A 50655-nucleotide genomic window follows, 5' to 3' on the forward strand; every position below is an offset into this window, starting at 1 on the left:
GATCCAGAACACTTATCTTATTTGTTGTCTTGGTGCACACTTTGCATGTGTGCGGAACCTCCACATACTGGTAGGCCAAACGAACTTCTGTTTTTACATGATAAACATTTTTCATTTCGTCATTCATTTTATCACTGTTACTTTAAAGAGAAAGCAATATCATTAAGTATATAGACATTTTCATTGATCCGCTTTTTCCTGTGTCTGGCCATCAATTGGAATGGTTCCTATCACAATCCCCCAATGTTGAAATGGCGTCTCCCAAACTGCAGAAAGCATTTAGAAGCGTTGAAAAATTAACGTTTCACAACGGAACTATTTCTTTTACAGAAATTGGTCGGATACATTACCTTCCAAAGAAAAGTTCATGGTAAATTTTCCATTCTGTTTTGTATCGGTGAAAGGTCATTCTTTAACGAATATTTCGTTTGATAATTGAATGGTCTTGCAGTATTATGATGGCCAGTCGTGCTGTAAACAGCATAACTATGGAACTTAAGATGGAGGATTTGGGAAAATTGAACTATTACAAACTATTTATTTTCAAATTGTCTCGAGTTCGGAATTTTTTACTGTTAGTTTTGCAAAATTCTCAAACCAAAAACAATCTGTCTTCAATTTATTTCCTCCAATGGCATGTCATGCATTTAGGATAAATGTGGACATCCAAAAGGAAAGCGTGGAATATCTTAATCGATCCAACCAAAGGATTTGTCCGTATAGTCTTAAGGATGTCTGGAGCGTGATAATTTGTCCGTATATTCGTAAGGATGAATGGAGCGTGAGAATTTGTCCGTATAATCTTCGGGATGACTGGAGCGTGATCTTTAACAATTTTTAAGATCCTATTTTACAAAACATTTCTATAAGAAGCTTGGATTTTTTTCCACTCTGTGCGAAACCATACCGCATTCTAAAATGAAAGGACGCTTTTGGTCTCTTGTTATGAGAGCTCTCTTTTCCAAGGAAGGTGAACGGCAGAACGAAAACATCAATGAAATACCAACATTGCAACATAATCATAATCCAAACTCAAATATCATAAAACTTAGGCAAATTATGAGAAAATGTTTTTACAGAGAATCTCATGAAAAAAGAACAAGGAGAACAAGACTAAGTATATAAATGTCAAAGAACAAATATACGGATGAAGAAATCCTATAATTGTTTCTGTCTGACAACACTTTCGTCGACTTTCTTGGTAAGATCTTTCAATACACTTTTGGGATACCTTTTGGAACTATCTCTGTCTCCCTGTTGACTGACCAGAATTTTTGTTTTCATACGAAACTGAATTTATCGAATAGCTTATCAAAAAGGTCACAAAAACTTTTGCAATGTCGTTTGATGACGTCTGGTCTTTAAATAAGACGAAACGTATTGACCACGCCCATCGTATATATCTACCAGGTGTAGAGATCAAGGACAGGACAGACTCATCTACCGCCTTTTTATCTCGATCTTTCCCGACAACGAAACCAACATAGACAGCTTTCCACTAAGCTGTATGATAAGCATGATGATTTCAATTTCTCGATTGTGAATTTTCCATTTCTGCATAGCAACATAACTGCATCCCCGATATATGGCGTTTTACATGTTGCAGCTGATTCCATATTCAAGGGCATGTTCCCATTATTACGGACAAACTAGGATCATATGGTTACAAATGATGAAAATTATGCGGAAGTTTATAATGATCTCATTGAGAAATATTATATTCCTTTGTGTGACCTAATGCTGGACATGTTTGTACTTTTTCATGAATCTCCGTGTAAATCTTTCGGTTGTTAATATTTTGCCTTTGTTTTATTGAATTTAAGTTTGAATCATGATTACAATGACATGCTGGTATATATGGATGAATATTGTTATAACATTTCAGCTTGAGTTCAGGTTAGTTCAAGTCTCCATATCAAATGTATTTTTAAAGAAAGTTGATCACCAATCTTAATGACACTTTAACTGGCAATATCACACCGAGGCGAATGGTGATAACATGATTCACGAATTTTGAAGGGAAGAAATTATTGATAAAATACCTAAACCATGAAATCTAAAAATTGGCTCCAATATTCAATTACATTCATCAGACCTAATTGTATAGTGAATTCAAGTGTGTCTATCGCATCAGCTCGATACGTTACAGTTTAAAACAGATTAAATAAAATTGAGATCTAATCACAGCCACAAGTTAACGGTGGATCTTTAACGTTATAATGACAGTTGGATGATTGGTTCAGGATCTTGTATCTTCATGTCCTGCAGAGGGGCCATTCGAGGGCAAACACATCACCTGCCTAATCGGTTATACATCGACAAGGACTTGTTTGAGCTAATTTGTATGGACGATAGTATGAATGAAGATGGCAACCTGGAAGTTACTCAGTATGTACCTACCAGTACACAATGGAATGGTAGTGACACTTTGTCCAATTGACCAAAAGTAGTAATATATTTTCTTGTCTTGAATATCATCGATAATATTGTTTAAAAGTATGACTGCAGTCTAGAATCGCTATGTTTGAAAGCTTTCTCGGTAACCACGTTGTGTTATAATTCTCGAACATAACTGCATAATACAATGTTTGAAGACTTTGTCTGCTCATAAGTTATTATCGCATATACACGACATTCCAGTAGCAAATTTACGATCCACCACATTAAATTTCCAATAATTTGTGGGTATCAATGTGCCATTCTTATGTTTAAGTGTTTTCTTCACTTCATAGTATTCCGACAGCTGTCACTATGTTTCGACATGTTTCTGTCCAGTCTGCGTTTAATGCAATTGACAAAAAAAATATCCTCAACGTATAGTTTGAATGGACCTACATTAAACGTGAATGAATCTTGAATGAGTTGTCCGCTTTACATGAATTGACCCATTTTTAATTCAAATTCTGTTATTAAATATCTATACGTACTATGTGAGACTCGATTGGATCAATCCTGACGAGACAAGTAAAGTTAAATGTAAAAATGTCACGTGCCCTTAACAGCCCCAACAAAGAAGTCCGGCGAAGTTTGAATATTGTTGTGATGATAACGATCCAGCGATTGTCTGCACTCAACATGTGTCACGACTTGTGTGAAGTAAACCCTGACTGAGAGCTCCCTTGTCGTCTATATAACCATGAGCTCAGAACATCTTCGTATATTTATGTAAGACAACAACCTCTCTCAGTCACTATAGTAAAATACACATGTTTGTCAATTTGACGATGAAGCGTGCAGTGTGTGGTGTATTGCTTCCAGGATGTCAGTTGACATGGGTAGCCCTATTAATCAGCTGTATGTAGGTCAAGCAACAGCAACTATCAACAAGGCACAGCTAAATTAGATAGATCAGCAAGGTGTCCAATGTTATACGACTAGAGGTGACCGCGTACAGTCCTTGTATACAAAGACAAGCAGACGACAAACAAGAGAGCGGGAAAGAGCAGACGACATGATCGGCCACATGTCACATGGGCTGCAGCTGGCGGTCGAAACCCCATCAAAATCACCCCAGTGACAGATGGAAATTGAAGGGGGTAAATAGCGGAATGACATTTCATTTTACACATATTGAAAACGATTATCTTTCTTCCACATTGAGTAGTTCAAACAAATATTGATCTATTTCACTCAACCCAACTAACATAGCGTTAGTGATGCCCGCGAAATGAGGCTAACGGTGCACATATAAGCTCGAAATATCACACTGAAATAGTAGACAATTTATCAGCACTTGTGTACGGATGTGCTGGGTAAGGGTCAGTGATGGTAATGCTTATCAAGATGTCACATGACTCAGGGATATATTGTCAAATGAAACAAAAAAGTCGGGGGAGTTGTTTACTGTCCGTTTCAGATCTGGCCAAAACGAGATCACATCGATAGCATTGCAACGGCCCATGACGGAAGACAAATCAATATAACAAAGCACACAGCCAATGTGAACTTACATCCGTAGTATAGGGTTTGCATTCAACAGTTACACAGTTATGGCGTCCACTGTAGTCCAAAATGTTCAAATACCGACAACTCCTGATACGCACAATGTGCCGAGGGAAAGAGAATTCACCTTGCTACATCATCCACACAAACATTAATGGTTTCACTGCTTATCTAAAGTTGCACAAGCTTATATGTATTTGGTATAATCTACTGGAGTGGTGATACGAGTTTGGACAAATATAAAATATATTTAATGGTTTCTTAATAGCATTTTTTCGACAAATCGTCTTGGATTATTTCCTCCCTGAAAGCCTACTACTCAAACAAACGAAAACAACTCACAAAAGCAATTAAAAAGATACCTCAAAGCCGGAACGAAAATAATATACAATATTGTACAAAAGACACAAGTAGATAACACCTTTTAATACACTATATAGTTACATACTGGAGAGGCGAAAGCTCCGTCCTTCCAGGACTTGTAAATGATGCTAAGACCATAAATTATGAAGCCTAGGAGACGACTTGGGAAAATCCGAAGTGATCAAAAGCAAAATTAAAATCTATATTGGAAAGAAGACGAACCCCGTAATCCGTGTAAAGTCATAATATACAAATATCGGATAATTTAAGAACAATGTCAAGTATATGTGTATATTTTGAACGTGTCACCAATCGAATGAATTAAAATGTGACATGCAGGTTCCGGCAAACCTCGTAGACTAAAAGTCCACCAGCAGTGTCTACCACTTGCAATCTCGAAGATTGTACAGAAAGGGATACAATGGAATAGCACCTTTTAATAGAATTACAACATTTCTTCAATCTTGATTTGGTAGCAAAATTATTGCATCGATGCATTGAAGACTATATTACAATATGTCTTTTTTTCTCGAGATAGACGTTTTGGTCTGTGATAGAAACTTTCGGCCTCTGCAATATCCCTTATGACGACTTCGAACAAGGTCTTCGAAATCAATACTAAGGATGAGATATTTTATTCTATCTTCCGCTTGACTGATTGAAGTAAATCCTACAAATTATGTCTTCATTTGGGTTGTTGTTCCGAATTTCTTTTTAAAATGATCACCACGTCTTCTAGCATCCAAAATATGTTAGTTCTCGTACCATGAATCCAAAGTGTTGTGGAATATTGGATCAATGTTTGGCAACTGGTTTATGTTATCAAACGAAAGTGAAATCCTTGAAAGAATGAGCGAGTTTATAACAAGACACCTTTAGTTCCCCGCACCCAGCGTGAACACTACAGCTTTCTATTCCAGTGCTATCATTTGATACTGAATCCTCCAGAAAGAGGGCTGGAATAAATGTGGATTTCAGGGAATAATCCTTCGACCAATTGTCAACATCCGCTCCTGAAAAAAATTCTTATCAGCCTATTTGATGTTTTCAGGATGTCCATTTTCGTGCTAAATTATAGGAATGTTTGCATGACCTCCTAATATATGTTTGTGAGGTTGTTTTTGTTTTTCAAACAAAAGTGAACTTTGGTACACGTGTATCATTGTGAATTCTACTGTGAGAGAGTTTATGGTATCGGAGATTGCGCCCTAAATGGAATAGCTGGATTTCGGGCTGACATCGCCCAACAGACCATAGGTATTAGACTTGAAATTAATCTCATTCCTCTCTTGGCTCACTTGGTTTTATTTATTTGTTTATAATCCGAGAAAACAAAGAAAAGATGCCGACAAGTTAACAAAATCTTCATTCAAACACTAAGTTGACGAAACTGTGACAAGATAAAAACGAAAGAAAGATTTTCACACACACTCAAGCACACGCATGGGGTTATGTTTTTGCAATACCCCTGAACACAGGTTTAGTATGTTGTCGCTTGTTGGCGTTATGATATGTCTTGTGACCGTGGTTATGAAGGTTTGATCTTCGAACTCATGACAAAAGTTCTCATCAGCTGGTATTAAGCAGTCATAGTCATGCTGAAGTTACCATTAGTACACCTTATGGTCTTCAAAACCTCATACCCCTAGCATCGCTAACGAAGAACAAAATACTTACATGATGCAGTTTATTTTCATTATTTTTGGCGATGATCTATCAAACACTAATTTTGTAAGATGCTATTCGTATAAATCATTTGTTGGTTTTGCACAATCGTTTGGTCTTGTGTTAGAAGAGTACAATAAAAAGATAATGGTTTTTGTGTTTCCTCTTCTTAACATTGGAAACATGCATGTACTCCGACTGCAGTACAGTTCACAGAATCCTGAAATCCATTGATGGTGAATTTAATCTAAAGATAAAATTTTAGTTTGCTGTGTGAATGACAGTAAGTCATTCACGAGTTACCTCCCCTCTTTGAATACTAATTTTACTAAACCAGTGTAGGAGTTATTTCCCTTGGCACGCACCTGCCAACACTGTCTTCACTCTGATGTTCTGTTTGTGGTTTTTTGAAAATAATTCTGGTCAATTGAAGGGCTTATAACCAAACAACAACAACAGCAACAACAACAACAATGTTATAACGTCCTGCCTGGAGGACAAGATTGTACAACAGACACTAGTAAAGCGAACCATTTGATAAAATTTGCATGAGATATAACAAAGCCAAACAATGTTTTAAACTTACAGCTGTTTCGTTCTTCTGGGGCTCGTCAATGATACTAAAAGCTGAAATGCTAAACCTAGGTGGCGTTTGAGAAAAATTCAAAGTGATAGGGAAAAAAATGTCAAAATCTAGATTGGGAGGTGCACTATCCCCAAAATTTAGTAAATTATGCAAATTAAATATATTTGGTAGTTTTAGAACGTCACTTAGCACACGTGTTGCTGTAATTAACTATTTTGTAGCGACTAGGACAGGTTTAATTTATATTTCTCGTCAGCTTTTATTCAACAGTAAGACTCGGTCAATAGTCGCCTTTAGTATAATTTCCCATCTATATTCTGACACTAATTATGACCTATATCCGTTTTACTCATTCACCATCTAGGCTTCAACATTTCAGACCCCTAGCATCACTGACCAGGCCTAGAACTCAAAAGACGAAACAGCTGTATGAAGCACATTTTATTTATTACTTGGCCCTACTGATGGATATCTGTACTGAATGGCATTATTCACTTGGGAGTCTTTTGAACAATCTTCATCAATCTACCAGTTACTTATCAACAGATTGATTCTCCTGTAATATATAATTATGGTTTTACTTGTGATGAACTCCATTTCCTCTTTCCAGATGTTCACACTTTCGGCTTTAAGCAACACAGATAAGTTCTGGAAGGTTTAAACAGCTTTATGACGCAGTTAAACTCATTGTATGGCTCCACAGTATCTAACACCAAATAAACATTGAAAGGCGCTATTCATTTTTGTACATTTCATTTGATTATTGCCAAGATTGCCAGAAAATATCGTCGAAAAGATGAATGTATGTTTTGTACCCTCCGTCACCAGCAGCTTTCTGTATAGTACATAACTAAAGGGACGTGGAAAAGAATTCCAACTCCATGCTAGTTGATTTGCTGCTCCCACTGGGATTTTGATATTTTTCTTTCTTCCTTTCTGTACTTTATTTTCAACTCTAAGTGTTCTTTCTGATATCCATCCTTATATTACTCTGGCTGTTGCGAGGACGTTTAACATAGTAAAAATGCAACATATCATTTGACACATGCAAGGTGCTTATGGTTTCTATTATGTTACAGTGGTAAACATATCATTTAACCGATATTTGTGGGGTTTTTTTTTTCATATTTCTTAGTCAGAGGAAATCACACCAGTTGGTATTTCATTGTGCTCTATTCGTTCAAGAGTTACGTCCCTTCTTTACATACTGAAAACTACTTTCCAGTAGGAGTTATTTCCCTTTTTACACAACTATTAAAAAAAACAATAAAAATCTAAAACTGTATTGGACATATCTACTTTTTTATATCTCATGTCTGATCTTGTTTGTTGTGAACGAAATACTCATTATCAGGGGAAGCGTTCTGTAGAACAAGAACAAAGTCATCTATGTTTAGATATTGAAGTGTACCGATCAGGGGTTAGCAGGAAAGCACGGATGTTTGCCCCGCAGGAACATCAAAGAAGCACGACTTCTGATTCCAACAACTTTTTTTAATGTGTAACAAAAACGAGTGACGTAACACACAGAAATATTAGAGAAGGATCCGGGTTGCGGACCGGATTATTATTATTGATCCAATACATTACAGACAGAGACGTATATAAACCATCATCTGAATTCAAAATGTTAGTCGATGAAACTAGAGCAAAATATCAACAAAAAACAAAATTACACAGTCTACAACAAAAGTAGGTGTACAAGACCAGGTGTTCCAGGAGAGCAAGCGTCTTCTACTTCATCGTCATCTTCGTCAAAGTAGGTTATGTCACGTTCCAAAATCAGAACACTGTAAACAAACATGGAACAAATAGGTACACTAACAAGAACCAAACACGATTTCATATCGCAAAAGGAAATAAGCATATTACCTAACGAGGTTGTTATGACAACAGTTTTGACAAGGTCTTCTGCACAAGTCAACCAAGAAAGGGGTACAGTTTGTTTCTAAAGGTATGCAAATAGTCTGTTTAACATCTTTCCCTTAACTCCATTAATTCATCGTCAACTAGAAATTCGATCAATATATCATATATTCCTTCTTTGGTTTGAATGTATTTATCATGAAACATCCTTCAGTGTATTCACAGCCATATATTTGTACTGCAGTTGACCTTTCATGAAACAGAAAGCTTTCAAGCCGCCGACAAGAAAATGAAGATGTTCCTTCGGTTAAGAGCAATATCAAATGTGCTTGTGCTTGCTTGTGAATATCAAATCATTTTCAAAAATTGTTTCAATGCTTTCAGTGTTTTTGTTTCTCACCACGACCGTTGTATCATATGTCACTGGACCCTTTGGCCAATATTTGGATATGTTCAGAAAAAAATCATTTCTAAGACACAAATGCATTTTAAAAACTCTAATATTTAAATACTTTCTAACGGTTAGCTTGTAATAAACATAACAACACTACAATTCAAATTTTGACTTCGATTTATTATTTTCTCACCTGACATACACATTTAAAAACATATTTGACGTCCATACAATTTTCTATCTCTCTAACAACCAGAAAAGGAAGACGACGCAATTATCTAATCCAAAAGCAAAATAGAAATATTTTCAATCAATGCATTAAAACACCAGGAAAGGTTCTCCATCTGATACAGCTGTATAAATTTCAGTATCAGATTTCATTAGGCCTGGTGATTTAAGTAATTTCTAGAAAACATCTCTTTTGATGGATTATTTTTTTTTCAAATTAAAAAAAAAAAAATAACATGATAAGGACTTGTTTTGATAATTTTTACTAACATGAGGGACTCCAAACAATCAGGAACTGCGGACATCAAACAGGACATCTACAACTTTATCATCATTTTGTGACTTGCCATATACAAACTCAAATGACTAGCCTGAAATCTGGTCTGTGTATCAGCGCAATTGTTGTATTCAAAATTCTATTTTTTTTTTCGTATCCTCCTTATCACACCTTCTACATTGTGACTAAAATGTTGAAACACATCCCACAAATGATTTTTGATTGTATTAAACATCAATCTCTACCAGTACTGTTGTACAGTCACAACAATCTCCATGACAAATTGTCACTTTTATTAAACATTTCGATCTTGTATTTTTTGGTCACATTAGACGTTTCCACACCCGCAATTACATTCGAAACAAGGTAGAAATGAAATAAAAATAACGCAAATATTACGCAGTTTGCATAACAATTGCTCATAATAGAAAAATCTATAATATCAACTGATATCCTTATTGTTTGATCAAAATAATGTCTTTAAGGAATATGATAGGTCAACAAAGTTATAAATGATAGCTTTCAAACAAGGGTATCAAAAACATGAGAAGCTAGCTTGAAATGATTGAAGGAATCCTGCTGGCAATTGTACCTATATCGTGATTATACTCATCAGCTATGATTCCAATGGGAAAAATGAATCCTCAACTTTTCCAACAGGGGAGACATAAATCCTCAGTTTTTCCAACAAGGGAGATAAATTCTCAATTTTCACAACACTACCAGATGATCATGATATCAGATATAGAAAATAAATTATACCAAAATTTTATCAAAATGATGAAGTGTTACAAATAAAATACAAAGTGTTATTAAACAAGTTAAAGTTGAAGTTTATCCATTAAAAAAACACTGAATAAAATCAGCAGATCATAAAATACCTGCTGTATGACGATCAGATATTCTTAATTAAAAGGAAGCATTGAAACTGTTAAAACCAGGTACATGTAGTCTGCAGGATAGACACAGGACATGTAACAAGTAACAGATTTGGACTATATTTTCAAATATAGAAAAACTAAAAAAAAAAAAAAAAAACTAAATATAAATTGAATCAAGAATATTTTAATTAGGGACTATGTTTAATATTTGTTCACGAAATTTTTAGCAATTCTGAAGTGACTTATAGATTGGAGGGAGGTGTTTTGATATTTTTGACTGCCTTCAGCACCTCTTCCAGTTCAGCATGATCTCCAAACTCTCTCTCCTGGTGCTGGTAAAGGATACCCTGGTTACCTGGTCCAATCACAAACACACCTGTAACAGATAATAATCAATTCTTACATTCTTACAGAAATATTTATGTCAGAATATCCTTGAGATGATTGGAGTGTTGAAATCTTGCAACATGAAAAATGTCAAATTTAATTGTTACATGTCAAAAAAGAGACCCAATGGAATTGAATCACTCATCTTTTCAGTAGCTTATAAAAAAAACACTTTGTAGGAGTATTACATGCGAAATAACTTTCAAAGAGGATTTTGTTTAATGATGTAGTTTACAATGTCAAACCCCTTCCTATATGGTATGATACACATCAAATATAATTCCCTGGGTCTTGTGGTAATTGAGAAGGCATTGTTAAAAATATTTCAACACATTTTATCCTAGTAATCTTGAAAGTAAGTCAAGGTTATTTATTTGAACAAGATGGTAGTCTTTATCCTATCATGCTACTAGCCTTGCATTATGACCCTGGACCTCTTGGTTTTAGAGGAGAAGTTGTTAAATGGAAAAGTCTATATGCAGGTGAGCTAAAAACTAGGAGCATTATATTACATGTATGAAGATTTTCTTTTAAATGAGAGGAGGTTCTGAGAACAGGACCATGAAAACATACTGAGAAAGGAAGACATACACACGAGGCATAAATAAAATCTATATTATGTAATCAGTAGATTAAAAAATATTTTAAATGATCCAAATTTCTAAATTGATAAAGGATTTTTTCCCCTAATGTCACAACAAAATAATTACAAGCGAAGATATTTTAAGATTTCACCTTGACCTTATACTCAGTGACCTTGACCTGCGATGACTTACAACCAAAATACAGAAAAAGATGGAAAAGGACAAGAAGTAGAAGAAGAATAAGAAACAGAACTTGCACTTATCATCATATTCCATCACCTCCCATTCAAAAGTGAGACATATCTCAAATATTTACCATTAAACGCTTTGAGTATCATGACTCTACATATAGCCATGGTTTCAAATATCATTCAAATACTCAACACATGACTTCAAAAGCAATAAAAAAAGCCTTTCCAGCATGGATTTAAAAATCCTTCTTAATTATATTATTTTGTTTTGAGAAAAATATGCTGAGGTTTAAGAAAAGTTTCCAGACTTTTATTGGACAGTCACTGTTGTGGTATCAATGGTAGTGTATCAATACTTGAGTCAATTAAACAGTTGACTTGTATACACCTTACTCACATGTCTCTGGCATTCCCTCCACAACTTACCTCCCATTAATCGTCCCTCACCATCCATATTGCCTGGAATTTTCTTCCTATACACTCTGATAAGATTTTGTACAAAATTCACACGAAATAAACCAAATAACGGCATCCATCTTTCTTTGGGACCATAAAAGATTTTCTGAAATGTAAATAAAGGAAAGAAATACATTTTTTGAAACAAATTAAAAAAAAAACCATTATAACTTTTTCATGTGATTTTATTCATAAAACTGAAAATTTAGGATGTATCCCTCTGATGTTTTCACCGGAAGTAAGACATGATTCAATATAAAATAAATTCTATCACAATATCTTTAATGTTGGTAGTCTTATACACTTTGTTATCTAAAACAATAAAAAAGGAATCTCAACACCACAAAGACTTCATGTGAACATTGTCTACATGTTTCGACCGCTATGCGGCCGTCATCAGGACAATTTTTTATTTTGAAAAGACATCTAAGGTATACAAATGCGGTACATCAATTATTATGACGTCACAGTTAATGCAACATTACAATGAGTCATTATAGCTACAAAGTTCCATTACATATTCTGAAAAATACCGTACACTCTGTGTACACTTATTGTCCGGTTTTGAAGAGTAATCGGTAGTTCATCTTGTACATATGTGGCAATACTACTAAAGCTATCATTCATGGTTGAAGTTTCATTCTCATGTACATATAGATGGTCACTGTATGTGTTCATGTTGGAGCTGCATGCATCATCATCCGTGTCAGATAGGTATAAATCTGCTGCCAATGTGTCTGTATCAATCGGTTCATGTGGTTTCTTTTCTGGGTGTTTTGTGGCCGGTATTATTCTAAATTTCACATTATCAAAGTTGGTCTGGCCTGTGGATTCAAACTGTGGGGTCCAGTTGACGGGGATTTGTTATCTAGAATTGTACTTACAAACTTATCAAAGGCGATTTTTATGACGTTTTGTAGAAATTTCTCTTATAGACTACTACACAAAACATATATATAGTGACCCGGTTACCAAGGCAACTAAAAACGTTTTTAATTAGTAACCTTATGCACATCTACACGGCCCATTTTGGGTGGTTATGTTGGTTATATCAAACATCAAAATTATGCAATTAGAAATGAATGAAACAAAATGGATATTTATTCAACACTTACTTCAGTATCCAAGAAAATTTCACCTTTGAAAAATGGCTGGAAATCCTTGACACCCAGAGTTTGATGTACGACACCATACAGCTTCACTCCATGAGTGTTGAGGTCTTCCAGCAGGGAGGAGAGCCCGAGGGCCTCCTACAATAGTAAATATATATATATATACACAACATCAAGGACAGTCACGGGGTTTTCTACAGTGGTAAATTGTAATATTCAAAATTTTTTTTTTATATATATATATATCTTGTTTTTGTTTATTTGACAAACTACAAATACATTTATTATTTTTTTACAATAAATTTTTTAATTTTTAGTCAAACAATTGCTCATTCAGAATGTGGCCGATATGTACCGTTAGACTATTGGGTGTGACATGCAATTGTTTTCGTTGCGATTACATATAAGTTCAGTGTCTAGAGTGCAAAACATACCGAGACTGATATAAAACATTTTTGATATTTTTATCACCATCTTACATACAACAATTTTGGATGTTTTTTTTTGTCCGTTAAAAAGACCCTTTGGAGTCCATCAGCTGGAGGGATTATCGAGACACCTAAATTTACATCACTGCTCTTGATTTAGATTTATAACTTTGTATTTGTTTTATGTTCTATGTAAGTGATACTTATATCTTGATAAAGGGACAGGTTGCCTCAAAAATTTGACAATATATATATATATACAACAGGGAAGACAGTCCTGGGGCTTCCTACGATGGTAAATATATATATATACAACAGGGAGGACAATCCTGGGGCTTCCTACGATGGTAAATATATATATATATACAACAGGGAGGACAATCCTGGGGCTTCCTACGATGGTAAATATATATATATACAAGGAGGACAGCCTAAGGGATTCCTACAGTTGTTAAATAATGTACACAAGGAGGGTGAAATGCTAAAGACAAGCTAAATATCATTATGGAAACATTTAAATGTGCCTTTCTTTTCAAATCTTCTTGGCATTTTATCGTAAATGATATCTAAAAATCACAAGAATGAAACAATCAACATCTTTTTTCTTTTAATGTTTTAAACTTCTTTCAGATTTATTTGAATTTGCAGACTTTAAAATCTGAGAAAACTTTTAAACACAGACTTTATTTGTACATACCAAGCACTAGATATGTGTTTATTTGATCACCACAGTAAAAATTCAAGTAAAAATGTGATAAAATACCTGCATGAAATGACTGACAGGTAACAACTCTGATGCTATCTTTTATATGAAGCCTTATTGCTGATTCTGATGGCTGTTTATTGACACAGATAACTAATCAACAGGTTAACGAGAAATCAGGTAAATATGCCAGCCATATCTGTAACATTACCTTGGTATCACCATATTATTGACCTTTCTTACCCAGTACTGAAGTTACATAGAAAAGCTACAGGGGGCAAGATTACTTACATTAAAATATAATTTCAAAATGTTGTCCGTTATGGGATTTTATGACATGCCAACTTTAGGGCAGAATTATTCATTTCCCTGTGGGTCTATCATTTGATACAGTAGACAGATGTACTAATTTCCCTATAAGTCTATCATTTGATACAGTAGACAGATGTACTAATTTCCCTGTGGGTGTATCATTTGATACAGTAGACAGATGTACTAATTTCCCTGTGAGTCTATCATTTGATTCAGTAGACAGATGTACTAATTTCACTATACCTAGCTAGGTAAGTCTATCATTTGATACAGTAGACAGATGTACTAATTTCCCTGTGGGTCTATCATTTGATACAGTAGACAGATGTACTGATTTCCCTATAAGTCTATCATTTGATACAGTAGACAGATGTACTAATTTCCCTGTGAGTCTATCATTTGATTCAGTAGACAGATGTACTAATTTCACTATAAGTCTATCATTTGATACAGTAGACAGATGTACTAATTTCCCTGTGGGTGTATCATTTGATACAGTAGACAGATGTACTAATTTCCCTGTGGGTGTATCATTTGATACAGTAGACAGATGTACTAATTTCCCTATAAGTCTATCATTTGATACAGTAGACAGATGTACTAATTTCCCTATAAGTCTATCATTTGATACAGTAGACAGATGTACTAATTTCCCTGTGGGTGTATCATTTGATACAGTAGACAGATGTACTAATTTCCCTGTGGGTGTATCATTTGATACAGTAGACAGATGTACTAATTTCCCTGTGGGTGTATCATTTGATACAGTAGACAGATGTACTAATTTCCCTGTGGGTCTATCATTTGATACAGTAGACAGATGTACTAATTTCCCTGTGGGTGTATCATTTGATACAGTAGACAGATGTACTAATTTCCCTGTGGGTGTATCATTTGATACAGTAGACAGATGTACTAATTTCCCTGTGGGTGTATCATTTGATACAGTAGACAGATGTACTAATTTCCCTATAAGTCTATCATTTGATACAGTAGACAGATGTACTAATTTCACTATAAGTCTATCATTTGATACAGTAGACAGATGTACTAATTTCACTATAAGTCTATCATTTGATACAGTAGACAGATGTACTAATTTCCCTGTGGGTCTATCATTTGATACAGTAGACAGATGTACTGATTTCCCTATAAGTCTATCATTTGATACAGTAGACAGATGTACTAATTTCCCTGTGGGTCTATCATTTGATACAGTAGACAGATGTACTAATTTCCCTATAAGTCTATCATTTGATACAGTAGACAGATGTACTAATTTCCCTGTGGGTGTATCATTTGATACAGTAGACAGATGTACTAATTTCCCTGTGGGTGTATCATTTGATACAGTAGACAGATGTACTAATTTCCCTGTGGGTGTATCATTTGATACAGTAGACAGATGTACTAATTTCCCTGTGGGTCTATCATTTGATACAGTAGACAGATGTACTAATTTCCCTGTGGGTGTATCATTTGATACAGTAGACAGATGTACTAATTTCCCTGTGGGTGTATCATTTGATACAGTAGACAGATGTACTAATTTCCCTATAAGTCTATCATTTGATACAGTAGACAGATGTACTAATTTCCCTGTGGGTCTATCATTTGATACAGTAGACAGATGTACTAATTTCCCTGTGGGTCTATCATTTGATACAGTGATGTACTAATTTCCCTGTGGGTGTATCATTTGATACAGTAGACAGATGTACTAATTTCCCTATAAGTCTATCATTTGATACAGTAGACAGATGTACTAATTTCCCTATAAGTCTATCATTTGATACAGTAGACAGATGTACTAATTTCCCTGTGGGTCTATCATTTGATACAGTAGACAGATGTACTGATTTCCCTATAAGTCTATCATTTGATACAGTAGACAGATGTACTAATTTCCCTCTGGGTGTATCATTTGATACAGTAGACAGATGTAATAATTTCCCTGTGGGTGTATCATTTGATACAGTAGACAGATGTAATAATTTTCCATGTGTGTCTATCATTTGATACAGTAGACAGATGTACTAATTTCCCTGTGGGTGTATCATTTGATACAGTAGACAGATGTACTAATTTCCCTGTGGGTCTATCATTTGATACAGTAGACAGATGTACTAATTTCCCTGTGGGTGTATCATTTGATACAGTAGACAGATGTACTAATTTCCCTCTGGGTGTATCATTTGATACAGTAGACAGATGTAATAATTTCCCTCTGGGTCTATCATTTGATACAGTAGACAGATGTAATAATTTTCCATGTGTGTCTATCATTTGATACAGTAGACAGAGGTACTAATTTCCCTATAAGTCTATCATTTGATACAGTAGACAGATGTACTAATTTCCCTCTGGGTGTATCATTTGATACAGTAGACAGATGTAATAATTTCCCTCTGGGTCTATCATTTGATACAGTAGACAGATGTACTAATTTCCCTATAAGTCGATCATTTGATACAGTAGACAGATGTACTAATTTCCCTATAAGTCGATCATTTGATACAGTAGACAGATGTAATAATTTTCCATGTGTGTCTATCATTTGATACAGTAGACAGATGTACTAATTTCCCTGTGGGTCTATCATTTGATACAGTAGACAGATGTACTAATTTCCCCCATTTGATACATAAGTAATAATTTTCCATGTGTGTCTATCATTTGATACAGTAGACAGATGTACTAATTTCCCTGTAAGTCGATCATTGACCAAATTAACAAATTTACTCATCAGACCATTCTTGATTTAACAAACTGCCTGATTTTCCTACAGTAAAAAAAATTATCAAAGAAGACAAACTGACTCACCTCCCTACACAAAGATCATCCAGGCCGTCTTACAGCCATCATGACCACACCATTTTTTTTCCACAATTCTGATGCCTGTGAAATATATAAAATATATTATAACTGGATGACTCCTTCCTTGTGAATATGCACCTGTACAGCAATAGAGACTATACACCAATATATCTATTTTTGTCTTATATATGTAGTTGACATTTTGGATAACATAAGAATAAATTTCTCTCTATATATACAAAACTAGACTGAATATTTAATAAGTGTCAATTCATTGTATTTATTCTGTAGTAAGCTTCGGTAAGCATAAAAAATATCTGACTTTGAAGTCAGGGGGTGGGCTTATCATGGGACAACTTAATAACATTTTTTTCTTAAATCTTCAGTTCTCAATATTGATTGATGGGCCAGGATATGAGAAATGGGCATGGATACAGTAATTTTCTTATTTCAGTTAAGATTGTAAAGACTGATAAATTAAAACTATGTTGTGTGGTTTCCATGTTTATATGACTCTCCAACTTGCCATGTTTTTTTTTAAAAATCTGTGATAAATATTCATTAATTACATGAAAATGATGACAATTACAATCAATTTATCTGTTTAAAAAGAATTATGGATAGTTAGATGACCAGTTAAACATCAAAAAGAACAGCAGACACCAAATTTTCGTTCTATGTTTAAGAATGCTGTAAAGACTCATAGCTTACTGTGATATTTCTCGGTTGAGAATCTAAAGTCTGTATCTTGGCCTTGTCTAGGTACTTTAATGTGACTTTCTTTGATAGACTAATAGCTTACTGTGAAAATTCTCGGTTGAGAATCTAAAGTCTGTATCTTGGCCTTGTCTAGGTACTTTAATGTGACTTTCTTTGATAGACTAATAGCTTACTGTGAAAATTCTCGGTTGAGAATCTAAAGTCTGTATCTTGGCTCTGTCTAGGTACTTTAATGTGACTTTCTTTGATAGACTAATAGCTTACCTTGAAAATTCTCGGTTGAGAATCTAAAGTCTGTATCTTGGCTTTGTCTAGGTACTTTAGTGTGACTTTCTTTGATAGACTAATAGCTTACTGTGAAAATTCTCGGTTGAGAATCTTAAGTCTGTAACTTGGCCCTCTCTAGGTACTTTAGTGTGACTTTCTTTGATAGACTAATAGCTTACTGTGAAAATTCTCGGTTGAGAATCTAAAGTCTGTATCTTGGCTCTGTCTAGGTACTTTAATGTGACTTTCTTTGATAGACTAATAGCTTACTGTGATATTTCTTGGTTGAGAATCTAAAGTCTGTATCTTGGCCTTGTCTAGGTACTTTAATGTGACTTTCTTTGATAGACTAATAGCTTACTGTGAAAATTCTCGGTTGAGAATCTAAAGTCTGTATCTTGGCTCTGTCTAGGTACTTTAATGTGACTTTCTTTGATAGACTAATAGCTTACTGTGAAAATTCTCGGTTGAGAATCTAAAGTCTGTATCTTGGCTCTGTCTAGGTACTTTAATGTGACTTTCTTTGATAGACTAATAGCTTACCTTGAAAATTTCTTGGTTGAGAATCTAAAGTCTGTATCTTGGCATTGTGTAGGTACTTTCTTGTGACTTTCTTTGTTAGACTCATCGCTTACTGTGAAAATTCTCGGTTGAGAATCTTAAGTCTGTAACTTGGCCCTCTCTAGGTACTTTAGTGTGACTTTCTTTGATAGACTAATAGCTTACTGTGATATTTCTCGGTTGAGAATCTTAAGTCTGTATCTTGGCTCTGTCTAGGTACTTTAGTGTGACTTTCTTTGATAGACTAATAGCTTACTGTGAAAATTCTCGGTTGAGAATCTAAAGTCTGTATCTTGGCTTTGTCTAGGTACTTTAGTGTGACTTTCTTTGATAGACTAATAGCTTACTGTGAAAATTCTCGGTTGAGAATCTTAAGTCTGTAACTTGGCCCTCTCTAGGTACTTTAGTGTGACTTTCTTTGATAGACTAATAGCTTACTGTGAAAATTCTCGGTTGAGAATCTAAAGTCTGTATCTTGGCTCTGTCTAGGTACTTTAATGTGACTTTCTTTGATAGACTAATAGCTTACTGTGATATTTCTTGGTTGAGAATCTAAAGTCTGTATCTTGGCCTTCTCTAAGTAGTTTAGTGTGGCTTTATCTGATGACATGAACCACGACACAGGCATGTTACAGAGGGTGGCAGCCATTGCTGTCACCCCTGCTACCCCAAGTAGGGCCTTGGTCACCCCCATCAGTGTGGGCTGGAAGTTCACTACCTGAAATAGACGGAAAAAAAAGACATAAGAAAAGTGTTTATAACAAAACTGAGAAATAGGATCACCATAGAAGTTCTCCATCTGGAACAGTTGTAAAAACCAAAAAACCTTTAAAGGGTCAAAACTTGAATCTTCATCAAGAGATTGGAATCACATCCCACAGTGTGTAATCACAATGTTTTACTGTTCTCTGCAAGAAGATAGTAAAACCTTTGATAAGTTTGATCTAGGAAACAAACTAGCTACTTGGGGTACCAACCCAAACTATGTTAATTCAGAATGATATTGTGACTTTTTATATAATGAAATATATGTGCACGTATTTGAATATGATTCTCATTATTGACTAGGCTTCCAATCCCATGTAAATTTGGAATTCTTACCACACAATACTTTGATGATATATCCATAATTTACAGTTGGACACAAAAGGCAAATGTTGCCGATCAAACCTTCAACGTGTCTCTTGTGTAATGTTTATTTTTTACTTTGGTTTATCCTGCAATATGTTCCAACAGCCGATATCAAAACTCCAATTAAATGTCATGGGGCGGGCTTATTATGAGGCAATGCAAAACTGCTCCTTGTTGTTCTAGTAAACACCCATAAACTGGGTATGGATGGGCTTATTACCACCATGGGCCTACAGCGGCAAACTGCAAACTACAGTTTTAGAGATCAACATGGCTTTTCAGCAAATTTCTTTCTCTAAAATAATGAAAACAAACTCTTAACTGATTAACTAAATCCAAGATGGCCACTAGACCTGCAAAAATGTGGGGTTTTTCGGCCTAAATTACTAGACAGATCTTCATGAGTCTGATAATGTGAGCACACGTTTACTTTATTCCCTAGTTTTGCAAAATTTCTTTAAACACCCAAAGAATTTAACGCAAAAAACATATGTACATAAATACCTTGTAAATTGGACTAATTCTTTGAAAGCAAGAGCTGAGAATATTTCAAACTGACCAAAATGTGTCTACAGATTTCAGGTTGATGATATTTTATGTTGCAATGTACCTTTTCAAAGTAAAAATGAAACATTAGATGGCACCCTTAAATGTTACAAAACAGCCAGTTTAATCTATATCTACCGCATGTACCGTACCGCTTAAGGACTTTCAAACTGTAGTGATTTATCTTTCCTGTCACATTACAAATATGGCCCATTATTTCCGAGCCCCAGACTACTAAAGGAGGTAATTAAGGCGACAAATCATGTGCTGTGAAGATAATGAAGGGGTAATATTCACTTGTTAAAGACGTTTAGTATGATAATGGACCTAGCAACCACCTCCATTACCGAGCCACCTATAGAGCTGTTATCATAGATACGGTACTCACCAATTCTATTGGACAAAATTAAATAAATCTATCACTGTTTATTATGCTAATACTCCAATCTTCTTTCCTCGTGACTTTGATTAAGGATATAACTTATGTAATGGTGATTCATATTTCATCTTTTATTAAAAGTTCTAAATACTTTTCCTTGATGTACTCTAGAAATTATATTCCTAGCGCTGGAAAAATTCACAAAATTTCTACAATATATCATGCATCAAAAACCATCCTGACAAAATATTTCCTAATCGAGTACATGTATCTAACAACTTAATACCAAATTGTTTATCATGGATTTCTCTAGATTTACCATAGCAACGGTTATTCCCAATCTGATATCTCACACTACAATATTTTACATACTATATAAAATGTAAGCTACAGACATTTAAACAGGTAAATATTTCCATCATCTTCTTATAATATGTAATACATTACTACAAACACTCCTTATAACACTATAATCTTATTGTAATCTTCATCAAAAAAATACAAACACACAGTCTAGATTCTTTCTACTCATCTGTAAGGGACACACATTGCAGCACCTTTACCGATGATCATAAGGTAGAGGTCCATCATACAGGAGTTGTATATATGTTGACCTTCAAAGGTCAAGATGTATTCTTATTGGTAACCAAAGTAAAACAGAACAAAACTATGATGTATTCTTAATGGTACCCAAAATTAAACATTATACCCTCTATTATTTCAGCATAAATTAACTGTAAATGTGGCTTTGAATTTCTACATATGTACATGTACAAAATTGATACCTCATATATCTACAACTATACATAGAGTGTTGTGTGTGGGTGGACAGGAAACCTTTGAATCTCTTGATTTCCACAAATCCATAATGTAGCCCTTGTTCCAATTCTGAAGACCTCTGATTTCTATATACATGTAGTGTTGTAACTTGTTGTTCTACTTAAATCTGAAGAACTCTAATTTCTCCAATATAATTTACATATATCTGGAAGAATTTTTTAGTAAAAAGTTTTATTTAAGTATTCATGTCACCTTACCATTTCTAGAATTGTATCCATCCCATAAACGTAGCAGCCTGCTGATAATGCCACTAACACAGTGAGAACTGCTGTTCCGGAGAGCCCCATGATACAGCTACCACATCTATGCTGATGACAAAAAGTGTCCTCGATGATATCCACAATCTTAACACTTATTTCCAATATTTTCAAAGCTCAAAACAAATTCTTTTTTCAACTGGCTTGAAGACTTTATAATTCTTTTCATGCCGTCATTTGGCATCGCAAACATACAAGGTCATTGCAGGTATGTTTTGAACTTCCTAAAACAGCACATTCACTACCACTCAGTGGTGACAACTGTTTCTAATGTCAAAGACTTTCAGCATCAATATAAACCTTCCTTCAAATTCAGTTTATACTGTAGATAAAGCTGAGATCCAACTTCTACATATACAGTTTCTGAATGATACAACAGTGGAGTTTATACTGCTATAAATTGCATTTCTGGTGGTAAGGATGTATCCCACTACACAACTATCCTAAGGGATATGATCAACTTCTTCACAGATCAACAGGTAATACCATAAAATTCAATATATGACAGGCCACAAACCAAATATTCCACCGTCTATTATAGTACCTTGTTAACAGTGTAAATATGTCAAGCCACAAAACTGTGGAGCTGATCAGTTCATCTCATTCCAGCCATGTGCTGGTCAGCAGCAAAGTGAAACACTCTGGTCAGTACTAGTCTGACCATCAGCTCTAGCCACTCCGATGATCACTGACCACTTTTTCTTTAACACTGACTCAACCCTGTGTTATCAGATGTGATTTTACCCAGCACCAATCCCTGTGGTAGAGTGTCAACAATTACAAGTCAATGCCACCCAGGTTCCAGCTGGGAATTGGTCTATGTCAATATTTAGAAATCTAGCTTGTTGATAAAACTTTATGATACTAAAACCTCTTGAAATCCTGAGCATAAAGACAAATTTGTCTGTTGATCCTAAATTTGATGAAAGCACAACAGTGCCCGAGAGACGATAATTCTCAAGTGCCTACTGTGTGTGTCAGTAAACTGTACATTCTCTATGATAACATAACATTTCTTTTATATAAATTATATTGTACTGAATTTTCTTTTAAAAAAACCCTTTAATATCTATGCCTCCAGTAAAAACATTGTCAGCAAATTTATTTTAAAGTGTTTGTCTTTGATAAGTGTCAAACAAAATGTGTAAACATCTGTTTGAATTTCAACCAGAATGCTACAAGTAGCCTTACAGTCACAAGCTTGTAGTAACAGACTTATTTCAGTAACATGTCTCTTCTTCGCCTACACAGAAAAAGCTCATTACCACACTTGTAGTTACAAACATCTAGTTCTAGGCTTGTATTTACAGGATAAAGTTATAGGCTTTTAAATTATAGGCTTGTAGATACACAATTATAGTTATAGGTTTGTAGATAAAGGTTTGAAGCTAAAGACTTGTAGTCACAGGCTTGTTGTTATAGGCTTGTGGTAACAAATTTGTAGCTAAAGGTCTGTAATTATAGGCTTGTTACAGGCTTGTAGGTATAGGATTATAGTTATTGACTTGTAGTTATAGGCTTGTAGTTGTAGGTTGGAAGTTATAGGTTCGTAATTGCAGTCTTTTAGTTACAGGTTTGTAGTTACAGGTTTGTAGTTATAGGCTTGTAATTGCAGGCTTGTAGTTATAGGCTTGTAGTTATAGGCTTGTAGTTATAGGCTTGTAGTTATAGGCTTGTAATTGTAGGTTTGTAGTTATAGGCTTGTAGTTATAGGCTTGTAGTTATAGGCTTGTAGTTATAGGCTTGTAGTTATAGGCTTGTAGCTGCAGGCTTGTAGTTATAGGCTTGTAATTGTAGGTTTGTAGTTATAGGTTTGTAGTTATAGGCTTGTAGTTATAGGCCTGTAGTTATAGGCTTGTAGCTATAGGCTTGTAGTTATAGGCTTGTAATTGTAGGTTTGTAGTTATAGGCTTGTAATTGTAGGTTTGTAGTTATAGGCTTGTAATTGTAGGTTTGTAGTTATAGGCTTGTAGTTATAGGCCTGTAGTTATAGGCTTGTAGCTGCAGGCTTGTAGTTATAGGCTTGTAGCTGCAGGCTTGTAGTTATAGGCTTGTAGTTGCAGGCTTGTAGTTATAGGCTTGTAATTGTAGGTTTGTAGTTATAGGCCTGTAGTTATAGGCTTGTAGTTATAGGCTTGTAGTTATAGGCTTGTAGTTGCAGGCTTGTAGTTATAGGCTTGTAGTTATAGGCCTGTAGTTATAGGCTTGTAGTTGCAGGCTTGTAGTTATAGGCTTGTAGTTATAGGCTTGTAGTTGCAGGCTTGTAGTTATAGACTTGTAATTGTAGGTTTGTAGTTATAGGCTTGTAGTTATAGGCTTGTAGCTGCAGGCTTGTAGTTATAGGCTTGTAGCTGCAGGCTTGTAGTTATAGGCTTGTAGTTATAGGCTTGTAGCTGCAGGCTTGTAGTTATAGGCCTGTAGTTATAGGCTTGTAGTTATAGGCTTGTAGTTATAGGCTTGTAGCTGCAGGCTTGTAGTTATAGGCCTGTAGTTATAGGCTTGTAGCTGCAGGCTTGTAGTTATAGGCTTGTAATTGTAGGTTTGTAGTTATAGGCTTGTAATTGTAGGTTTGGTTTGTAGTTATAGGCTTGTAGCTGCAGGCTTGTAGTTATAGGCTTGTAGCTGCAGGCTTGTAGTTATAGGCTTGTAGCTGCAGGCTTGTAGTTATAGGCCTGTAGTTATAGGCTTGTAGCTGCAGGCTTGTAGTTATAGACTTGTAATTGTAGGTTTGTAGTTATAGGCTTGTAGTTATAGGCTTGTAGCTGCAGGCTTGTAGTTATAGGCTTGTAGCTGCAGGCTTGTAGTTATAGGCCTGTAGTTATAGGCTTGTAGTTGCAGGCTTGTAGTTGCAGGCTTGTAGTTATAGGCCTGTAGTTGCAGGCTTGTAGTTGCAGGCTTGTAGTTATAGGCTTGTAGTTATAGGCCTGTAGTTATTGGCTTGTAGTTGCAGGCTTGTAGTTATAGGCTTGTAGTTATAGGCCTGTAGTTATAGGCTTGTAGTTGCAGGCTTGTAGTTGCAGGCTTGTAGTTATAGGCTTGTAGTTATAGGCTTGTAGTTGCAGGCTTGTAGTTATAGGCTTGTAGCTGCAGGCTTGTAGCTGCAGGCTTGTAGTTATAGGCCTGTAGTTATAGGCTTGTAGCTGCAGGCTTGTAGTTATAGACTTGTAATTGTAGGTTTGTAGTTATAGGCTTGTAGTTATAGGCTTGTAGTTGCAGGCTTGTAGTTATAGGCTTGTAGTTATAGGCTTGTAGTTATAGGCTTGTAGTTGCAGGCTTGTAGTTATAGGCTTGTAGTTGCAGGCTTGTAGTTATAGACTTGTAATTGTAGGTTTGTAGTTATAGGCTTGTAGTTGCAGGCTTGTAGTTATAGGCCTGTAGTTATAGGCCTGTAGTTATAGGCTTGTAGTTATAGGCTTGTAGTTGCAGGCTTGTAGTTGCAGGCTTGTAATTGTAGGTTTGTAGTTATAGGCTTGTAGTTGCAGGCTTGTAGTTATAGGCTTGTAGTTGCAGGCTTGTAGTTATAGGCTTGTAGTTATAGGCTTGTAGTTATAGGCTTGTAGTTGCAGGCTTGTAGTTATAGGCTTGTAGTTATAGGCTTGTAGTTATAGGCCTGTAGTTATTGGCTTGTAGTTGCAGGCTTGTAGTTATAGGCTTGTAGTTATAGGCCTGTAGTTATAGGCTTGTAGTTTAGTCTGTTGTTACAGGGATATGATTATATACTTGTAATTCAAGGTTTAATAGTTAGACTTGTAGAACACTACTGGGACCCGTTGGCATTCATTGTACAATAATGGGCACAATTACTGATGGTTTGCTGATGTATTTAATCACCAAATGTATAACTATGTTACAATAAAACATAAAACCAGAGGCCTAATTGGCCTGCAAATCTCTCCTGTAAGTTCTAGCAATACAAATGGTCAAGATCAATCTCTAACAAAAACATATCAAATTTTTATTTTAATACAGAAAACAGCAGATTTCAATATTTTCATGTCTGTCACTTTGACTTGGTTTCACTTACTTGAACATACTTGAAAGTCAATCCAACACACAGAGTTTGACTAATTATCCTGCCCCCTTTATATATAAATACACAGAATTGAAAAAAAAGAAAAAACAACGAGGCAAGCAATTTTTCATCAAAAGAAATAAGCAAAGTTTCTTGAGTGAATACCAAAGGTCTGAATTAAATTTCAAGGTACGAAATTATTCACATTATAACCAAAACAAAACCAAGTGGTGTGTCAAACATTTCTGGCATTAGAAATCTAAGTAGCCTTTACCAAAGGTAATTTTCACACGATCACCTCACAACACCACCAAGTTACCTTAACAAAGGAAGCGAAAGACACCGATAAGTCCTACAATACGTCGGTTGTGGTGGATGCATCATTACCTGTTTAAAGCTCCCATGTCTAATTATGGGTAGATCATATGCTTTCTTTATAGACATTTTCTACATGCATGGCTTATGAATATAATCAGATAAAACCTAACATAATACAGCTAACTTACCCTGAATTTCCCCTGTCATTTATCTCTCTGATTTTTTTTTGTACTTTCAACTGTCTTTCCCCTGGCATCTCTTCCCCTCACTCCTGATGATTACCTTCAAGATGTCTTACACAAATGTGTCCCTATCAAGCTGTCTCTTCCCAATATTTCTCAATCAAGCTGTCTCTCCCCAATATTTCCCCCTCAAGCTGTCTCTCCCCAATGTTTCCCTCCTCTAGCTGTCTCTTCCTAATATTTCCCCCTCCAGCTGTCTCTCCCCAATATTTCTCCCCTCTAGCTGTCTCTCCCCAATGTTTCCCCCTCCAGTTGTCTCTCCCCAATGTTTCCCCCTCCAGCTGTCTCTCCCCAATGTTTCCCCCTCAAGCTGTCTCTCCCCAATGTTCCTCCTCCAGCTGTCTCTCCCCAATGTTTCCCCCTCTATCTGTCTCTCCCCGATATTTCCCCCCTCCAGCTGTCTCTTCCTAATGTATCCCCCTCCAGCTGTCTCTCCCCAATGTTTCCCCCTCCAGATGTCTCTCCCCAATGTTCCTCCTTAAGCTGTCTCTCCCCAATGTTTCCCCCTCCAGCTGTCTCTCCCCAATATTTCCCCCTCTAGCTGTCTCTCCCCAATGTTTCCCCCTCCAGCTGTCTCTCCCCAATGTTTTGTCTTCCAGCTGTCTCTACCCAATATTTCCCTCCTCTAGCTGTCTCTCCCCAATGTTCCCTGTCTCTCCAGCAAATGTCTCTCCTCAAGCTGTCTCTCCCCAATTTCCCCCATATCATATCTGTCTCTCCCCAATATTTCCCTGTCCTCTCCCAATGATTCCCCCTCCAGTTGTCTCCCCAATGTATCCCCCTCCAGCTGTCTCTCCCCTCTCTCTCCCCAATGTTTCCCCCTCCAGCTGTCTCTCTCCCCAATGTTTCCCCCTCCAGCTGTCTCTCCCCAATGTTTCCCCCCCCTCCCCCCTACCTGTCTCTCCCAATGTTTCCCCCCTCCCCCTCCAGCTGTCTCTCCCCAATGTTTCCCCCTCCAGCTGTCTCTCCCCAATGTTTCCCCCTCTCTGTCTCTCCCCAATGTCTCTCCCCAATGTTTCAGCCCCTCCATGTCTCTCCCCAATGTTTCCCCCCCTCTCCAGCTGTCTCTCTCCCCCTCAAGCTGTCTCTCCCCAATTTCCCCCTCTAGCTGTCTCTCCCCAATGTTTCCCCCTCCAGCTGTCTCTCCCCAATGTTTCCCCATCCAGCTGTCTCTCCCCAATGTTTCCCCCTCAAGCTGTCTCTCCCCAATGTTTCCCCCTCCAGCTGTCTCTCCCCAATGTTTTCCCCTCCAGCTGTCTCTCCCCAATGTTTTCTCCTCCAGCTGTCTCTCCCAAATGTTTCCCCCTCCAGCTGTCTCTCCCCAATGTTCCCCCTCCAGCTGTCTCTCCCCAATGTTTCCCCCTCCAGCTGTCTCTCCCCAATTTCCCCCCTCTAGCTGTCTCTCCCCAATGTTTCCCCCTCCAGCCTCTCCAATGTTCCAGTTGTCTCCCTCAATGTTTCCCCCTCCAGCTGTCTCTCCCCAATTTTCATCCTTAAGCTGTCTCTCCCCAATGTTTCCCCCCCCCCCAGTTGTATCTTCCCAATGTATCCCCCTCTAGCTGTCTCTCCCCAATGTTTTGCCTTCCAGCTGTCTCTCCCCAATGTTTCCCCCTCCAGTTGTCTCTTCCCAATGTATCCCCCTCCAGCTGTCTCTCCCCAATGTTTCCCCCTCTACCTGTCCCTCCCCAATGTTTCCCCCTCAAGCTGTCTCTCCCCAATATTTCCCCCCTCTAGCTGTCTCTCCCCAATGTTTCCCCCTCCAGTTGTCTCTCCCCAATGTTTCCCCCTCCAGCTGTCTCTCCCCAATGTTTCCCCCTCAAGCTGTCTCTCCCCAATGTTTCCCCCTCCAGCTGTCTCTCCCCAATATTTTCCCCCTCTAGCTGTCTCTCCCCAATGTTTCCCCCTCCAGCTGTCTCTCCCCAATGTTTCCCCCTCAAGCTGTCTCTCCCCAATGTTTCCCCCTCCAGCTGTCTCTCCCCAATATTTCCCCCCTCTAGCTGTCTCTCCCCGATATTTACCCCCCTCCAGCTGTCTCTTTCCAATGTATCCCAATCCAGCTATCTCTCCCCAATATTTCCCCCTCTAGCTGTCTCTCCCCAATGTTTTGCCTTCCAGCTGTCTCTTCCCAATGTTTCCCCCTCCAGCTGTCTCTCCCCAATGTTTTCCCCTCCAGCTGTCTCTCCCAAATGTTTCCCCCTCAAGCTGTCTCTCCCCAATGTTCCCACTCCAGCTGTCTCTCCCCGATATTCTGTCTCCCCCCCCCCCTCCAGCTGTCTCTTCCCAATGTATCCCAATCCAGCTATCTCTCCCCAATATTTCCCCCTCTAGCTGTCTCTCCCCAATGTTTTGCCTTCCAGCTGTCTCTTCCCAATGTTTCCCCCTCCAGCTGTCTCTCCCCAATGTTTTCCCCTCCAGCTGTCTCTCCCAAATGTTTCCCCCTCAAGCTGTCTCTCCCCAATGTTCCCACTCCAGCTGTCTCTCCCCAATGTTTCCCCCATATCTGTCTCTCCCCAATATTCCCCCCCCCCTCTAATTGTCTCTCCCTAATGTTTCCCCCCTAGTTGTCTCTTCTCAATGAATCCCCCTCCAGTTGTCTCTTCCCAATGTATCCCCCTCCAGCTGTCTCTCCCAAATGTTTCCCCCTCCAGCTGTCTCTCCCCAATGTTCCCACTCCAGCTGTCTCTCCCCAATGTTTCCCCCATATCTGTCTCTCCCCAATATCCCCCCCCCTAACTGTCTCTCCCTAATGTTTCCCCCCTAGTTGTCTCTTCTCAATGAATCCCCCTCCAGTTGTCTCTTCCCAATGTATCCCCCTCCAGCTGTCTCTCCCCAATGTTTTCCCCTCCAGCTGTCTCTCCCCAATGTTTTCTCCTTCAGCTGTCTCTCCCCAATATTTCCCCCTTCTAGCTGTCTCTCCCCAATGTTTCCCCCTCCAGTTGTCTCTCCCCAATGTTTCCCCCTCCAGCTGTCTCTCCCCAATGTTTCCCCCTCAAGCTGTCTCTCCCCAATGTTCCCCCCTCTAGCTGTCTCTCCCCAATGTTTCCCCCTCCAGTTGTCTCTCCCCAATGTTTCCCCCTCCAGCTGTCTCTCCCCAATGTTTCCCCCTCAAGCTGTCTCTCCCCAATGTTTCCCCCTCCAGCTGTCTCCCCCCATTATTTCCCCCGTCTAGCTGTCTCTCCCCATTGTTTCCCCCTCCAGTTGTCTCTCCCCAATGTTTCCCCCTCCAGCTGTCTCTCCCCAATGTTTCCCCCTCAAGCTGTCTCTCCCCAATGTTTCCCCCTCCAGCTGTCTCTCCCCAATATTTCCCCCCTCTAGCTGTCTCTCCCCAATGTTTCCCCCTCCAGTTGTCTCTCCCCAATGTTTCCCCCTCCAGCTGTCTCTCCCCAATGTTTCCCCCTCAAGCTGTCTCTCCCCAATGTTTCCCCCTCCAGCTGTCTCTCCCCAATATTTCCCCCCTCTAGCTGTCTCTCCCCAATGTTTCCCCCTCCAGTTGTCTCTCCCAAATGTTTCCCCCTCTACCTGTCCCTCCCCAATGTTTTGCCTTCCAGCTATCTTTCCCCAATGTTTCCCCCTCCAGTTGTCTCTTCCCAATGTATCCCCCTCCAGCTGTCTCTCCCCAATGTTTCCCCCTCTAGCTGTCCCTCCCCAATGTTTCCCCCTCCAGTTGTCTCTCCCCAATGTTTCCCCCTCAAGCTGTCTCTCCCCAATGTTCCCACTCCAGCTGTCTCTCCCCAATGTTTCCCCCTCCAGCTGTCTCTCCCAAATATTTTGTCTTCCAGCTGTCTCTACCCAATATTTCCCTCCTCTAGCTGTCTCTCCCCAATGTTTCCCCTTCCAGTTGTCTCTCCTCCCTTTTGCTGTCTCATTCCAATGCTTCCCTCTCCTGCCCTCTCATTCCCATGTTTTCCCTCTGTTAGGGCTTGGTGTCTGATTGCAATACTGCAAGCTGCCTCGTCCTTGTTTCCCCTCTATATTAGACAATCTACATCCAAGGATACGCCTGAGTGAATTTAGAAAAAATCTGTTCAATCATTCATGACTAGAAGGGGAAATTTGACAAGACGACGGCTCCGTATAGGCCAGTAAATCTATCTTTCGCCCGTAGCAGTCCCTTGCAGTGATCACATTGCAGCCGATCCGAAGGTTGCTCCACACACTAAGCCGACCCTGCATAGTTATGTACATTTACTTATCGTTTGCATAAATGATTCAATATCAACACTGCACATTTTTTCTCTTAATAGCAGTGTTGTCAGCTGACATGTTATCAAAACAAAGACAAACTCACCCTTCTTCGTGAATCCGAGTGTCACCACCACGCCGTGTTTCGATGTTTGTGTAATCGGGCTGTAATAAACGTCTAAAATTAGACACAAATCCGTCGATCCGGAACTGAAATTTCCATTAATTATACAAGAAAATAAGATAACGACGACCGTACCTAATTTTGAAATTCTCTATTACATTAACAGGCAAATGATGTATCAAGATCCGTTTTTAAATACCAATAGTTATTCAAATCAAAAGCGATAATAATCTAAAACAGATTTAACGTTTTTGTACAGAAAACCCTTCACTGTCTGGGATACTGCTGACAAGGTAAAACACAGGGATCTGTCTAGACACTATTCCACGGGTACCAGTAAAAACAGGGGTCTATCTGGACACTATTACACGGGTACTAGTAAAAACACAGGGGTCTATCTGGACACTATTACACGGGTACTAGTAAAAACACATGGGTCTATCTGGACACTACGGGTACTAGTAAAACACAGGGGTCTATCTGGACACTATCACACGGGTACTAGTAAAACACAGGGGTCTATCTGGACACTACCACACGGGTACTAGTAAAAACACAGGGGTCTATCTGGACACTATTACACGGGTACTAGTAAAACACATGGATCTATCTGGACACTATCACATGGGTACTAGTCAAAAACACAGGGGTTTATCTGGACACTATTCCACGGGTACTAGTAAAAACACAGGGGTCTATCTGGACACTATTACATGGGTACCAGTAAAACACATAGCTCTATCTGGACACAATACACGGGTACTAGTAAAACACAGAGGTTTATCTGGACACTAACACACGGGTACTAGTAAAACACAGGGATCTATCTTAATACTATCACACGGGTACTAGTAAAAACACATGAATCTATCTGGGCACTATCACACGGGTACTAGTAAAACATATGGATCTATCTGGACACTACCACATGGGTACTAGTAAAACACTGGGGTTTATCTGGACACTATCACACGGGTACTAGTAAAAGCACAGGGATCTAACTAGACACTACCATACGGGTACTAGTGAAAACACGGGTCTATCTGGACACTACCACACGGGTACTAGTAAAACACATGGATCTATCTGGACACTACCACACGGGTACTAGTAAAACATATGGATCTATCTGGACACTACCACATGGGTACTAGTAAAACACAGGGGTTTATCTGGACACTATTACACGGGTACGAGTAAAACACATGGATCTATCTGGACACTTTTACACGGGTACTAGTAAAAACACATGGGTCTATCTGGACACTATTACACGGGTACTAGTAAAACACAGGGATCTATCTGGACACCTGTAATTAGGATGTTATAAGACAATTAGAATCACTTGTAATTATGATGTTATAAGACAATAAGAATCACCTGTAATTAGGATGTTATAAGACAATTAGAATCACCTGCAATTAGGATGTTATAACACAATTAGAATCACCTGTAATTAGGATGTTTTTAAACAATAAGAATCACATGTAATTAGGATGTTATAAGACAATTAGAATCACCTGTACTTTTGTTGTTTTAAGACAATTAGAATCAAATGTAATTAGGATGTTATAAGACGATTAGAATCACCTGTAATTAGGATGTTATAAGACAATTAGAATCACCTGTAATTAGGATGTTATAAGACAATTAGAACCACCTGTAATTAGGATGTTATAAGACAATTAGAACCACCTGTAATTAGGATGTTTTATGACGATTATAATCACCTCTAACTAGGATGTTTTAGGACAATTAGAACCACCTGTAATTAGGATGTTATAAGACAATTAGAATCACCTGTAATTAGGATGTTATAAGACAATTAGAATCACCTGTAATTAGGATGTTATAAGACAATTAGAATCACCTGTAATTAGGATGTTATAAGACAATTAGAACCACCTGTAATTAGGATGTTATAAGACAATTAGAATCACCTGTAATTAGGATGTTATAAGACAATTAGAATCACCTGTAATTAGGATGTTATAAGACAATTAGAACCACCTGTAATTAGGATGTTATAAGACAATTAGAACCACCTGTAATTAGGATGTTTTAAGACGATTATAATCACCTCTAGCTAGGATGTTTTAGGACAATTAGAATCACCTGTAATTAGGATGTTATAAGACAATTAGAACCACCTGTAACTAGGATGTTATAAGACAATTAGAATCAACTGTAATTAGGATGTTATAAGACAATTAGAACCACCTGTAACTAGGATGTTATAAGACAATTAGAATCACCCGTACTTTTGTTGTTTTAAGACAATTAGAATCAAATGTAATTAGGATGTTATAAGACAATTAGAATCAACTGTAATTAGGATGTAATAAGACAAATAGAATCACCTGTAATTAGGATGTTATAAGACAATTAGAATCACCTGTAATTAGGATGTTATAAGACAATTAGAACCACCTGTAATTAGGATGTTATAACTGACAATTAGAACCACCTGTAATTAGGATGTTTTAAGACGATTATAATCAACTAGCTAGGATGTTTTAGGACAATTAGAACACCTGTAATTAGGATGTTATAAGACACAGGATCACCTGTAATTAGGATGTTATAAGACAATTAGAATCAACTGTAATTAGGATGTTATAAGACAATTAGAATCACCTGTAATTAGGATGTTATAAGACAATTAGAATCAACTGTAATTAGGATGTTATAAGACAATTAGAACCACCAATTGTGATGTTATAAAACAATTAGAATCACCTGTAATTAAATAAATTAATGAAAAATTAGAAAATGCATGACTTTTGTTTGTATTTCTGTTTTGTTTTATTGTACCATATGCACAACTAGGATGTTTTAAGACAATCAGTATCACATGTAATTAGGATGTTATAAGACAATTACAATCACCTGTAATTAGGATGTTATAAGACAATGAGTATCACCTGTAATTGTGATGTTGTAAGACAATCAGAATCACCTCTAACTAGGATGTTATAAGACAATTAGAATCACCTGTAATTAGGATGTTTTAAGACAATTAGAATCACCTGTAATTGTGATGTTATAAGACAATTAGAATCACCTGTAATTGTGATGTTATAAGACAATTAGAATCACCTGTAATTAGGATATTTTAAGACAATTAGAATCACCTGTAATTAGGATATTTTAAGACAATTAGTATCACCTGTAATTGTGATGTTTTAGACAATTAGAATAACCTGTAATTAGGATGTTATAAGACAATTGGAATCACCTGTAATTGTGATGTTATAAGACAATTAGAATCACCTGTAATTAGGATGTTATAAGACAATTAGAATCACCTGTAATTAGGATGTTATAAGACAATTCGAATCACCTGTAATTGGGATGTTTTAAGAGAATTAGAATCACCTGTAATTGTGATGTTATAAGACAATTAGAATCACCTGTAAAAGTCCGGCTGCTGTGAATTCTAGACTATAAGGAATCTGTAAACAGACAGCAATACATTGCGATACACCTTATCTTTTTTGTATAATATATATATATTTAGTATGTATTTTTATCTTTTTGTTTGCCTTTAAGTAAATTTGAGATTGCGCTGGTATTTTGTAACAGTACACCACATACATAAGTGTAATGTTTTATGATATCAGCATAATGCTAATCACGATATAATTAGCTGGCGGTAGAAATTGGTTAACAAAAGAGAACTTATCTGAGAGCGCGTCAAGCTGTTCGTTGCTCAGGTATGTTTCCAATGATGATCTCGCACTTATTAGCCTTGACACTCACTCCAGTCTTTGTGTGCAAGGTCGATCCATTTATCTGGTCAAATGACCATCAACCTGATTCAGGACGTTCGTAAATTTACGCGTTGAAGCTTGGAAGGTTTACACTGGATGTGAAACATGTGAAGGAAATATTGGTGGAAATTTACGGATTATTTTACAAACAGGTGAGAAAAACTTCTTAAATATTTTATTTCATAAATCATTGCATGATTTACTGTGTGTAGCTAATGATTATGAAGTATGCTGCCGAGTTTTTTAGATAAACGAAAACAGCGTCTTCAAACTACTCTTGAAATACTTAAAGAAGCTAGTGATGTAAAAGAATCTGGTGGAAATATGATAATAATATATTAATGTGCCAAGTTTCGCTGTCATATATGAAAAAGTAATGATTTAAATATTGAGAATACAGTAACTTGGGTCTCTTCGACTCACACTTTTTTTATGTTTGACTCCATCTGTGTGAGTACTGGTATGTATCGTTGTGTAAACGGAGGGTTTAATCTGGATCTGGGTGTGAAACATTGAAAATAAACCTTGGTGGCAACTTGCGGAATATTTAACAAACGTGTGAGAAAATTTCAAATTTTTTATTTCATAAAAACTGATTGTAATATTATGAAGCATATAGCACTATAAATAAATAAATAAATAAATAAATAAATAGATAAATAAACAGGTAAAAATGGCATACAGTGAAATAATACAGCACAAAGGCATAACACCAATACGATTGAGGAAAAAAACATGAAACTATCTGCACATGCTGCAGCTGCACATTGGGCCGTCCCAGGCGTGTAACACCCTGCGGGAAACAGAGAAGGAATCAGCCTCTCTTATTTCATTAGGCAGACTGTTACACACCCGGGCGGACTCAAACCGAAAATATTTCATTCTATACCTTGTTGACTTTACCTGTGGTATGTTAGCACCAAGTTCACGTCTGAAATTATAGCTAGAGTATTTAAAAGTAACAAGTTCTGTGATGTACTGAGGGCAAAGACCGTTCATAATTAAAAAAAAAACAACACCAACTTCTAAAGCCATACTCCTAAGACATCAAACATGTAGATAGGATTTTTTTCCCCTAAAAGTAACTCTATAGGACTAGTAAAACATTTTCTACAAATCTACCTGCTCTATCTTGTATAATTTCCAGTTATACATGCAAACATGTTTTAAAAGTATTTTGGTGTTCTTGTCAAAGAGTGTTGTTATCTTTGAGAGTAGGGGGAATACGTGTAGGCAGAGGGACAGCTAGTGTCCGATTAATCAGACTAATTGACTGGTAAGAGAGCAGTGTCAGCTGTGTCAATCAGAGAGTGCCCAGTGATGTGAGGTGGATGTTTATTGTTTTAAAGATTAGTAAGGTGATTATTTAGAAACTAACGTGACTCGATTCGTGAGGTTGACAGTTAATTAATTGACAATAAGAGAGAGAGAGAGAGAGAGAGAGAGAGAGAGAGAGAGAGAGAGAGAGAGAGAGAGAGAGAGAGAGAGAGAGAGAGAGAGAGAGATATTATTGAAAGTAAACAGTGTCGTGGGAGCAGAGTATGATGTGAGGTCGTGGAGGAGAAAGGTTGATTGGGTTCTGAGAGAGGAGTTGTGGTAGGGACACTGGAGAGTAAAAATGTGATCAAAATCTGAGAGTCGTGAATGAGGCATAGGTGTTTTGTACATATTAGATGTAAATAACTGTGTATATTTTGGAGATGTAAATAAACTGTAAATAGAAAATGGATCTTAAGTAACCATTACATGACCTGTGGCGAAATAGAAAATATTCCAAATGGTATTTTAATCCCATTTTCTAACCTTTGTGAACATTATGTTTTAATTGCTTAATATAAACTTTGTTTCGCTAAATACTGAGTTCATTACAACACATAGCACAGTAACAAATGAATAAGATCCGGAAACAAGGTGTAAATTCGTTTCCTGACATTATCATTATAATTCAGTTACGGCAGTTATTAGGTTGAAACAAGACAAAGGTTACAACCTGACGGCAGCGTGAATAGTGTATTTTCGAAGTAGTACCTGTTAAACTGAATAAATGGAGGTGAGATTTATAAATAACCTTAGCTTTATGGTTATACTCAATGCTAAACGGCGATTCCAATTTACCTGGGGATAGCATACTGGTGAAAATCTCAGTTATTTTTGACAAGTGATATTAACCTCATATCTATCATCTTCGATGATCACGTTAGATATAGTGTGGATATGTCATATCATTATCAGTAGACGATATATATTGAACTTGACCTGGTAGATAAACAGATAACATATTTCCATTTTCAACCTACCACTAAATCACGTAAAAACGGAAAATTAATTTCATAGGTTACGGGGACGATCTTTTGGTAGTAATACTAAATAATGGATATACACACTTATTTACTAATAAACGCTCAAAGTGTTGTAACTGGTTATTTTTCTTTATTTTGAAAAGTGGACAATTTGCAAAAAACTGAGGTACACAGTCATGAGCGTTAAATTCGTTAGGTCATTTTCATAAGCATAATTCAAACACATATTCAACGAGCTATGTTTTTGAAACACTATATACCCGGATGAACAAAATTCTGAATCGGGGCATTATAACTGTACTATGTAAGGCGTGACCTAATTTCATGAACACTTTATGGAACACCGTTACGTCTTCATTATGACATGAACTGTATACTGAGATAATGAGCGAAACTGCACATTCTTTATTTTGTTCATCTGTTGGAGAGATATTGAACGGAAACTGAATTATTGGATATTTTCTTAGTGCAAGGGGCGTAACTCTGTCAGATATTAAAACCTACCTCTTACTATGCAATAGTTACGATCAACGTGGCATACTTCCTTGTTTAACAGTAGGTTTTATTCCTTCAAAAAGAGAAGACTTTTCACTAGATGTGATAAATATCCTCCTCCTGTCATACATCGTTGTTAAAATCGTTTATGAATTTGTTCTGAAATTCTTGATATCATCCTGTAGATAGTTACCTTAAAGATGTTATCAGGTAGATGACCAGGTAAGTAATGTATCTGCATTAGTTCAGATGTGTAGCAAGTCTACAGGAGCCCTGCGAACTACTACCAGATCAGTCTATACTCCGACATCCAGAAATTAGATTAAGGATCTTTTACAACAGGTATGTTCATATATAATATAGATACGATTTTGCTTGTTATGTGTACATGCACAAGTGATAAAATTGACATCTAATACTTTCAATTCAAAGGGAACGTCCGTCTCTATTGCAAACCTAAAAAACTGCCTACAAACTATGATTCTCTATTACTTAATACTATCGTACTATATTAATCTGAATAGTATTTGACGTACTTTTCAATATGATTAAATCGTCGGAAGAAAATGTTCTGGCATAGGTCTTTATTTAGCAAAGGAGAAGATCCTTGTGTTAATGATGCCACACATGACGGTGTACGTCCTGGGCCCTGGTATAGATATTTATTAAGTAAGGGAGAAGATCCTTGTGTTTATGGTGCCATACATGACTGTGTACCTCTTGGGTCCTGGTTTAGGTCTTTATTAAGTATAGGATTAAACCCTTGTGTTTGTGATGCCACACATGACTGTGTACCTCCTGGGCCCTAGTATAAGTCTTTATCTAGTAGAGGAGAAGATCCTTGTGTTTATGGTGCCACACATGACTGTGTACCTCCTGGGTCCTGGTATAAGTCTTTATCTAGTAGAGGAGAAGATCCTTGTATTTGTGTGCCGCCTGGGTTCTGGAATAGGTCTTTCTTCTGTAATTAACGCACACTTGAGGGAGTGGAAGTAGGGTAACCCTACTTGCCCAGTTATACACCTGGTCTCTAGATTTCTCTACGTCGATTTAAATATAGGTCACATATTTCTGTGCCACTAATAAATTGTGAATATGTATGAATATGCCTATATCCTGTATGTACAGGGCTATTTAATATCGTGCTTGTTGAGAATCGTGTGAGTTAATGAATTCAATGTAGGTGTTTTTGTTATGCCGACAATACTTACAGTGTTTTATTTTCATGAATATGAAGTTTCACCACTGATTATCAAAATTATCTTGTTTCAGAAATATTCAAGAAACGACCCTCCACAGGTTATCTCCCTACAAACTGCACCACATCTAGATATTGGTAATACCATGGCAACGTCTTCTGTACATGAACAAAGTCTAGAAGTCAGACCTAAAGAGTCTCCAGAAATATGTCCGGCGTCCACTGAACCAGTCCTGCGTGACAGTCCCACTGTCATCTCTCAGTTCTCGTGCCGGGAGTACCTCACATCATTCTGTCCTACGCCTGATGGAAATGTCTGGCTCTGTGATTGGAGAACAAGCACAGCAATCCTCATCAACAACAAAAGTAAAGTCTTACAGAAGATAAAACACAAAAGTAACATCATTGAAATCAGTCTGGACCCCACGACAGGTCGTCTGTGGTTCTGTTGTTGGGAGGAGAGAATTATCTACGAAGTATTTACCTCTTCACCGGTTTCAAGGTTTACCACCGATGCTAACCCACACAGTTTATGTGTGACCAGGGAGGGACGGGTAGTGGTAGGTACAAGGAGTAAACAGGGGTACAAGGTAGTGATGTACACAGCAGATGGTCAGGTGTTACATACAGCCACTGTAGAGAGTTCAGGGGCGGGTGCAGTAACGTTTATTACACAATGCCCTGTTACAGATAACATAGCTGTTGTTAATAGTAAACTAATCAGCGGAGATGGGAATGGCGTAATTAACTACAGGCGTCATATCATCGTGTACAACGCGACATTCGAACCTCTGGTCCATTACCGTGGGGAAGGGATACAGGCAAGAGAGGCGGTCACTCCTGACAAGTTTGTTCCATTCAGAATTGTATATGACAGCAAGGGAAATATTGTTATTGCTGATTGGGAAAGGAAAACAATAGAACTAATAAGTGGAGATGGGAAGTACATAAAAACACTCCACACTGAGAAAACAAGACAAGGAGTAGTAGGCATACAGAAGGGTGATATATTGTGGTCCCGTTATCAGTTAGATAAAGATATGTGGGGATTTAAGCTTCTCAAGTATTACAGCGACTGAGGGAAGAAATCTTGATTGGTGATACAGACTATGTAAGCAACATAAAAACGTTACCTGTATAATGTAACATCAAAGCGGTCTTTCATATTATTCAGGTGAACAATGGTCCAACTGATACATTACATCTTGATAAATATAGAAACACCATGAAAAACTGTCATTGTATGTATGTATACCAAAGGTATGTAAAAAAAAATTGAAAACCTTTAGAATTTTCAGTAAACGAGATATATAAACCGTTTTCGGAAAGTGCCAAGGTTCCCGACTGATATTAAAACCAGACTCATAATGACTTAGCTGTTTATTCAGGGTCCCTAAGGTGCTTAAAACAGCATATCAAATGTAAATATATGATATTGCAGAATAATGATTTACCCTATGTGGCAAGATTTCATTTTAGAGCATTGTACTTTTCCAATATAAGAAATAAAACGAATTCAATCATTATCAGAGTGTCGTTATAATCATTTTTTTTTATCAAACTAACTTCAGTAAAACAAAAAGTCTGACATTAAATTTTACTTAGATCGTGACTAGAGAGATTCCTCAATATATGTATGTTAAATGGGAATATGTAAATAATTATATGTCTACTCTGTTTCAACACATATTTAATTACACAAGAATTAATTAATGGAGAGGGTTCCTATAATATAAAGAGTTGGAATCTTTGACACACAAGTTGTTCACTCGTGGTCAGCTTGGTGGCTTTATAGGAAGGAAAATTTAAGTCAAGATTGTCCCATCCTCTCTACTCCAGGTTTTACGATCACTTTCACTCTCTGCACCCATGGAGCATGTCGTGGCAAAATTGAAGTTACAAGCCAAGTAATTTGATTGGTTACAGGAGAAAAAACTGACCAATCACAGAGTGTTACGTTCCTTATGAAGGTTACAAAGGAGAGACACCCTTCAAAGCCATTACTATATACTGTTATGCGACCTTAAAGCCCCAATATACGTAAAAATCACTATAAAAAACAAACTTTATCTTATTTTCCCCGTAATATATGCAACAAAACAAATACTTTCCTTTAATTAAAGAAAATAAAACTGACTGTTTTCAATTCAAATAAAAATTGAAAAATCGGAAAATAAACATTGTGGGACCCACAATAATTCATACATTACCGCTCGTAGCGATGACATTGCGCATGCGCATATTCCGCGTGTGTAAACATGGCAGACACAGTACAGACGTTCACCAGTCGCTTCCTTTTTTTTCCAATCATACATCAGGCCAGTTCTGAATTCTTACGTTATAATTGTGCGTCGTATCGTTTCTAAACTAATTATTCCTTCTAATAATTTCCCAAAAACTGAATGTTTATCACAGGAATACCTCAAGTCTACGACAAGACTTCGCAAACAATGTTTGTAAACAAAAACTTACTGCATGTGCTTCCTCTATAAGTAGAAACCTCAACTCTTGCGAGATCAGGTCATGAACTTTCCGACGTGGTTCGGCAACAATCGTAATTTTGATAGCGGCGTGTTTAAAATGGAGGTGTGTTTACAAATAGCGCGTTTCAACTGCTCATATATCAATACTTTATGCACAAAGTCATGGTAACTATTGTTTGAATAACTTAATTTTAACTACATCTGAGAGAATATCTCAATAATTATGTGTGATTCTACACTAAATATTTAGTGAATGTTACGTATATTGGGGCTTTAAGATTCATTTGATGTACATCAAAAGATCAAGCTAGTCTTATCGTGATATCCAGAAGGTGTGCAACATGGAGCGTTCAATTTTGCCATGCCATGTTTCAGGGGTGCAGAGAACGCGAAAGTGATGAACTGAGATAAAAAGATATAAATATGATTCAATGCCTTTTTCAGTAATATCAATACTTAATACAGTACATGGTTTTATTTAATACTAATTTTAAGGTGCTATTACAGACTCTATCAGCAACAGACCAAAGAAGAAAGGCGATTACAAAATGATGGTGGATTACAGTAACATTTTAAATATCAAAGCAGAAAAGAAACAGAGGAACCTTGCTCATCTTTCGGAACATTTTCTTCGGTTGCTAAAGTTATGCGGCTGCCTAAGGAAGCCAAATACACTCGCTCATCTATGACAAAGTGTTTTAAAAAGTGTAGCCGAATTGACTTTAGTACATTGTTACCATCTTGTGTGTTGTTGGGTATATAATCTGTTTACCATCTCGTCACACTATTTTTGACCATAGTGTACGTATAGTACAGCCGAAAATGTTGGTCGATTCATTACCATCTCGTACACTACGTACGTCAGTGCTACTACGCTCCACACAGGTCATTTGTCTGATGAAGGTGACCGTGTAGATCTCGTACACTACCTACGTCAGTACGCTCCACACTGGTCATTTATTTGATGAAGGTGACCGTGTAGATCTCGTACACCACTATCTACGTCAGTGCTACTACGCTCCACACTGGTCATTTGTCTGATGAAGGTGACCGTGTAGATCTCGTACACCACTATCTACGTCAGTGCTACTACGCTCCACACTGGTCATTTGTCTGATGAAGGTGACCGTGTAGATCTCGTACACTACCTACGTCAGTACGCTCCACACTGGTCATTTGTCTGATGAAGGTGACCGTGTAGATCTCGTACACTACCTACGTCAGTACGCTCCACACTGGTCATTTATTTGATGAAGGTGACCGTGTAGATCTCGTACACCACTATTTACGTCAGTGCTACTACGCTCCACACTGGTCATTTGTCTGATGAAGGTGACCGTGTAGATCTCGTACACCACTATCTACGTCAGTGCTACTACGCTCCACACTGCTCATTTGTCTGATGAAGGTGACCGTGTAGATCTCGCACACTACCTATGTCAGTGCTACTACACTCCACACTGGTCATTTGTCCGATGAAGGTGACCGTAGAGTTTTGAAACGACACACTATAAGTTTCTGCTGGTTGAGTTATAATAATGTTTTTTTCATATCTAGGAACTTCTTACATAGCCAATAACGAAGAATTATGTGTAAGATATTTGAGAAAAAATGTAGTGGTACAATTTCTTATCATTTTATCATTTTAAAATCCGATATGACGAGACAAAAAGTATCAAATCGATAATAAATATCAAGATACTTTCTGTAGATAGAAATAGGGTTGTTAAACACCATGTTTTATAAATACATAGAGTTAGTAAAGACGAAGTCGGTATGATCAATTAATGTTACTATAACGTTGGATGATATCCTAGATTTACACTTTTAAGCTTTGAAGTATGTTAATCTCTCATGTTTTTATATTTGCTTCTGTTCATTTTACGTCGGCACGCTTAGTCTTTGATTTCAAGTTCCCTTGGTTTACTGTCCCATCGAAGACGGATCAAGTACATTCATAATGTAAATTTATCAGTTTGGTAATCACAATCACCTGTGTGTCTAATTCAATCTTTATATTGAAAAATGCAATTCATTTGTCTAATGTTCTATCTTTATATTGAAAAATGCATTTCACCTGTGTGTCTAATTTTCAATGTTTGAATAGAAAGATATTATTCATTTGTATGTCTTGTAAACAATCTTTGGACGAAACAAACTTCTGCATCGGAGAATGAGAGGATAAGGAGAATAGGGCAATGTATTACGGAAGAGTAAGCGTCTTCTGCTTCATCGACGACACCCGTCATGTTAATCTTGGTGAATCCAGGTAAGTGATGTTACGTTCTCAAATGAGAACAAGATATACAACAACGGAACCAACAGGTGAAACAGTCGTCTCCGGTCACAATTTAATTTACTGTTCAGTATCAAGAATATTCTTGTTAAAGAGATTTTAATGAACTGGTTTTATAGGCCATACCATCTTGTTCAGTAACAAGACAAGTCACAAATCACATTAGAACAAAATAAAAAATAACGTCATTGAAACAGAGTCAACCTTTTCTGATCTGATTTATAACACTTAGTAGCAATAGGTTGTTAGAAAAATAGTAAAACCCGATTTGATTTATGAAAGAGGTTATCCAATGGAAGTTTCAAACTACCTTGTACACGTCACATGTCATTTCTCCTTGCCGCGTCGCTATTGCCGACAAAAAAGAAAGGCAAGAAATGGATCGTAAGTATTCTTTTTTAGCTAAAATGTTGCACGTCTTATAGTGTCTCCGTTATTATGATCACGAGTCATGTCTATGTCGCTTTCTTACTTGTCTCTGTTGATAAAAATCCATACAGTGTTTCTGTTGTTAAGCCTTTATATTGTGACTATGTTGTTAAGCGTTAATATCATGTCATTGTTGTTAATCTTAAATTCTGTGTCTTTGTTGTTTAGCTTTATTACTGTGTTTCTGTTATTAAGCTTTAATACTGTGTCTCTGTTGTTTAGCTTTATTACTGTGTTTCTGTTATTAAGCTTTAATACTGTGTCTCTGTTGTGAGGTTTTAATACTGAGTCACTGTTGTTAAGCTTTAATACTGTGTCTCTGTTGTGAAGCTTTAATACTGAGTCACTGTTGTTAAGCTTTAATACTGTGTCTCTGTTGTGAAGTTTTAATACTGTGTCACTGTTGTTAAGCTTTAATACGGTGTCACTGTTGTTAAGATTAAATACTGTGTCTCTGTTGTGAAGCTTTAATAGTGTGTCACTGTTGTTAAGCTTTAATACTCTGTCTCTGTTGTTAAGCTTTATCACTCTGTCTCTGTTGTTAAGCTTTATCACTCTGTCTCTGTTGTTAAGCTTTATCACTCTGTCTCTGTTGTTAAGCTTTATCACTCTGTCTTTGTTGTTAAGCTTAAATTCTTTGTCTCTGTTGTTAAGCTTAAATACTGTGTCTCTGTTACTACATTACATGTAGATGATTTTTAGAAAAATGAAAATGTACTTTGTAATGTTCGATTAATTTAACAGGTTGAAGGAGACGATCTGTCATTAGTAGCAAAACGTAACACATAACACATATACATTCATTTATTTACTAATTAAACACTCACATCTATTGTCGCTTGTCCTGTAGATCAATGTGTTAATGATGTAATCAGGTAGATAAACAGGTAAGTTATATATATATATACATTAGTTCAAAGGTGTTTCTTCCGTATTGCAGATTTATAGAAGCCCTGCCAACTACTACCAGATAAGCATATATACAGATTGAGGACTTACAACAGGTATGTTCATTTATGATATTGTGAGAAATGGCATTGATACTATTTTTTAGGCTGGCGTCGTGCAATGAGCTCATGTTATTTAGTAAACAGATAAATAGGACAAGGAAACTAAAATGCCTACTGTATTCAGCAGTATACATGATAATCAATAAGTGTACAAGTATGTATAAGAACAATGTCTACAATGTTACGTAAGTACTACATCGTAAAACATACCTGTGCTCGAAATCTCTTGTACAAAAGACATACAAGTGAATAACACCTTTTAATAATTTTGATTTGGATACAGGAGAGTCAAACAATGAATTAAACTGCGTAATACAGTTGTTCCGTCCTAGTGTATAGCCTTCCCCAAGCGAAGACACCTCGCCAAGGTTATACCCGGAGCGGCCGCACAGAGGTGATGAGGATAAAAATAGATCACCCCAATTTGACAAGTGCATGCACTAACGTAAACAACACAAATAAAGGGAATAGAATGTCATTCATTCATAGATACAAAAGTACAAACACAATTTCACTGTAATTGAAAACATTAAATGAAATTTTGGTAATACAATTACAGTCTCATAATTTGACGCCGACACCACGCATCTATTGAAATATGAACTACCTCGTGAAACTTTGTTCTAAATATACACCAGTCTTTAAGTTGGGTACCATCAATTTTAGTAAGAAAATTTTAGTCAAGTTTTTTTCTTTCTTTTCCAAGCCTACCATCATTCAAATCGCTCTGTGCCCGTGGTCCGTCCGTCAGTCGCTATTTCGTGAGTGCCAGATGGATCTTTCTCAGATTGCACATGTAGGATTCTCCTTTGATTTTGGGCCTGACCCAAAGAACAAAATGGCGAAAAGGCAGCCATCTTGGATTCTGACTTCGAAAATTTGTTATCACTAAAGTTGTTATAACTTGTGCCTAATCCCGGTTGTTTGATGACAATAAAAATATGTTTAGATCGACATCGAAAGAAGTACTGAATAGATATCTCTAAAATTTCATACGTTTGTTCCCTTTAGTCTCTCCTTGTGCTCGTTTGATTTTGGTACTGATCAGAAGAAACAAAATGGCTTCCAGGGGGGCCAGTTTGGATTTAGCAGGTAAAGAATAGCATCGCTATTTCTGCAAAAGAATATTCAAATGTCTTATCATTAAGAGTAAAAACAGAGAAAACAAGAGGAAAAAGATCCAACTTTCAAAAAGCATATAAAGATCAAACAATGATGAGCGCCAAGATCCCTCTTGGATCTCTTGCTAAAGACAATTCTTCGTATTCCTTGCAGTTTGTATCGCCAAATGATACATTCAGCTTAACGAACACCGGGCTTACACTGAAGGTCCCCGTAAGTTTGCGTTGCGACCTAAAACAACGTTTTCACGTGTGTTACTGGTAAATCAAACACGCATTCATATACAATTTGATATTTTTTTTATCTTCGGTATTACCGGGTCAAAGTATTTTGTAGGATTAGAACTCTGTAGCTGTGTACTTCCTGAATCCCAGTATTGGGCTGTATTCTAGAGTGGAGGTAAAATCTTGTAGCTGGGATACATTACATGTTTATACGGATTTTATAGGAGAGTAGAGCTCCCTAGGTAGAGTGCTATATATCTGTCAAATTCGCGAGCTCGGTACTGGACTGTCGTATGTAGGGAGAGTTGTCTCCCGTAACTTTTATCTATGCATGTATTTGGAACTCCTAGATATCGGTATTTGTCTGCATTTTATAGGATGAGTAGAAATAGAAACCCGTTAGTGTGGTACCCTACATATATTCTTGTCTTTTTCAGATAAAGGTTATTGTTTTGTTGTATACATATTAAGACAACCAACTGTAGCATCACCAATACAGAGTAAATATGTATGAATATTTGTATATATTGTACCAATGCGGAGATATATGTTCTTCAATCTTCGCCTGGTGAAATAACTTCGACGTTCTGGATATTGTAACCGCTATATATAAACAGTACGAGTGATGCAGTTTTGTTTACTTTTTATCTAATCTTATACAACTATTGATGATTGATATTTTATTGTTACACAGAGAGAACCTCCAGGAGGCACTTGCCTGGAATCTACATCACTGCTGCGCTTCGGTAGTACCATGGCAACATCCGCTGACCTCTCCAATCTAAAAGGTCAACTTCATGTCAGAGCTAAAGGTCATGACAAGTGTCCCAGCCACAGGAAAAACCAAGTGGTATTTTTATGTCAGGACTGTGACACCCTGATTTGTGCTACCTGTTCCATTACAACACATAGAAATCATTTTAGCAGTTTCGCCGAAATTTCGGAGACTACTCAACAATACAAAAATAGACTTCAGGAATTTGTTAACGAAAATGAGGACAAACGAATCCCGAAACTTAATGTAGAAACGAAATCAACCAAGGAACGTCTTTCAACTTTAAAATCTAAATACAAAAACATTCGTGATAAGATGAAATTAGAACGAGATCAATGTAAAGATATATTAGATAGAATAACAGAAGATTACCTAACATTATGTGACAAGATGGAGGACGCAGAAACAGAGTTACTTACGTCACACATCACATACCTTGACGAAAGGATAGACACTTTGGTGAAACTTTCATCAGAGTGTAAGCAGACCCTCCAGACAGGAACTGATGTACTAGTGTATGACTCAGCAACAGAAGTCCGGGACATGGACATCAACATCCCACGGATACCTGACACAGGTATGATAGAGTTTACTTCTAGTAAGGACAAGCTAAGTCACCTAAAGCAGGCCATGGGGGTGATGAGGACACCTACTGATCATCACCGGGTAGTATCAGCAACTGGCGGTCACTATAACCATGGTACAATAGTGAATCAAAACCAGTCTACAGAGATGGGTCAAGGGTCCACTGCAGCAGTCCAATGTTTTAAACTGTGTGAAAGTCCAACTACTAAATACAAGTTCTCATATAAGGACAGCATCTCATCAATCTGTCCTACATCTGATGGACGTGCCTGGTTGTGTGATTGGAATACCAACACAATTAACCTCATCAACAACAAAGGTAAAGTCTTACAGAAGATACAACACAACAGTAACATTACAGACATCAGTCTAGACCCCAACACAGGTCATATGTGGTTCTGTTGTAGAGAGGAGAGCACTATATATGAACTATCTACATCATCTACACCAGTCAGAAGGTTTACTACAGAGTGTGATCCACACAGCCTGTGTGTGACCATGGAGGGACGGGTAGTGGTGGGTACATGGGGTAGACAGGGGTACAAGGTAGTGACATACGAAACAGATGGTCAGGTGGTACATACAGTCACTGTGGAGAGGTCAGGGGCGGGTGTTGTACAATCCATCACACAGTGTCTTGTTTCAGGTAACATAGCTGTAGTGAGTCGTAAACTCATCAGTGGAAACCATCGTGATCCAGACAACTACAGACGTCACGTCATTGTGTATAATCCAAAGCTCCAGCCCCTGGTCCACTACCGGAGGGAGGGGATACAGGCACGGGAGGCGGTCACACCTGACAAGTTCTGTCCGATCACAGCGATATACGACAGTAAGGGTAATATTGTTATTCCTGACTGGAAACGGAAAACAATAGATCTGATTACTGGAGAAGGGAAGTACATAAAAACACTCCACACAAACAAAGGACCACAGGGAGTAGTAGGTATACAGAGGGATGATGTGTTGTGGTCCCACTTAGTGTTAGATACTGGAGAGTTGGGATTCAAACTCCTCAAGTACTATAGTGACTGATTGATTAAATATAGGGTGATATAAAACAACAGAAAAGGCATAAATTGTGCTTGACATTATCATGGTCTGCTAGAGACATTAAGTTGAAACTTTTACTACAAGTGAGATATTTTGATTTGACAAACATTAATAATTTCATATAAAATTACCATCTGTGATAGATATTGAATTAAAGATGCACATTTTACTTTTTCAGTTCATGAAAAAAAATCCATCTAATTGTCATTTGGGCGTCCTGATTATTTTTCCTAACTTTGATAAAACCTGGAATTAAATTTTCAACTTTGCTTTTACAAATAGATAATCATTATAATTTTTTTAATCAATTATGAATAAAGGGCCGGTTTCCAAAACGGCCCCTTCTCTGAATCAAATTTCCTGTTGGTGGTGCATTGCCCATGCCGTTGTGGTCACAAATCTATAAAGTATAAAGATTTAGGTCACTTGGTTTGTTTTTATGGCTCCTCAAAGTTGTACCTTTCAGAAGCTGTTCAAGTGTTGATAAAATGTGCATGTTATGTAAAATATTAATGAAAATCTAATCAAATGATAGTCACCGTAAAGAATACATTCATGGCATGATTGTGACAAAAAAATCATGTTTCCATCGCGCCATTTGGCTGTTTTATTGAAGAAACAATCTCAAAAATGCCATTTTCGATAACATTTTAGACACAAAAACTGTGTTTTTTAGAGAATACACCCTTTTATGGGCGTTGGATGCAAACCAATTTTTATCCTATTAAATAGTACGTAATATGCTATTGATGAGAGGAAAAATCATCAAAATGTAAGTGGTGGAACATTTTCAAATGTTGGGTTGAATTAGCCTATGGTTGAATTGCCGATTTTCGACTTTCTTTAGATAATTAACAAAAAAAAACGAGAGTATTTGCTCGGTATGTAGAGAATATGTACACAGATATGAAAAAAAGTGAGAGAAACACTTTTTCATAAAAAAAATCCAAGATGGCTACTTCACAAGTCCCCGTGGTTGAAGACATTGGCTGACAAATAGACAGAACAACAAACAAAACGTGTTCCTTATGATTTTGGTTGGTTTTCGAATTTACGGGGGTGTTCATAGCTACGGGCGATTGCATAATACCTATATTTATAAGTTTGGTTAGTCACATGGTAACGGGGATCTTATCAGCCCCAAACATACTTTCGACATATGCACTCCGTTGCCGCATGGAAAACTATTTCAAGTTTTGTCGGAATTTCTTTACCTGTGGTTGTAATGGTCGAGGGTTTTCCAGCGTCCTGTAATACCCAAGGTAGTACAAGATACTGGAGATGTGCGCACACATTTCCATCGTTCTCTCTCCAACTGGGCACTGGCAGTAGTAGTCCTTTATTGGGGCCTCAACATCGGGTGAAACGGTGAACCGTATCCAAACGTTATATTTCGTTTGGCTTTTGTGTCGAGAATGTATTTGACATCGGAGAAGGTCTGGGGAGTGCTGGTAAAGCCACACCTCATAGTCTCCGTCATCACTTAAATGTTCGGCGATGTAACCAGGAGCCAGAGATATCTGATACGTTCCACACGGAATGGTTCTCAAGTAATTAAGATCGAGACGGGGAAACAGTGCGGAAGATGCATCCTTCTTGACAAACTCGGACCTTGCCCGTCTAAATAGATCCGGGTCTATCTTGACTCTCTGAGCTAAACCATTCGGTGTTGTCAAACGGTCCTTCATACGTTCAGACATTAGCCTATCTTTGGCATCTCTCTCTGGAGATCTCTGGTAGATCGGTCCTCTAATACCATTCAGACAGGCTGTGACGGTTCGAAGCAAAGCCTCAATGACATTGATAAAGCTGTTAGACACCAATTGCGTTCGGAAGAACGTCCAGTGTTTCAGACGACCATGATAGGATTCCACAATCCACCTCGATTTGGTGATAGTTCTGTCAAGATTTGCTTGGACGTCAGAATGTTGACTTTGACCGGGTTTCAGGTATGACGGCATGCTAGCATTGAGGCCAGAGGCTTCGAGAACTGGTAGGACATCTCTAAAACCTCGGTCAACGACAACGTTGTCGTCTGGCTGTAGCCAAGTAACTAGCTTGTCCATGACTTTTTTTGTAATTGTAGCATCATTTTCGCTGCCAGTGAATGGTCCTACGGTGTCCAGTATGTAGCCATCTGG

At 37.3% G+C, this 50655-nt stretch overlaps 3 protein-coding genes across 4 annotated transcripts; 2 read left to right on the plus strand and 1 right to left on the minus strand.

Moving 5' to 3' along the window:
• Window positions 1-8975: 8975 nt before the first annotated feature.
• On the minus strand, window positions 8976-30819 carry LOC132547146 (peroxiredoxin-like 2A). 2 transcript variants are annotated; one of them, XM_060210902.1, is made up of 6 exons: window positions 30754-30819; window positions 19270-19458; window positions 17199-17273; window positions 12936-13070; window positions 11791-11926; window positions 8976-10578 (listed from the first exon to the last, which is right to left on the minus strand). In XM_060210902.1, the coding sequence occupies exons 2-6, from the start codon at window positions 19432-19434 to the stop codon at window positions 10445-10447; spliced, it is 645 nt and encodes a 214-aa protein (XP_060066885.1). In that variant the 5' UTR covers window positions 19435-19458; window positions 30754-30819; the 3' UTR covers window positions 8976-10444. The 2 variants fall into 2 exon arrangements, with proteins under 2 accessions (XP_060066885.1, XP_060066884.1); XM_060210901.1 differs by lacking the exon at window positions 30754-30819 and adding an exon at window positions 21834-21923.
• Window positions 30820-38683: 7864 nt separating this feature from the next.
• On the plus strand, window positions 38684-39616 carry LOC132547166 (uncharacterized). Its single transcript, XM_060210921.1, has one exon. It carries the CDS (start codon window positions 38684-38686, stop codon window positions 39614-39616), a length of 933 nt encoding a protein of 310 aa, XP_060066904.1.
• Window positions 39617-46855: 7239 nt separating this feature from the next.
• Window positions 46856-48496, plus strand: LOC132547173 (tripartite motif-containing protein 2-like). Its single transcript, XM_060210928.1, has 2 exons — window positions 46856-48125; window positions 48162-48496. The coding sequence occupies exons 1-2, from the start codon at window positions 46856-46858 to the stop codon at window positions 48494-48496; spliced, it is 1605 nt and encodes a 534-aa protein (XP_060066911.1).
• Window positions 48497-50655: the final 2159 nt, after the last annotated feature.

This window comes from Ylistrum balloti, unplaced genomic scaffold, assembly GCF_031769215.1.
Source record: "Ylistrum balloti isolate Yb309-2 unplaced genomic scaffold, AGI_CSIRO_Ybal_v1 Utg369936, whole genome shotgun sequence".
Taxonomy (NCBI): Eukaryota; Metazoa; Mollusca; class Bivalvia; order Pectinida; family Pectinidae; genus Ylistrum; species Ylistrum balloti.

Bases quoted from the DNA above. Each gene is read 5' to 3' on its own strand.
- LOC132547166 (XM_060210921.1), top strand. From the start codon at position 38,684: ATGGCAACGTCTTCTGTACATGAACAAAGTCTAGAAGTCAGACCTAAA.
- LOC132547173 (XM_060210928.1), top strand. From the start codon at position 46,856: ATGGCAACATCCGCTGACCTCTCCAATCTAAAAGGTCAACTTCATGTC. The intron at 48,126-48,161 runs GTCGTAAACTCA...ATCGTGATCCAG, and splicing joins AGGTAACATAGCTGTAGTGA to ACAACTACAGACGTCACGTC.